The sequence below is a fragment of the Rutidosis leptorrhynchoides genome, chromosome 2 (assembly GCF_046630445.1).
Source record: "Rutidosis leptorrhynchoides isolate AG116_Rl617_1_P2 chromosome 2, CSIRO_AGI_Rlap_v1, whole genome shotgun sequence".
NCBI lineage: Eukaryota > Viridiplantae > Streptophyta > Magnoliopsida > Asterales > Asteraceae > Rutidosis > Rutidosis leptorrhynchoides.
Genome location: NC_092334.1, coordinates 488,172,827 through 488,244,915, shown reverse-complemented (window position 1 = coordinate 488,244,915; position 72,089 = coordinate 488,172,827). Strand labels below are relative to the sequence as shown.

General features: G+C 33.3%; 2 protein-coding genes across 2 annotated transcripts; both read right to left on the bottom strand.

Moving 5' to 3' along the window:
- Window positions 1-40,818: 40,818 nt before the first annotated feature.
- Window positions 40,819-51,487, bottom strand: LOC139892679 (probable CoA ligase CCL8). The gene is made up of 16 exons (XM_071875796.1): window positions 51,281-51,487; window positions 45,472-45,645; window positions 44,946-45,105; window positions 44,725-44,813; window positions 44,516-44,584; window positions 44,344-44,397; window positions 44,139-44,246; window positions 43,879-43,977; window positions 43,095-43,187; window positions 42,930-43,007; window positions 42,322-42,417; window positions 42,094-42,184; window positions 41,745-41,818; window positions 41,467-41,646; window positions 41,245-41,298; window positions 40,819-41,093 (listed from the first exon to the last, which is right to left on the bottom strand). Exons 1-16 carry the CDS (start codon window positions 51,428-51,430, stop codon window positions 41,040-41,042), a joined length of 1,623 nt encoding a protein of 540 aa, XP_071731897.1. The 5' UTR covers window positions 51,431-51,487; the 3' UTR covers window positions 40,819-41,039.
- A 3,783-nt stretch (window positions 51,488-55,270) lies between these two features.
- Window positions 55,271-57,024, bottom strand: LOC139892678 (cytochrome c-type biogenesis CcmH-like mitochondrial protein). The gene is made up of 4 exons (XM_071875794.1): window positions 56,901-57,024; window positions 56,426-56,604; window positions 55,713-55,844; window positions 55,271-55,598 (listed from the first exon to the last, which is right to left on the bottom strand). The coding sequence occupies exons 2-4, from the start codon at window positions 56,567-56,569 to the stop codon at window positions 55,386-55,388; spliced, it is 489 nt and encodes a 162-aa protein (XP_071731895.1). The 5' UTR covers window positions 56,570-56,604; window positions 56,901-57,024; the 3' UTR covers window positions 55,271-55,385.
- Window positions 57,025-72,089: the final 15,065 nt, after the last annotated feature.

The following is a 72,089-nucleotide window of genomic DNA, read 5'->3' as shown; positions in this document are numbered from 1 at the left end:
CGGAACTGGAAGAAGAATCGGAACCGGAAGAAGAATCGGAACCAGTGGGGGAAATAATAAAACGGTTAAGTAAAAGAAAATCCTCAACCAACCGACCAAGGTTAATTATGGTCAATGGTGTTTCCGCCAAGGAAGCAAAATATTGGGAGGATTACCAATTCTCCGATGAATCGGATTCCGACGAGAATTCCGATGATGTTATAGAAATTACCCCAACTGAATTTAAAAAGGCAAAAGAAAATAATAAGGGAAAGGGCATAAAAATAGAGAAATCTAATTCCAACCCCGATGAACTTTATATGTATCGTCAACCCCCGAAGTCCTTAAGTTGTAACAATGACCCGGGAACCTCTAAACCACCAGGTTTTTCTAAACCAATGTGGAAAATTACGGCTCGTATTAGGGGAACATCATATATCCCTAGAAACTTGGCAAAATGAACCAAAACCGAAGAAGAAGAAACAAGCGAGTCGGAATAAGATAGTTGTATTCGTGTGGTGTAATATATGTAATATAGTGTGCTTATGCTTTATGATATATGTAAAAATTGCTTGTATTAATAAGTATTTTTTTTTATGAATCTAACTCTTGTCTATTTTACAGTATAAAAACACAAAATGGATAGACAACCCAATATTTTAAGAGACCTACCCGGAGACATGATTAATGAAATCTTGTCTAGAGTCGGTCAGAATTCTTCGGCACAACTATTTAAGGCGAGATCAGTTTGTAAGACATTCGAAGAACGTTCCAAGAATGCTTTGGTTTATAAAAAGCTTTCGTTCGAAAGATGGGGGATATCACATTGGGAAATCCATAAGTTACGATGTGTTTACTTTGACGCATATATTGCGGGGAACCCAAATGCTATTTTACGCAATGGGTTAAGAAATTATTTTGACTCAATATATCCGAATATTGGACTTCGTGATTTAGAAAAAGCGGCTAACATGCAACATAAAGAAGCATGTTATGCTTACGGATTAGTAATGTTCGCTTCTCACCAAAGTGAGAACAAGAACATCGGGCTACAACTATTAAACAAAACGTTCCCACAAGTGACGGAGTCGGTAATTGGGGTAAGAAATGAGGTTTTTAGATTATTACGGGACTGTTGGACATTACGTAACCCTCGTCCCTTTGATGACGTTACAACACGCTGTCTTATCAACGGCCATAACGGTTATGTTGCACAAGACCAAGGATGGGAAGTAGTCCTAGTAAAACCAGAATGCATGACTTGTTTCTGGACGTATGAATTACGTGTCTTTATTGCCTTTGCTGAACGACTTGTGTACTAGCTAGAATTGTCTTCACAACTATCTTGTATCAAAGTTATTGTGTGCTATATTTCATGCTTTATGTAAAATAAGCGGTATTGTAAGTTTGTAAAATATTGTATAAAAGTTTGAACGCGAAATATTATTATAATCAGTTTTTCATATAGAATTGTAGTAGTTGAATTGTATATTAGCTACTAAGTATGAACTTAACGGGTAGGTACTACCCGAATTTAAACTTATAAAACGCTAATATGAAGAAAAAGCTTTTATAAATGAGTTCATATTATGCTACAAAATACTATTAACTACTCTTAATATTCTGTATGATTAACTTGTTCCATTTAACTATTTTGAAGGAAATGGCACCGACTACTCGACACACCGTGAATATGAATGAAGAGGAATTCCGTACTTTTCTAGCTTCAAACATAGCCGCAGTACAGGCTGCGCTACATACCAACAATAACCTTGGATCTAGCAGTACAGGAAATCGTGTAGGATGCACCTACAAAGAATTCACTGCCTGCAAACCTTTGGAATTTGATGGAACCGAAGGACCGATCGGATTGAAACGGTGGACCGAGAAGGTTGAATCGGTGTTTGCCATAAGTAAGTGTACTGAAGAGGACAAAGTGAAGTACGCTACGCATACCTTCACAGGTTCTGCGTTAACATGGTGGAATACCTATCTAGAGCAAGTGGGACAAGATGATGCGTACGCACTACCGTGGTCAGCATTCAAGCACTTGATGAACGAGAAGTACCGTCCCAGAACCGAGGTCAATAAGCTCAAGACAGAACTTAGAGGGTTACGAACCCAAGGATTTGATATTACCACGTACGAAAGACGATTCACAGAATTGTGCCTATTGTGTCCGGGAGCATTCGAAGATGAGGAAGAGAAGATCGACGCGTTTGTGAAAGGATTACCGGAAAGAATCCAAGAAGATATAAGTTCACACGAGCCCGCCTCCATACAACAGGCATGTAGAATGGCTCACAAACTAGTGAACCAGATTGAAGAAAGAATTAAAGAACAGACTGCTGAAGAGGCCAATGTGAAGCAAGTCAAAAGAAAGTGGGAGGAAAACGGTGATAAGAATCACCAATACAACAACAACAGCAATTACAACAATAATCGCAACAATTATCCCAACAATCGCAACATCAATCGCAACTACAACAAACGGCCCAACAACAACAACAACAACAACAACAACAGCAACTACAACAATCATCCCAACAACAATAATAACTGCAACAACAACAACAATCAGAAGCAGCTATGCCAAAGGTGTGAAAAGAATCACTCGGGGTTCTGCACCAAATTTTGCAACAAGTGTAAAAGAAATGGTCATAGCGCGGCGAAGTGTGAGGTCTACGGACCAGGGGTTAATAGAACGAAAGGAACAAATGGTGTCGGAACGAGTAATGGCGGAGCAAGTAGTGTCGGAGCAAGTTATGCCAATGTAGTTTGTTATAAATGTGGAAAACCAGGCCACATTATTAGAAATTGCCCGAACCAGGAGAACACGAATGGACAAGGCCGTGGAAGAGTTTTCAATATTAATGCGGTAGAGGCACAGGAAGACCCGGAGCTTGTTACGGGTACGTTTCTTATTGACAATAAATCTGCTTACGTTTTATTTGATTCGGGTACGGATAGAAGCTATATGAGTAGAGATTTTTGTGCTAAATTAAGTTGTCCATTGACGCCTTTGGATAGTAAATTTTTACTCGAATTAGCAAATGGTAAATTAATTTCAGCAGATAATATATGTCGGAATCGAGAAATTAAACTGGTTAGCGAAACATTTAAGATTGATTTGATACCAGTAGAGTTAGGGAGTTTTGATGTGATAATCGGTATGGACTGGTTGAAAGAAGTGAAAGCGGAGATCGTTTGTTACAAAAATGCAATTCGCATTATACGAGAAAAAGGAAAACCCTTAATGGTGTACGGAGAAAAGGGCAACACGAAGCTACATCTTATTAGTAATTTGAAGGCACAAAAACTAATAAGAAAAGGTTGCTATGCTGTTCTAGCACACGTCGAGAAAGTACAAACTGAAGAAAAGAGCATCAATGATGTTCCCATTGCAAAAGAATTTCCCGATGTATTTCCGAAAGAATTACCTGGATTACCCCCACATCGATCCGTTGAATTTCAAATAGATCTTGTACCAGGAGCTGCACCAATAGCTCGTGCTCCTTACAGACTCGCACCCAGCGAGATGAAAGAACTGCAAAGCCAATTACAAGAACTTTTAGAGCGTGGTTTCATTCGACCAAGCACATCACCGTGGGGAGCTCCTGTTTTGTTTGTCAAGAAGAAAGATGGTACATTCAGGTTGTGTATCGACTACCGAGAGTTGAACAAACTTACCATCAAGAACCGCTACCCACTACCGAGAATCGACGACTTATTTGATCAACTACAAGGCTCGTCTGTTTATTCAAAGATTGACTTACGTTCCGGGTATCATCAAATGCGGGTGAAAGAAGATGATATTCCAAAGACTGCTTTCAGAACACGTTACGGTCATTACGAGTTTATGGTCATGCCATTTGGTTTAACTAATGCACCAGCTGTGTTCATGGACCTTATGAACCGAGTGTGTGGACCATACCTTGACAAGTTTGTCATTGTTTTCATTGATGACATACTTATTTACTCAAAGAATGACCAAGAACACGGTGAACATTTGAGAAAGGTGTTAGAAGTATTGAGGAAGGAAGAATTGTACGCTAAGTTTTCAAAGTGTGCATTTTGGTTGGAAGAAGTTCAATTCCTCGGTTCCATAGTGAACAATGAAGGTATTAAGGTGGATCCGGCAAAGATAGAAACTGTTGAAAAGTGGGAAACCCTGAAAACTCCGAAACACATACGCCAGTTTTTAGGACTAGCTGGTTACTACAGAAGGTTCATCCAAGACTTTTCCAGAATAGCAAAACCCTTGACTGCATTAACGCATAAAGGGAAGAAATTTGAATGGAATGATGAACAAGAGAAAGCGTTTCAGTTATTGAAGAAAAAGCTAACTATGGCACCTATATTGTCATTGCCTGAAGGGAATGATGATTTTGTGATTTATTGTGACGCATCAAAGCAAGGTCTCGGTTGTGTATTAATGCAACGAACGAATGTGATTGCTTATGCGTCTAGACAATTGAAGATTCACGAACAAAATTATACGACGCATGATTTGGAATTAGGCGCGGTTGTTTTTGCATTAAAGACTTGGAGGCACTACCTATATGGGGTCAAAAGTATTATATATACCGACCACAAAAGTCTTCAACACATATTTAATCAGAAACAGCTGAATATGAGGCAGCGTAGGAGGATTGAATTATTGAATGATTACAACTTTGAGATTCGTTACCACCCGGGGAAGGCAAATGTGGTAGCCGATGCCTTGAGCAGGAAGGACAGAGAACCCATTCGAGTAAAATCTATGAATATAATGATTCATAATAACCTTACTACTCAAATAAAGGAGGCGCAACAAGGAGTTTTAAAAGAGGGAAATTTAAAGGATGAAATACCCAAAGGATCGGAGAAGCATCTTAATATTCGGGAAGACGGAACCCGGTATAGGGCTGAAAGGATTTGGGTACCAAAATTTGGAGATATGAGAGAAATGGTACTTAGAGAAGCTCATAAAACCAGATACTCAATACATCCTGGAACGGGGAAGATGTACAAGGATCTCAAGAAACATTTTTGGTGGCCGGGTATGAAAGCCGATGTTGCTAAATACGTAGGAGAATGTTTGACGTGTTCTAAGGTCAAAGCTGAGCATCAGAAACCATCAGGTCTACTTCAACAACCCGAAATCCCAGAATGGAAATGGGAAAACATTACCATGGATTTCATCACTAAATTGCCAAGGACTGCAAGTGGTTTTGATACTATTTGGGTAATAGTTGATCGTCTCAACAAATCAGCACACTTCCTGCCAATAAGAAAAGATGACAAGATGGAGAAGTTAGCACGACTGTATTTGAAGGAAGTCATCTCCAGACATGGAATACCAATCTCTATTATCTCTGATAGGGATGGCAGATTTATTTCAAGATTCTGGCAGACATTACAGCAAGCATTAGGAACTCGTCTAGACATGAGTACTGCCTATCATCCACAAACTGATGGGCAGAGCGAAAGGACGATACAAACGCTTGAAGACATGCTACGAGCATGTGTTATTGATTTCGGAAACAGTTGGGATCGACATCTACCGTTAGCAAAATTTTCCTACAACAACAGCTACCATTCAAGCATTGAGATGGCGCCGTTTGAAGCACTTTATGGTAGAAAGTGCAGGTCTCTGATTTGTTGGAGTGAAGTGGGGGATAGACAGATTACGGGTCCGGAGATTATACAAGAAACTACCGAGAAGATCATCCAAATTCAACAACGGTTGAAAACCGCCCAAAGTCGACAAAAGAGCTACGCTGACATTAAAAGAAAAGATATAGAATTTGAAATTGGAGAGATGGTCATGCTTAAAGTTGCACCTTGGAAAGGCGTTGTTCGATTTGGTAAACGAGGGAAATTAAATCCAAGGTATATTGGACCATTCAAGATTATTGATCGTGTCGGACCAGTAGCTTACCGACTTGAGTTACCTCAACAACTCGCGGCTATACATAACACTTTCCACGTCTCGAATTTAAAGAAATGTTTTGCTAAAGAAGATCTCACTATTCCGTTAGATGAAATCCAAATCAACGAAAAACTTCAATTCATCGAAGAACCCGTCGAAATAATGGATCGTGAGGTTAAAAGACTTAAGCAAAACAAGATACCAATTGTTAAGGTTCGATGGAATGCTCGTAGAGGACCCGAGTTCACCTGGGAGCGTGAAGATCAGATGAAGAAGAAATACCCGCATCTATTTCCAGAAGATTCGTCAACACCTTCAACAGCTTAAAATTTCGGGACGAAATTTATTTAACGGGTAGGTACTGTAGTGACCCGAACTTTTCCATGTTTATATATATTAATTGAGATTGATATTTACATGATTAAATGTTTCCAACATGTTAAGCAATCAAACTTGTTAAGACTTGATTAATTGAAATAGGTTTCATATAGACAATTGACCACCCAAGTTGACCGGTGATTCACGAACGTTAAAACTTGTAAAAACTATATGATGACATATATATGGATATATATATAGTTAATATGATACTATGATAAGTAAACATGTCATTAAGTATATTAACAATGAACTACATATGTAAAAACAAGACTACTAACTCAATGATTTTTAAACGAGACATATATGTAACGATTATCGTTGTAAAGACATTTAATGTATATATATCATATTAAGAGATATTCATACATGATAATATCATGATAATATAATAATTTAAAATCTCATTTGATATTATAAACATTGGGTTAACAACATTTAACAAGATCGTTAACCTAAAGGTTTCAAAACAACACTTACATGTAACGACTAACGATGACTTAACGACTCAGTTAAAATGTATATACATGTAGTGTTTTAATATGTATTTATACACTTTTGAAAGACTTCAATACACTTATCAAAATACTTCTACTTAACAAAAATGCTTACAATTACATCCTCGTTCAGTTTCATCAACAATTCTACTCGTATGCACCCGTATTCGTACTCGTACAATACACAGCTTTTAGATGTATGTACTATTGGTATATACACTCCAATGATCAGCTCTTAGCAGCCCATGTGAGTCACCTAACACATGTGGGAACCATCATTTGGCAACTAGCATGAAATATCTCATAAAATTACAAAAATATGAGTAATCATTCATGACTTATTTACATGAAAACAAAATTACATATCCTTTATATCTAATCCATACACCAACGACCAAAAACACCTACAAACACTTTCATTCTTCAATTTTCTTCATCTAATTGATCTCTCTCAAGTTCTATCTTCAAGTTCTAAGTGTTCTTCATATATTCTACAAGTTCTAGTTACATAAAATCAAGAATACTTTCAAGTTTGCTAGCTCACTTCCAATCTTGTAAGGTGATCATCCAACCTCAAGAAATCTTTGTTTCTTACAGTAGGTTATCATTCTAATACAAGGTAATAATCATATTCAAACTTTGGTTCAATTTCTATAACTATAACAATCTTATTTCAAGTGATGATCTTACTTGAACTTGTTTTCGTGTCATGATTCTGCTTCAAGAACTTCGAGCCATCCAAGGATCCGTTGAAGCTAGATCCATTTTTCACTTTTCCAGTAGGTTTATCCAAGGAACTTAAGGTAGTAATGATGTTCATAACATCATTCAATTCATACATATAAAGCTATCTTATTCGAAGGTTTAAACTTGTAATCACTAGAACATAGTTTAGTTAATTCTAAACTTGTTCGCAAACAAAAGTTAATCCTTCTAACTTGACTTTTAAAATCAACTAAACACATGTTCTATATCTATATGATATGCTAACTTAATGATTTAAAACCTGGAGACACGAAAAACACCGTAAAACCGGATTTACGCCGTCGTAGTAACACCGCGGGCTGTTTTGGGTTATGTCATAACCCGTCCTTAACCATAAGAACGCGTTAGATAACGTATGATTTCATTGCGAGGTATTGACCTCTATATGAGACATTTTTGAAAGAAAACTGCATATATTATACATTACAAACCATAACCATTATTTTTGTTACAAGCTTAAGACAATAAAAAGAAGATTAACGTTTAGCGATAATCTTCGACTTACAAACTTTACAAATGATGACAACAACACGGTTTCTAGCATATTTTACAATACAACATCTCGGATATGCAGTTTTATTTTTGACACAAACATGCGTACGCAAGATCCTGGTTAGATCCAACATGATGCAGCGGAAGCTTTAGAAATCACCTGAGAATAGACATGTTTTAAAAAGGTCAACATAAAGTTGGTGAGATATAGGTTTAGTGCCGGCAGCAATATATATATAGACCACAAGATTTCGTATATAAACAGTTTAATAAAAGTATTCTAAGTGGTTGAGCACTTGATATCCATACTTAACATTTTCACGTCGCATATTCCCTTTAATATGAAATCTTACTACACCGTACCAAGTGTAGTCACAAAACGAAGTACTGTGCAACCGTTGAATACTGGTCGTCCAGTCCGGTTGGGGTTGTCAGGCCCGATAGATCTATCAACAGGATTCGCGTTTACAATACCGCTGTAAATATTAGTTACCAAGCTACAGGGAAGTATGCCAGTGGTACAACTCAACGTAGAACATATTTTTCAGTTACTTGTGTCCATATCGTAAAACATAAAATACATGTATTCTCATCCCGAAATATTTAGAGTTTAAAAGTGGGACTATATACTCACTCTTGTCTTGATGATATAAATAATTTGACTCGGTCTTCCGGTTGATATCACGAACCTATCCATATATAATATATCAATATGTTTTCATTTTTAAACAAACGTTATAAATATATACTTGTTATACTTTTAATACTTTGAATAATTCCTTAGTCCGTAGTTAGCAGTCCGATGTTAGTAATTCAATTTTAATGGTTCATTTTTAGATGTTTAATATACCCGCAATGAAATAAATAAAACCCCCAACGAAATCAATAAAACCCCATCGTATATGTGTTGGTCGAGATTAATCTTGACCCATGGTACCGGTGTTGTCAAATGACGTGTTGCGTACATAAAGTACCGGTGTTGTCAAATGACGTGTTGCGTACAATCATGGGATCTTATGATTAATCTTCTCGTGTTGTTTACGGGTGATCCTGAACCATATAAAATTGAATTATAAGTACATATATATAAAATATCATGTTATCTTAGAAATATGTGATTTATATCATTTTTTTCCAATTGATCCCGTAGTTGAAATGATCTAGGATAACCAATTTTGTTTCGGTCATAGTTTCTTCGTTACAAATCCGTTTTCGTTGATTCAAATTGCCATCTTCTTGGATCGAGTTCTTCTTTAAGACTATGAACTGTAAATACCTTGGTTTGTATTCAAAATCATACGGCATAAGTGAAACATTAGTGAAACATATGAAGTTAAACATTTTTGTTACAACAAAATCATTTAATGACCATTTTTCTAAAAATACTTATACTTTGAAAAACCAAGTTTTACCTTGTTAAATTAGCATATACATAAGTTATATTACAGGTCTTGAAGTATTTTAAAAGTTAAGTTAGAAGGATCTATTTAGTTTGCAAACAAGTTTGAAAACATTCAAACTATGTTCTTGTTGTTAAACTTTTGTACCACAAAATAAGATAGCTATATATATATGAATCGAATAAGGTTATGAACATAGATTCTACCTCAAGTTCCTTGGATGAAGTTGCTGTAAGAGAGAAGTAAGAAGCTAGAATCACAAGGGTGATAGAAGTGGATGAAAGATTGGAAGTAAGTTGGTGTTCTTGGAGGGTTTTCTTGAAGTGTTTTTGTATGGTTTTCTTATGGTGTTTTAGTATGGTTTTTGAAGCTAGATCTTCTTGGAAACTTTGCTGAATTGATTAAGGGTTTTAAGGCTTCAAAGTATGTGTGTGTTTTGGCTAGAAAGTTGAAGTAAAATGAATGAAGATGATGATACATATAAAGGCCATAAAAACGTGGCCATGAGGAGACAAGACAAGGTTTTCTCTTGTATTTTTGTATAATAATTCATGCATGCATCCAAATTCCAATTACCTTGCTCTAAGGGCAGTAACAAGGGTGGGTTAGGTGGTGATTTGATGTGTATTTACTATTAGTAAATACGTATAGAAACTTGGTAAGATACGAGTACAAATACTCTAGGTATACGTATAGAAATTTTGTGAAAAATGGAATGAGGATTCAAATATAGCTATCTTTTGTGAATACACTTATATGATTTTATGTATTTAAGTTCTTAAAAGTGATTAAATACATTACTTATACGATATATGTATAAACATTATAAGTCTTAAGTATTTATGTCAAATAACGTTACGTATAGTTATCGTTTTGAAAACTTAAGTTAGTAGTTTCAAAATACACATATAACTTGTTGTTATTAATACAAAATGAGATATTAAAACATTTATTAATCATGTTAAATATGTATATATACATTTATATACACAAACGTATAATTATCATATATTGTATAGTTCGTGATATCATCGGTCAAACTAGACGGTCAAACGTTGTGTAAAACTCTTTTCGGAAATATAAGTCTCGACAATTTGGATTGCTTATCATGTTGGCAAGGTTTAATTTATGTAAATATTAATCTTATAAGTATAGTATGATCGAAAAAGTGCGGGTCGTTACATTACCTCCCCGTTAAATAAATTTCGTCCCGAAATTTTAAAATTGTACCTATTTTGCGTCATCGAGAAACAAGTGCGGATACTTTCGTTTCATCTGATCCTCGCGTTCCCAAGTAAACTCGGGACCTCTTCTAGCATTCCAACGAACCTTAACAATCGGTATATTACTCTGTTTGAGCTGTTTAACTTCACGGTCCATGATTTCGATTGGTTCTTCGACGAATTGTAGTTTCTCGTCGACATGAATTTCTTCAAGAGGAATGGTGAGGTCTTCCTTTGCAAGACACTTCTTAAGGTTTGAGACGTGAAAGGTATTATGTACTCCGGCGAGTTGTTACGGTAACTCGAGTCGATAAGCTACCGGTCCAATGCGTTCGATGATCTTGAACGGGCCTACGTACCTTGGGTTCAGTTTACCCCTTTTGCCGAAACGTATTACACCTTTCCAAGGTGACACCTTTAGCATAACCATGTCCCCGACCTGAAACTCTAATGGTTTCCTTCGAACATCGGCGTAGCTCTTTTGGCGACTACGGGCTGTTTTCAATCTCTCCTTGATTTGTACTATCTTCTCGGTCGTTTCATGTATGATCTCGGGACCAGTTAAATGTCGATCTCCTACTTCATTCCAACAGATAGGAGATCTACACTTTCTTCCGTACAATGCTTCGAATGGCGCAGCTCCAATGCTCGCATGATAACTATTATTATACGAGAATTCTGCTAACGGTAGATATTTATCCCATCCGTTTCCAAAATCGATCACACATGCCCTGAGCATGTCTTCGAGAGTCTGAATCGTTCTTTCACTCTGTCCATCGGTTTGTGGATGATATGCGGTACTCATATCCAACCGAGTTCCTAGTGCCTCCTGTAGTGATTGCCAAAATTTTGAAGTAAATCTACTATCACGATCGGATATAATGGAAATAGGTATTCCATGCCTTGAAACTATTTCCTTTATATATAATCGTAATAATTTCTCCATTCTATCTGTTTCCTTTATAGGCAAGAAATGTGCAGATTTGGTAAGACGATCAACAATTACCCAAATGGTGTCGTATCCCCAGGCAGTCTTTGGTAACTTCGTGATGAAATCCATGGTAATACCGTCCCATTTCCATTCTGGAATTTCTGGTTGTTGAAGTAACCCTGACGGCTTCTGGTGTTCTGCTTTGACTTTGGAACAAGTTAAACATTCCCCAACATATGTTGCAACGTCTGTCTTCAAATTAGGCCACCAATAATGCGTCTTAAGATCTTGGTACATCTTTCCAACTCCAGGATGTATCGAATATCTTGTCTTATGTGCCTCGTTCAATATCAACTTCCTTAATCCACCCAACTTCGGTACCCAAATACGATTTGCAAAATATCGAATTCCATCTTCCCGCATAACGAGTTGCTTCGCATACTTCTTCATTATTTCATTTCCTATATTTTCTTTAGTAAGTGCTTCTCGTTGAACTTCTTTGATTTGTGAGTTGAGATTCATGCGAATTTTTATGTTCATCGCTCGTACTCGAATTGGTTCTCGTTCCTTTCTGCTTAGTGCGTCAGCCACCACATTCGCTTTCCCGGGATGATAACGAATTTCACAATCATAGTCGTTTATTAACTCGACCCACCTACGTTGCCTCATGTTCAATTGTTTCTGATCAAAAATATGTTGAAGGCTTTTATGATCAGTAAACACAGTGAATTTAACCCCATACAAGTAGTGTCTCCACATCTTCAATGCAAACACGACTGCTCCCAATTCTAGATCATGCGTCGTATAATTCCGCTCGTGAATCTTCAATTGTCGGGATGCAAATGCAATTACTTTCTTTCGTTGCATAAGAACACAACCAAAACCTTGTCGCGAAGCGTCACAATATATTTCAAAATCATCGTTCCCTTCTGGTAACGATAAAATAGGCGCCGTAGTTAACTTCTTCTTCAGTATTTGAAATGCGTTCTCCTGCTCTGAGGTCCATTCATATTTCTTCCCTTTTTGCGTTAACGCTGTCAACGGTTTAGCTATTCGGGAAAAATCTTGAATAAACCTTCTATAATAACCGGCTAAACCCAAAAATTGGCGTATCTGTGTTGGTGTCTTAGGAGTCTCCCATTTTTCAATAGCTTCAGTTTTTGCTGGATCAACCTGAATTCCTTCGCTATTAACAACGTGACCAAGAAATTGCACTTCTTTCAACCAGAAAGCACACTTAGAAAATTTAGCATAAAGTTGTTCTTTTCTCAATAACTCCAGTATCAACCTTAAATGCTCTTCATGCTCTTGCTCACTCTTGGAATAGATAAGAATATCATCAATGAAAACGATAACAAACTTATCTAAATACGGACTACAAACTCGATTCATGAGGTCCATGAATACAGCTGGCGCATTCGTCAATCCAAACGGCATAACCAAAAATTCGTAATGACCATAACGTGTCCGAAAAGCAGTTTTCGGAATATCCTCTTCTTTGACGCGTAGTTGATGATAGCCCGATCTTAAGTCGATTTTCGAATAAACACATGATCCTTGCAATTGATCAAATAAGTCATCAATTCTCGGTAGTGGATACCGATTCTTGATAGTTAACTTATTTAATTCACGATAATCTATACACATTCGGAAAGATCCGTCTTTCTTCTTGACAAACAAAATTGGAGCTCCCCACGGTGATGTACTTGGTCGTATGAATCCACGGTCCAATAATTCTTTTAACTGACTTTGAAGTTCTTTTAATTCGGACGGTGCAAGTCTATATGGAGCACGAGCCACTGGTGCAGCTCCTGGTACTAAATCTATTTGAAATTCTACCGATCTAAATGGAGGTAATCCCGGCAATTCTTCCGGAAAAACTTCAGGAAAATCTCTTGCCACAGGCACGTCGTTGATGCACTTTTCTTTCTTTTCGACTTTATTAACATGTGCTAAAATAGCGTAACATCCCTTTTCTAAACACTTCTTGGCTTTCAAACAGCTAATGAGTTTTAGCTTTGAATTACCCTTCTCTCCATAAATCATCACCGGTATTTTATCCTTACCAGGAATACGAATTGCCTTCTTGGCACAAACAACTTCCGCTCCTATTTTGGACATCCAGTCCATGCCGACTATTACATCAAAACCTCCTAATTCTACGGGTATTAAGTCGATTTTAAACGTTTCTCCGGCTAGATTTATTTCACAATCACGACAAATTTTATCGGCTTTAATTAGCTTACCATTAGCTAACTCAATCAAGTACTTAGCATCTAGAGGTAATGATGAACAATTCAATTTAGTGTAAAAATTTATACACACGTAACTTCTATCGGCGCCAGTATCAAATAAAATAGATGCTGATAAGTTATTAATGGTAAACGTACCCGTAACAAGTTCCGGGTCTTCTCGTGCCTCTCTAGCATTAATAACAAACGCTCTTCCACGTGCAGGTCCGCCATTCTGATTCGGGCACTGGCTCTTATAATGACCTTGTTTTCCACACCCAAAACAAGTAATGTTAGCTAAAGCAGTTCTATTTGCGTTGGTGGCAGGAGTCTTGTTACCATTTGCATTTGTAACGAGAGCCTTACAATCTTCAGCAAGATGTCCCTGTCTATTGCATTTAGTGCACAACACACTACAGTAACCAAAATGATGTTTGTGACAACGGTTGCATAAAGGACTTTGTCCTTTGTAACCAAAGCCTGAACCGATACCCGCACCTTTCGTGGTTTCTTGTTTCTTATAAGGTTGTTGTTGGTTACCTCGATCATAACCTCCATTCCACTTTTTCTTGTTCCCCAATACCTTCACCTCAGTATTGAATGCTTTCTTGTCCAAAATGACCTGATCCATTAGCTCGTTTGCCATGGTTATAGCTTCATGAATTGTCTTAGGTTTCGATGCTGTAACGTTTGCCTTGACCTTTTTGGGCAAACCACCTTTGTACATTTCAATCTTCCGTGCTTCGGTTGGAACCAATTCAGGACATAGTAAAACCAATTCCATGAATCGCTGATTGTAGTTGGTGATTTCAGTACCAACCACCTTCAAACTTCGTAACTCATCTTCTAACTTAATAACCTCATTCCTTGGACAATACTCGGTGATTATCATTGTTTTGAATTCTTCCCATGGAGTATCATAAGCTACATCTCCTCCTACCGCCTTCACATAATTCTTCCACCATGTGAGTGCACTATCTTGTAAAGTGCACGATGCAAACTTGGTCATGTCTTTTTCATCACAACCACTGATTTTAAACACCGTCTCCATCTTTTCTATCCATCGGGTTAAACCGATCGGTCCTTCCGTTCCACTGAATGATGATGGCTTGCAAGCTTGAAACGTCTTGTAGGAGCATCCTACACGAGGATTTGGATTAACTGCAGCAGCTCTTGCAGCTTCGACCCATAACATTCTATCGTTCACTCGTTGATTGATGAGTTCCTCGAGTTCTTGTTCCGTCATTCGATTCAATCGCGCCATTTCCTAATGAAAAAAAATAATTATTCACATGGATTATTATAGATGTAGTGTGTATTTATAGTACATTATAGCTTGTTAATAATATGAACCAGGTATTATTATAAAAGCCTTTTCTTCTTATTAGCGTTTTATAATTATATCTTGGGTAGTACCTACCCGTTAATGTTCATACTTAATAGCTTAGTACAGAACCAATTACTACAATCTAAATAATACTTAACCATGGAAAATTATTGCATTTCATACTTCGCTATTTTACATATGCTTATCTTACATCAAACTTTAAGCAAACCACACTAATAATATTATACAAAACATTATTTGATTCCATGGTTTAATACGGCAGTGCATCGTTCGGTCTATTTTCTAGGGCGTTTAGTTCCAATGAATGGCCTAACGCTTATCCTAGCTGTCTGCCTACGTTTTGGCTGAGGAGCCGAAGAACTAGACGCCGGGTTAGCACTAATAGGAATAGCGGGAATAGGGGTGGTAGTGTTGAGTGGAATTGGTGCCACGTCATTCTCACTAAGTTCGGGATTTGAATTTTCTAATTCATTCGCTTTTCGTTTCCTTCCTTGATCGAATTTTTCTTTCGTAATTTCTAGTATTTCTTCCTCGGGTTCACTTTCTTCTTCGGGTTCACTTTCCTCTTCGGGTTCACTTTCCTCCTCGGGTTCACTTTCCGATATTTCAATAGTTGGTTCATCCGGAAATTGTGAGTCTTCCCCAAAAATACCACTTTCGTCATCGGATATGTTAATGACTGAAACACAATCTGAAGGTTCTGATTCGGAGTCGCTGAATGTGATAATAAGTTTCGAGCCCGACATCTATCACACAACAACTAACCCATTAGTACTTACATAATATTTACACATAAATTTTAACCAACAGTGATAAGCAATGGTTTTTTTTTTTAAAATCAGACCTGGTCAAAGTCCAGACTTTACTAATGTATCCTAACGACTTCTCGGTTAGACACACTAATGCAAACCTGGTTCGCTAAGACCAACGCTCTGATACCACATGTCATAACCCGTCCTTAACCATAAGAACGCGTTAGATAACGTATGATTTCATTGCGAGGTATTGACCTCTATATGAGACATTTTTGAAAGAAAACTGCATATATTATACATTACAAACCATAACCATTATTTTTGTTACAAGCTTAAGACAATAAAAAGAAGATTAACGTTTAGCGATAATCTTCGACTTACAAACTTTACAAATGATGACAACAACACGGTTTCTAGCATATTTTACAATACAACATCTCGGATATGCAGTTTTATTTTTGACACAAACATGCGTACGCAAGATCCTGGTTAGATCCAACATGATGCAGCGGAAGCTTTAGAAATCACCTGAGAATAGACATGTTTTAAAAAGGTCAACATAAAGTTGGTGAGATATAGGTTTAGTGCCGGCAGCAATATATATATAGACCACAAGATTTCGTATATAAACAGTTTAATAAAAGTATTCTAAGTGGTTGAGCACTTGATATCCATACTTAACATTTTCACGTCGCATATTCCCTTTAATATGAAATCTTACTACACCGTACCAAGTGTAGTCACAAAACGAAGTACTGTGCAACCGTTGAATACTGGTCGTCCAGTCCGGTTGGGGTTGTCAGGCCCGATAGATCTATCAACAGGATTCGCGTTTACAATACCGCTGTAAATATTAGTTACCAAGCTACAGGGAAGTATGCCAGTGGTACAACTCAACGTAGAACATATTTTTCAGTTACTTGTGTCCATATCGTAAAACATAAAATACATGTATTCTCATCCCGAAATATTTAGAGTTTAAAAGTGGGACTATATACTCACTCTTGTCTTGATGATATAAATAATTTGACTCGGTCTTCCGGTTGATATCACGAACCTATCCATATATAATATATCAATATGTTTTCATTTTTAAACAAACGTTATAAATATATACTTGTTATACTTTTAATACTTTGAATAATTCCTTAGTCCGTAGTTAGCAGTCCGATGTTAGTAATTCAATTTTAATGGTTCATTTTTAGATGTTTAATATACCCGCAATGAAATAAATAAAACCCCCAACGAAATCAATAAAACCCCATCGTATATGTGTTGGTCGAGATTAATCTTGACCCATGGTACCGGTGTTGTCAAATGACGTGTTGCGTACATAAAGTACCGGTGTTGTCAAATGACGTGTTGCGTACAATCATGGGATCTTATGATTAATCTTCTCGTGTTGTTTACGGGTGATCCTGAACCATATAAAATTGAATTATAAGTACATATATATAAAATATCATGTTATCTTAGAAATATGTGATTTATATCATTTTTTTCCAATTGATCCCGTAGTTGAAATGATCTAGGATAACCAATTTTGTTTCGGTCATAGTTTCTTCGTTACAAATCCGTTTTCGTTGATTCAAATTGCCATCTTCTTGGATCGAGTTCTTCTTTAAGACTATGAACTGTAAATACCTTGGTTTGTATTCAAAATCATACGGCATAAGTGAAACATTAGTGAAACATATGAAGTTAAACATTTTTGTTACAACAAAATCATTTAATGACCATTTTTCTAAAAATACTTATACTTTGAAAAACCAAGTTTTACCTTGTTAAATTAGCATATACATAAGTTATATTACAGGTCTTGAAGTATTTTAAAAGTTAAGTTAGAAGGATCTATTTAGTTTGCAAACAAGTTTGAAAACATTCAAACTATGTTCTTGTTGTTAAACTTTTGTACCACAAAATAAGATAGCTATATATATATGAATCGAATAAGGTTATGAACATAGATTCTACCTCAAGTTCCTTGGATGAAGTTGCTGTAAGAGAGAAGTAAGAAGCTAGAATCACAAGGGTGATAGAAGTGGATGAAAGATTGGAAGTAAGTTGGTGTTCTTGGAGGGTTTTCTTGAAGTGTTTTTGTATGGTTTTCTTATGGTGTTTTAGTATGGTTTTTGAAGCTAGATCTTCTTGGAAACTTTGCTGAATTGATTAAGGGTTTTAAGGCTTCAAAGTATGTGTGTGTTTTGGCTAGAAAGTTGAAGTAAAATGAATGAAGATGATGATACATATAAAGGCCATAAAAACGTGGCCATGAGGAGACAAGACAAGGTTTTCTCTTGTATTTTTGTATAATAATTCATGCATGCATCCAAATTCCAATTACCTTGCTCTAAGGGCAGTAACAAGGGTGGGTTAGGTGGTGATTTGATGTGTATTTACTATTAGTAAATACGTATAGAAACTTGGTAAGATACGAGTACAAATACTCTAGGTATACGTATAGAAATTTTGTGAAAAATGGAATGAGGATTCAAATATAGCTATCTTTTGTGAATACACTTATATGATTTTATGTATTTAAGTTCTTAAAAGTGATTAAATACATTACTTATACGATATATGTATAAACATTATAAGTCTTAAGTATTTATGTCAAATAACGTTACGTATAGTTATCGTTTTGAAAACTTAAGTTAGTAGTTTCAAAATACACATATAACTTGTTGTTATTAATACAAAATGAGATATTAAAACATTTATTAATCATGTTAAATATGTATATATACATTTATATACACAAACGTATAATTATCATATATTGTATAGTTCGTGATATCATCGGTCAAACTAGACGGTCAAACGTTGTGTAAAACTCTTTTCGGAAATATAAGTCTCGACAATTTGGATTGCTTATCATGTTGGCAAGGTTTAATTTATGTAAATATTAATCTTATAAGTATAGTATGATCGAAAAAGTGCGGGTCGTTACAGGTTAGTTAATTAAAAACTATGATAAACTTTGATTTAAAAGTTGTTATTCTGAGAAAATGATTTTTATTATGAACATGAAACTATATCCAAAAATTATGGTTAAACTCAAAGTGGAAGTATGTTTTCTAAAATGGTCATCTAGACGTCGTTCTTTCGACTGAAATGACTACCTTTACAAAAACGACTTGTAACTTATTTTTCCGACTATAAACCTATACTTTTTCTGTTTAGATTCATAAAATAGAGTTCGATATGAAACCATAGCAATTTTATTCACTCAAAACGGATTTAAAATGAAGAAGTTATGGGTAAAACAAGATTGGATAATTTTTCTCATTTTAGCTACGTGAAAATTTGTAACAAATCTATTCCAACTATAACTTAATCAACTTGTATTGTATATTATGTAATCTTGAGATACCATAGACACGTATACAATGTTTCGACCTATCATGTCGACACATCTATATATATTTCGGAACAACCATAGACACTCTATATGTGAATGTTGGAGTTAGCTATACAGGGTTGAGGTTGATTCCAAAATATATATAGTTTGAGTTGTGATCAATACTGAGATACGTATACACTGGGTCGTGGATTGATTCAAGATAATATTTATCGATTTATTTCTGTACATCTAACTGTGGACAACTAGTTGTAGGGTACTAACGAGGACAGCTGACTTAATAAACTTAAAACATCAAAATATATTAAAAGTGTTGTAAATATATTTTGAACATACTTTGATATATATGTATATATTGTCATAGGTTCGTGAATCAACCAGTGGCCAAGTTTTACTTCCCGACGAAGTAAAAATCTGTGAAAGTGAGTTATAGTCCCACTTTTAAAATCTAATATTTTTGGGATGAGAATACATGCAGGTTTTATAAATGATTTACAAAATAGACACAAGTACGTGAAACTACATTCTATGGTTGAATTATCGAAATCGAATATGCCCCTTTTTATTAAGTCTGGTAATCTATGAATTAGGGAACAGACACCCTAATTGACGCGAATCCTAAAGATAGATCTATTGGGCCTAACAAACCCCATCCAAAGTACCGGATGCTTTAGTACTTCGAAATTTATATCATATCCGAAGGGTGTCCCGGAATGATGGGGATATTCTTATATATGCATCTTGTTAATGTCGGTTACCAGGTGTTCACCATATGAATGATTTTTATCTCTATGTAGGGGATGTGTATTGAAATATGAAATCTTGTGGTCTATTATTATGATTTGATATATATAGGTTAAACCTATAACTCACCAACATTTTTGTTGACGTTTTAAGCATGTTTATTCTCAGGTGATTATTAAGAGCTTCCGCTGTCGCATACTTAAATAAGGACGAGATTTGGAGTCCATGCTTGTATGATATTGTGTAAAAACTGCATTCAAGAAACTTATTTTGTTGTAACATATTTGTATTGTAAACCATTATGTAATAGTCGTGTGTAAACAGGATATTTTAGATTATCATTATTTGATAATCTACGTAAAGCTTTTTAAACCTTTATTGATGAAATAAAGGTTATGGTTTGTTTTAAAATGAATGCAGTCTTTGAAAACCGTCTCATATAGAGGTTAAAACCTCGCAACGAAATCAATTAATATGGAACGTTTTTAATCAATAAGAACGGGTCCTTTCAGTTGGTATCAGAGCGGTGGTCTTAGCGAACCAGGTCTGCATTAATGTGTCTAACAGATAAGTCGATAGGATGCATTAGTGAGTCTGGACTTCGACCGTGTCTGCATGTCAAAAGTTTTGCTTATCATTTTGTGTCAAAAATTAACTACTTATCATCCTCAGGAAATTACCTGCTTATCATTTTTAGTCTAAGACACGTCTTGCTGCATTGATTGCATGAATAGTGTATAGACAAAAATTTATATCTTAGCATATCTGCTAAATCATATCTTATCGTATCTATAACTGTAAACTTTGCCTGATATATCCCGCAAATTCCTCCGTAATCTACGAAATCTTTTGATCTATATATATATATATATATATTCTATGTAATTAGAATACCATCCGTTAACCAAAATCATTTCATATCGAAGAAAAAAAATCCTTTATCCAATCGTACGAAATGGAATTCATCATCAGTTCAAGTCACTCAGATTCCGAAATGGAATCTCATTCAAGCTCCGAAAGCAGTGTGACCGGAATAGATCAACCAATCAGTCATCACCTATTCTGGATGAATTGGGGATGGGTTCCTAGCCTCCTCAATCATTGGAGACAAGAAGAAGGTGATCCCTTCCATCCACCACATTGCCCTCTTGACGAAGAACCTGAAGCACTTACCGGCGAACCTGTCCGAAACACCATTTTCTCGCTCATTTCCAGAGTATCTCGTCACGATTATATTACATCAAATTTTAGATTTTATTTATCCGCTCGTCCGAACCGACAATCACCCCGGTGTAATAGAAGAAGTCAACGAGCTTCGCGCTCAGGTAGTGGCTTTGGAGAATATGGTGCAGAGATTACAAACACCAGCAGCAGCATCAGCAGCATAACCAGTACCACCATCATCAACGCCAACAGTAACATTACCACCTCCAACCACAACTGCGTCGTAAACCTCAACTTCACAATCTGTCCCACGAGCATCAACGTCATACGCACCATAGATACCAAGGAGTACCAACAACAATAACTGACGAAGTATTAATTCATAACTTCATTGGAGAAATATTCCGCGGCGATTATGTAATCTCTAAAGTCTTAGAGATTATCTAATCTTGCCCTAACCATAAATCAGTTAAGCGAACCAAAATGATAGAAGGAAGAGTAGAAACCCTGACAAAAATGGTGTGTGATTAACAAGCTAAACTTGCTTTACCAACAGCATCAACAGTACCGTCAGCGTTACCAGCATCGTCAGTACAGTCAACATCCGAATCAACAACACCGATATCATCACAAACTCCGTCAGTTCAAGAATCACTGTGGACATCATTACGAATCAATAACGTGTATATTGTATCAACGAGTTATAAAGAATTAACTCATTCCCTCTGAAGAAATTATATGTATATTATATATATATATTTTTTGAAATAAATCTTTCCGTGCTAAGCTATTGTGTGTGAATCTTAACTACTCGGTTAATTCATATTAAAAATATGCAATAATGTACGTCCTTCGGCCGCAACTTAACCAGTGTTAACTACAATCTCTGTCGCAATTCAACAAATTCCAATTCATAATAAATCAAGTATATATTTGATTTTACACTTTCATCATCGATGTACCCGAAACTTTTCAGATAACATCATTCGTACTTTGCGAAATTCACAAGAATTCCACGAACCGAACATCATACATCAAAAAATAACGAAGTATTGATTCATAATTTCAATGTCATTAAAGAAATACTGCGTAAAAGTTATGTACTTTTTAAAGCCTTTGGGGATTATTCAATTCTAGTTTCAACCGTAAATCAAATGAGTTTAATTTAACATTAACTCATTAAATCTATGTTACATCTGAAGAAAATATACATATATATATTTTCATAAAGACTGTAATAAAATTCTTTTGTACAAAATATTAATTGCGAAATTTTTTTTTAACGGGTAGGTAATACCCGAGAGATATATAAATTCACAATTAATATGTTACATTCTTCGAATCTGATTCAGCAAATCATCCATTATACTCCCTACTTTCACAACAATATACATTCTTTTATAGAAATCAAAACAACCATACTCATTTAAAATTTAATTACATATTCTGATTTTGAAATCTCAAAATTTAACTTGAGATATGACTAAAATCATCACTCTTAGATCCTTACATCTTTCACAAGCTATATTTTGACTTCAAAACTGTGTTAGAACATCAAATGTATGTTAACGATTACAATCTGTGTTCAAACCCTTCGAAAATTTCTGAAGACACTTCGAATGATGAGCAATCGAGATGATGATCCAACCACATGTTACCCACAGTTATGTACCCGAAAAACTCTTGAAACTAAAGTAAAAGTTTAAACAACGTATCCGCGTCAGATTCTTTGGTATTTATTAGCAAAAATAACTTTGCGACTCCTATTCAAAGTAGCCAGTTTTGTCACAGCTCCAGCAAGTCAACTTCAAATTTTCAGTCAGACTAACCTTATTATAACCTTGAGATATACACCTTCGTTACCAGGGAACCTTTTACATTCCACCACATTATTAGCAGATGTACCAACAACTTCATTACCCTTTAACTTTAGCCTCTCCAAAAAGTCATTATAATTATTCATTGAAACCCCATCATTTACTCATTCGCATCTTGTAATGAGAATTGCCATACGAATAATTGGGAATTAGCAATCAGTATTTTAAAATCTCGCAGCATGTCTACGCCAACAGTTATATGTGTATATATAACGTCTATCTTCTGGACTTAATTTGAATGTGAAGTTTCTGAAAAACACTCTGAACTACGAATTGGTTCTCCGAAAATGGAAAAAAAAAATGTTGATGAAGCAGCAAAAACTATAAACGACTTTAAACGGTAAAAGCTGGATGATAACGATGAAGTGTGCTGGCAAAGTGCAGAAAAAGAGAAGTTTTGGAATTGAAAAACGGATTGAGCAAAGTAGGAAGGAGGCTGTGGACAAATTACAAAGACTGAACCTGACTTCAAAGGATCCAAATGATTCAGTACCTGCTGAAGTCATTAACGAATACCTTTCTCCTGACTCTAAACCCCTGCGGACAATATTCTTCATCATCCTCTGATATTAGAAATTCTAAAATATCATCATATCTTTCATTATAAATATCCTTCATATTTCTGAAGATATTTTCTTAATTTTTCTTATTTGAAATCATTTACCTCTTCGCGCTATCTGTATTACAGCATAAAAGAAACTATTTTAGTTTCTAAATTCTGAAACATTCAAGTTTAAAATAGGAATATTTTGAAGTAGTGTTGGGAACTGAAGCATGAATTAGTATAATATAATGACACTTGATCAATGTGATTATATTACAGTAAGTCATGTTGAGTTTCTAAATGGAACGTGATGATTCACAGATCATAACATCATCATGTGCCATGTTATACGACTCTTGTATTCTATTTAACCTCTAAAATATCAAGAAAATATTTCTTGATGATTCGGCCTTTTCCAAGGTATTCTAGTAATTTGACAAGTCAAGATCGTGCCATCACAATTTCCTTCCTAGAACATTAACAATGTTCATTCCGAAATTCATATCTGTGAATTCTGGACCATTACAAGCGGTGCTTAATCGCAAGAAGAAGAAACGAAAGGACAAAACTCCGAAATAGAAATTGGGGTATAAATTGCAGCAAATAAAAGAGAGCATTAACTGTGAATGATAATGATTATAGAAGACAGAAGCAGATACTTTGAAATATAAGGGAACATATAAATCCCAACGACAAACCAGAAATTATAAACCATATATATCGATGCATATAGCAATATAAAGACACGGGAGAACTAGAAACACTATAAACCCAAGAGTATAGTAGAAGTAAATAGATTCTTCCGGCGGTAGATGAAAAAGAAGAATGACCGATATGAAAGTTAGAAGTATATCGAGAATCATAACTGGATGGAGCATATTGATGAATACTTTAAAATATGAGTTGAGGGGGAAAGAATAGAAGGTGATGAAACATGACTAGGAACTTAGAAATCAACAGATTTAACTCACACAATGGCGGAATAAGTGAATCAAACCCTCTAGTGAATAGGTTAAGTTTTTTTTGATTAATTTAGTCAAACCACAACTAAATCAAGTGTGATTAGATCAACACCTAGAGCTATTATTCACCACCTGGGTGATTTGGACTGAGAGAGAATCGGAGGAGCTCACTAGATCTGAGTGTGTGTAACAAATGAGAGGCTTAACCTAAAATGAAGAACATAAGACTTTATATACCCCTGTTGTTGACTCACCTATACGATTCATTCATCACACGTACGAGTTGGCTTCATCAGTCGTACGGGTGATCACTCACTCGTGTCTTCTCATTTAGGTTGTAATTGTGACTTAGCTCAGCATCAACCGTGCGTATGAGCCTGTCAGCTGTACTAGTGAGGCTTCACTTGTACGTCTGACTAAGTCTAACATAGTTAAACATCTAAATCTCGTTCCTGCAGTTCCTGTAACCACATACAAACACGGATAGGATAATAACGATCAATCATGGTGGCCTGTAAACTGTTGTACCTGCAATGGACGCAGGTAGATGTCTAGGAACTTGCATAAAATGCATCAACAGAAGGTGTGAGTTGTAAGGAAACGAAGGAGGTGAATTTATAAGAAAATCTCCTACAGAACAATTAAAATGGACGATCGCATTTAAAGCGGATCCTAATTCCCTTGATTACTGGAGAGTCAAATCTTATTAAGAAGATTTTCTTCAAATCCCTTGAAATCTGGGAATCAATCATATCTACGTCAAATGATAAGATGAATCTACACTTACTCATTTCACTCTTCTATGTTAGCTTCATTCGTACTCTTCATATAAATGGATTGTTTATCCAAATTATTCGCTGATGATAAAACTCTAATTTTCAGCCCGTATGCATCATGAAAACATACTTATTATCATTCACGACCTTTCCACTCAAATTTCGGGACGAAATTTCTTTAACGGGTAGGTACTGTGACAACCCGGAAATTTCCAACTAAATTTAAACTTTAATCTTTATATGTTTCCGACACGATAAGCAATATTTGTTAAGTTAAATTGCAAGAATTTTAAACTATGTTCATACATTCATTCAACCTCGACCATGTTCCAACGATTCACGAACCATTAAACGAATATGATTATATATGTATATGTGTATATATATTATAACTTGAAACGTAAACAAAATATTAGATTAAATACTTTATATGATTGTATCTGTTTCAAAATATTTATCAATGGAATTAGAAGATAAGATCAAATGATTGAATTATCAGATATATTGAATTATGATTACAAGTCTCTGTTGAAAGGCCCACGTTGATTTAAGAAATCTTTCCATTTTAACAATATTCGGAAAATGGTAAAGTGATTTATAAATAAGAACAAATTGTCAATCATTGAGAACTAGACAAAGGATAGTGGAAGATTGAATCTCATAAAGACTCGATTGATCTATTTAGTTTCAAACGTACAAAAACGTTTTCAGTTTAAAAAGAACTTTATTATTAAAACGTATATAACTTTTATAAATATCTAGAACCACTTTTGACAACTCATTACTTAACTAGTATGATAAAGATAACGATATTTATATTTTATTTTATTAAATATATATAACGATTTAAATTAATATTATATATATTTATACGCGTATTATATGTACATAGTTTTATACTTTTACTATACTTAAACTTTACCTTTACTTTATTTTTACTTTACTTTAACTTTAATAATTCACTTTAATAATTCATACTTTAATAATTCACTTTAATAATTCATACTTTAATAATTCACTTTAATAATTCATACTTTAATAATTCACTTTAATAATTCATACTTTAATAATTCACTTTAATAATTCATACTTTAATAATTCACTTTAATAATTCACTTTAATAATTCAAAAATCTATTATAAATAGAATTCAATAGGTTTCATTATTTCATAGAAACTTGAAAATATTTTTCTCTAAACTCTCTCAATCGATTTACATATATATATTTACTCCGTATTATTTCAAGATATTATTAGTATACATAAAATATTACGACGGAGTGCTGTCCGAGTGATTTCGAAATTGTTTTTTCGAGTAGGATAGGATTAAGGAAATTATGGGTTATAGCTATGGAGGTGATTGAGTATGGTTCATGGGTATGCTCGTGAGGTCAATATAGTGTTTCTCATTTCCGTTGCGTCTACGTACCTTTCCTGCAATATTGAATCTCAATATTGATACGTGAGTACTCATAATTTAACTTTTACATACTAATAGTGTATCCCTGACTAGTGCTCGAGTATTTAGGATTATGCATGCTTGTACTTTTGATATTGCCCTTAGACAGGTTAGGTTGAATATTGAATTAGTTACACTTGCGGTTGAGATAAGGTATAAGATATGCATGTCCTTGGAAAGCTAGCGAAAAATTAAGGACTTTTCCTTTAGATATCGAATGGTTTCGATGAACGGATTAGAAGTTATAATCAATTGAATTTTCTATATTTTTATTAAAAATGATTATTATTATCGTCGTTTTTATCGTCGTTCTAGTTTTATCTTATTATTATCATTATTATTATCTTTATCAATAAAAGAGATTTATCATTAAAAATTGTTATTTTTTTTATTATTACTATCGTTATTATCGTTAAAGTTATAATTAGTATTATTATTATTATTATCCAATTATTATTATTATTATTATTATTATTATTATTATTATTATTATTATCATTATTAATATATATATCATTATTTAAAAATGGATATTGTCATTGTTATTATTATTATTACTATATTATCATTAAGATAATTATTAGTATTATCGTTAAAAATGTTATAGTAACTATCATTATTAATATTAGTGTAATTAAAACAAATATTTGTAACACCTAATTATTTTGATTACTATTATTATCATTATTATGAACACGATATAAAAGACGATTAAAAGCTATTAAACGAAACGATTAGGAAATAATGAGTAAGAGTATCATGATGAAATTAAAATATTACAAGATATTGATTTAGATAAAATTATCGTTCTTATTATTTTTATCATTACTATTATTATTAAAAATATCGTTAGTATTAAAACTATCATTTTAACAAAAATTATCATTTTAATAGAAATGTCATTGTTACTATAAAATATCATCATTATTATTATTTTAAATAGAATTATTATTTTAAAGATAATATTAAAAATTATCGTAAATATTAAAGTTATCATAATTAGAATTATCGTTTTATCATAATGTTATCTTAGTAATTATAAATATTGATATTTTTATAATAATAATTATTATTACAAAATAATACAACTTTTACTTACTATCATTATAGATATTATTTTATCAAATAAATATGTGATACAAACATATTTTACTACGTGTAATAACTTACTTTAATAATACCTATCATATTATCTTTATGATATTAAATGAACCCTATAAATTTTATTACTTAATATATATAAAAGTATATTATATTATATAAATTTAATATAAAATTTTATTTATTAATAAATAAATTATATTATTTACTCTAATAAATCTTTTAAAAATATTTAAAAATATAAAACGACGATATTTAAACTATATATTAATCATGTATAGATTTTTGGAAATTATTTTGAGTCAAATTTACTTTTGTTGACTTTTGCATATTAGTCTCGAGCATTAGGATTGTGGTACACTATGACTTGGCCTAATTTGTTAGACAAATATTGACCAACACATAATTATATATAATTAATTTAGGTTCGTGAATCCAAGGCCAACCTTGCACTTGTTCAATGACGTTATATGTATTTTTACTACGAAATACAGTATGGTGAGTTTCATTTGCCTTTTTACCCTTTATATTTTTGGGCTGAGAATACATGCGCAACTTTTATAAATGTTTTACGAAATAGACACAAGTACGTGAAACTACATTCTATGGTTGAATTATCGAAATCGAATATGCCCCTTTTTATTAAGTCTGGTAATCTAAGAATTAGGGAACAGACACCCTAATTGACGCGAATCCTAAAGATAGATCTATTGGGCCTAACAAACCCCATCCAAAGTACCGGATGCTTTAGTACTTCAAAATTTATATCATGTCCGAAGGAGGATCCCGGAATGATAGGGGATATTCTTATATGTATCTAGTTAATGTCGGTTACCAGGTGTTCACCATATGAATGATTATTTTTGTCTCTATGCATGGGACGTATATTTATGAGAACTGGAAATGAAATTCTTGTGGTCTATTAAAATGATGGAAATAAATGATTATGATAAACTAATGAACTCACCAACCTTTTGGTTGACACTTTAAAGCATGTTTATTCTCAGGTGTTAAAGAAATCTTCCGCTGTGCATTTGCTCATTTTAAAGATATTACTTGTATATCTTTAAAATGAGCAAATGCACAGCGGAAGATTTCTTTAACACCTGAGAATAAACATGCTTTAAAGTGTCAACCAAAAGGTTGGTGAGTTCATTAGTTTATCATAATCATTTATTTCCATCATTTTAATAGACCACAAGAATTTCATTTCCAGTTCTCATAAATATACGTCCCATGCATAGAGACAAAAATAATCATTCATATGGTGAACACCTGGTAACCGACATTAACTAGATACATATAAGAATATCCCCATCATTCCGGGATCCTCCTTCGGACATGATATAAATTTCGAAGTACTAAAGCATCCGGTACTTTGGATGGGGTTTGTTAGGCCCAATAGATCTATCTTTAGGATTCGCGTCAATTAGGGTGTCTGTTCCCTAATTCTTAGATTACCAGACTTAATAAAAAGGGGCATATTCGATTTCGATAATTCAACCATAGAATGTAGTTTCACGTACTTGTGTCTATTTTGTAAATCATTTATAAAAATTGCGCATGTATTCTCAGCCCAAAAATATAAAGGGTAAAAAGGCAAATGAAACTCACCATACTGTATTTCGTAGTAAAAATACATATAACGTCATTGAACAAGTGCAAGGTTGGCCTCGGATTCACGAACCTAAATTAATTATATATATTTATGTGTTGGTCAATATTTGTCTAACAAATTAGGTCAAGTCATAGTGTACCACAATCCTAATGCTCGAGACTAATATGCAAAAGTCAACAAAAGTAAATTTGTCTCAAAATAATTTCCAAAAATCTATACATGATTAATATATAGTTTAAATATCGTCGTTTTATATTTTTAAATATTTTTAAAAAATTTATTAGAGTAAATAATATAATTTATTTATTAATAAATAAAATTTTATATTAAATTTATATAATAATATATACTTTTATATATATTAAGTAATAAAATTTATAGGGTTCATTTAATATCATAAAGATAATATGATAGATATTATTAAAGTAAGTTATTACACGTAGTAAAATATGTTTGTATCACATATTTATTTGATAAAATAATATCTATAATGATAGTAAGTAAAAGTTGTATTATTTTGTAATAATAATTCTTATTATAAAAATATCAATATTTATAATTACTAAGATGACATTATGATAAAACGATAATTCTAATTATGATAACTTTAATATTTACGATAATTTTTAATATTATCTTTAAAAATAATAATTCTATTTAAAATAATAACAATAATGATATTTTATAGTAACAATGATATTTCTATTAAAATGATAATTTTTGTTAAAATGATAGTTTTAATACTAACGATACTTTTAATAATAATAGTAATGATAAAAAATAATAAGAACGATAATTTTATCTAAATCAATATCTTATAATATTTTAATTTCATCATGATACTCTTACTCATTTATTCCTAATCGTTTCGTTTAATAGTTTTTAATCGTCTTTTATATCGTGTTCATAATAATGATAATAATAGTAATCAAAATAATTAGGTGTTACAAATATTTGTTTTAATTACACTAATATTAATAATGATAGTTACTATAACATTACTAACGATAATACTAATAATTATCCTAATGATAATATAGTAATAATAATAATAACAATAACAATAACCATTTTTAAATAATGATATATATATTAATAATGATAATAATAATAATAATAATACTAATAATAATAATAATAATAATTGGATAATAATAATAATACTAATTATAACTTTAACGATAATAACGATAGTAATAAATAAAAAAAAATAATAATTTAATGATAAATCCCTTTTATTGATAAAGATAATAATAATGATAATAATAAGATAAAACTAGAACGACGATAAAAATGACGATAATAATAATCATTTTTAATAAAAATATCGAAAATTCAATTGATTATAACTTCTAATCCGTTCATCGAAACCATTCGATATCTAAAGGAAAAGTTCTTAATTTTTCGCTAGCTTTCCAAGGACATGCATATCTTATACCTTATCTCTACCGCAAGTGTAACTAATTCAAGATTCAACCTAACCTGTCTAAGGGCAATATCAAAAGTACAAGCATGCATAATCCTAAATACTCGAGCACTAGTCAGGGATACACTATTAGTATGTAAAAGTTAAATTATGAGTACTCACGTATCAATATTGAGATTCAATATTGCAGGAAAGGTACGTAGACGCAACGGAAATGATAAACACTATATTGACCTCACGAGCATACCCATGAACCATACCCATCACCTTCATAGCCATAACCCATGTTTTCCTTAGCTCTATCCAGCTCGAAAAATCCATTTTGAAATAATACGCTCATGACCTCGTCGTAGTATTTTATGTATACTAATAATATCTTGAAATAATACTGAGTAAATATATATATATATATATGTAAGTCGATTGAGAGAGTTTAGAGAAATATATTTCAAGTTTCTATGAAATAATGAAACCTATTGAATTCTATTTATAATAGATTTTTGAATTATTAAAGTGAATTATTAAAGTATGAATTATTAAAGTGAATTATTAAAGTATGAATTATTAAAGTGAATTATTAAAGGATGAATTATTAAAGTATGAATTATTAAAGTGAATTATTAAAGTATGAATTATTAAAGTAAATTATTAAAGTTAAAGTAAAGTAAAAGTAAAGTAAAGGTAAAGTTAAAGTATAGTAAAAGTATAAAACTATGTACGTATAATACGCGTATAAATATATATAAAATTAATTTAAATCATTATTTATATTTAATAAAATAAAATATAAATATCGTTATCTTTATCATACTGGTTAAGTAATGAGTTGTCAAAAGTGGTTCTAGATATTTATAAAAGTTATATACGTTTTAATAATAAAGTTCTTTTTAAACTAAAAATGTTTTTGTACGTTTGAAAATAAATCAAATAAATATGATAATTTTGTTTTCCAAAACTAAATATATTTAAGAATCATTTTGTTAAAAGGTTAAAATAATGGAAATCGTTATATCATAAAACGTTTTAGAAAAGTAGAATCATATATATTCATAATAGGTTTCAAGTTTTTAAATTACGGTCTGTTGGTGAAGCATGGGATAAAGTCCAAAGGTTAAATAAACGTATGAAAAATGTCGAGTTACTTAACTTGTCGATATCCAACATCTAAGTTATTTACACTCCACGTTCTTACTTATAAATCACTTTACCATTTTCCGAATGTTGTCAAAAAGAATAGATTTCTTAAATCACAGTGGACCTCATAACATAGACCCGTAATCATATCACAATGTATCTGATAAATCAATCATTTGATATTATCTTCTAATTCCATCGATAAACATATTGAAACAAATACGTTCGTGTAAAGTAATATACATTTAATACTTTATTAATATTCTCAAGTTATAATATATATATATACATATATATACATATCTATTTATATATAACGGTTCATGAATCGTCGGAATTTGGTCGAGGTTATAATGAATGTATGAACACAGTTTAAAATTCTTGAGATTTAACTTAACAAACTTTGCTTATCGTGTCGGAACAATATATACATATATATTAAAGTATGTTCAAAATATATTTACAACACTTTTAATATATTTTGATGTTTTAAGTTTATTAAGTCAGCTGTCCTCGTTAGTAACCTATAACTAGTTGTCCACAGTTAGATGTACAGAAATAAATCGATAAATATTATCTTGAATCAATCCACGACCCAGTGTATACGTATCTCAGTATTGATCACAACTCAAACTATATATATTTTGGAATCAACCTCAACCCTGTATAGCTAACTCCAACATTCACATATAGAGTGTCTATGGTTGTTCCGAAATATATATAGATGTGTCGACATGATAGGTCGAAACATTGTATACGTGTCTATGGTATCTCAAGATTACATAATATACAATACAAGTTGATTAAGTTATGGTTGGAATAGATTTGTTACCAATTTTCACGTAGCTAAAATGAGAAAAATTATCCAATCTTGTTTTACCCATAACTTCTTCATTTTAAATCCGTTTTGAGTGAATCAAATTGCTATGGTTTCATATTGAACTCTATTTTATGAATCTAAACAGAAAAAGTATAGGTTTATAGTCGGAAAAATAAGTTACAAGTCGTTTTTGTAAAGGTAGTCATTTCAGTCGAAAGAACGACGTCTAGATGACCATTTTAGAAAACATACTTCCACTTTGAGTTTAACCATAATTTTTGGATATAGTTTCATGTTCATAATAAAAATCATTTTCTCAGAATAACAACTTTTAAATCAAAGTTTATCATAGTTTTTAATTAACTAACCCAAAACAGCCCGCGGTGTTACTACGACGGCGTAAATCCGGTTTTACGGTGTTTTTCGTGTTTCCAGGTTTTAAATCATTAAGTTAGCATATCATATAGATATAGAACATGTGTTTAGTTGATTTTAAAAGTCAAGTTAGAAGGATTAACTTTTGTTTGCGAACAAGTTTAGAATTAACTAAACTATGTTCTAGTGATTACAAGTTTAAACCTTTGAATAAGATAGCTTTATATGTATGAATCGAATGATGTTATGAACATCATTACTACCTTAATTTCCTTGGATAAACCTATTGGAAAAGAGAAAAATGGATCTAGCTTCAATGGATCCTTGGATGGCTCGAAGTTCTTGAAGCAGAATCATGACACGAAAACAAGTTCAAGTAAGATCATCACATAAATATATATAATTAATTTAGGTTCGTGAATCCGAGGCCAACCTTGCACTTGTTCAATGACGTTATATGTATTTTTACTACGAAATACAGTATGGTGAGTTTCATTTGTCTTTTTACCCTTTATATTTTTGGGACTGAGAATACATGCGCTTTTATAAATGTTTGACGAAATAGACACAAGTAATTGAAACTACATTCTATGGTTGAATTATCGAAATCGAATATGCCCCTTTTTATTAAAGTCTGGTAATCTAAGAATTAGGGAACAGACACCCTAATTGAAGCGAATCCTAAAGATAGATCTATTGGGCCTAACAAACCCCATCCAAAGTACCGGATGCTTTAGTACTTCGAAATTTATATCATTTTCGAAGGAGGATCCCGGAATGATAGGGGATATTCTTATATGTATCTAGTTAATGTCGGTTACCAGGTGTTCACCATATGAATGATTATTTTTGGTCCCATTGCGATGATCGACTCCAAATAATATCTTTAATATGAGTTAATGCACAGCGGAATACATAATTCGTACCTGAGAATAACATGCTTTAAAATGTCAACATAAAGTTGGTGAGATATATAGGTTTGATGCTAGCAGCGTTATAACTATGGACCACAAGATTTCATATGTAAACATTTTTAATAAAAATATTCTAAGTGGTTGAGCACTTGGTAACCATACTTAACATTTAATCACGTCGCATATTCCCTTTATTATGAAATCTTACTACACCGTACCAAGTGTAATCATGAAACGAAGTACTGTGCAACCGTTGAATACTGGTCGTCCAGTCCGGTTGGGGTTGTCAGGCCCGATAGATCTATCAACAGGATTCGCGTTTACAATACCGCTGTAAATATTAGTTACCAAGCTACAGGGAAGTATGCCAGTGGTACAACTCAACGTAGAATATATTTTCAGTTATTTGTGTCCATAACGTAAATCATTTATAAAAACAGCGCATGTATTCTCAGCCCAAAAATATTTAGAGTTTAAAAGGGACTATATACTCACCTAATGTATTTTGTAGTAAAAATACATATAACATCATTGAACAAGTGTAGGGTTGGCCTCGGATTCACGAACCTATATCAGTAATATATATTAAAATATATAACCACATAATTCTATTTATTAATTATGTGCTATTTATTTAAGTATTTTAATTATATAATAATCATACTCAATTCTATTATATCATCAATTATGTGTTACATATATGTATTTTGTAAAATAATTAATATTTATACAAACAGTTTTATTAACATATGTATTCAAGTAGTTAGAAAAAAAAAAAAAAAAAAAAAAAAAAATCAATAATTTGTTATAGATAATATTTATAATTAATGTCATTATTTTCATTCTATTATATTATGTATCAAATATATATTTTTATGTATCTAATATTTATTTGATAAAATAATGTTAATAATAATAATAATAACGAGTAGTAAGTAAACTACCTCAAAGGAGTAGCCCTTAAAAATATGCCCAAGTCCGGGTATGAACCCGCAACGTCCTGCTAATCCAATATTATCCTTAACCATTCCTCTGACCTCGCTTTTGCTGATGTATTTTGTATCCGTATTTTATTTAACCCGTTTTCTATTTCCTTCTTCTTCTTTTTCATAACTCAAACCAAATCATCTAAGTTTTCCATTATCATTAATATCTTTATCAACCCTAATCATCCTAATCTAATCACCATTGTAACTATCATAAACCCGTACCATTTATGCATCATGATATTACTTATCATTAGTTCGAACCCTCATCTTTATCATCATTCAAACATAACATTATGTACATAAAATCATAATTATTATCATCCTAAAATTATAACATCCATCATGATTTCCGAATCAATAATCCTCATCGTTAACGTCATCAACCTACACTTCATCACTAATTCATATCCTAATCATCTCTCTTCCTAATTATTAACATTGGGTGCGTGATAAGGTTGGACCCAACAAGTAAATAAATAACGGACCCCATGAACCAAGTAAACAATCCAAATGTTTAAGCCTAGTACACCGAATATCTATGTTTCTGTATCAATCACTTGTATAGCTCACTACCATATATGTCTCCATCAGCTCATCAATTTGTGGTAAAAAAAAAAACGTCATTTAGATTTATGGCCCAAGATAATTCCACCTAGTCCCCATTGATTTAAAATAATAAGAACTTAAGGCCCACGGCCTGGTTTCATTGGAATACAACTAGCGAGATTTCCATAGATACTTATCATAATCATCATTATGATTCATTACAAACTTTATTAAAGTATTACCTTAAACGTCATGCTGGTGGAACATACGAATTATTTCATTACTTGTAGTAAACTATCATTCTTATTCTTATAATCGTTAAAAAAAATTCGGTAACCATATTTCTAAAATAATACTCCATAACATCAACTTTAAATTAAGTGGGTGAGGAGTTGTCGGCTAATCAAGGGAAAGAACAACCCATTATTGTCATAACATTCACACTCTCCACCTTGTTCAATATAAAAGTCGCCCATAATCCTTCCAGTACGTCCCCGTCATTTTCTTTTGGTTTGAAATGAAATACATATTCTGCAGCAGTGGTTTTTCGATCAAGATAGGTGTAAGATGTTCAAAGGATGGTTTAAACAAACGTGGAACTGCAGTAGTTTGGTGATATAAGTTGGTGGTGGTGTTTGGTAATGACAGGTTCGAGTACAATAACGAGGATAACAGTATAATTAAAGTGGTTTTGGTGATTGTGTGTGGGTGTTTTTTCTTGAGTCGTAGCAAGGAGCAGTGTGTGTATTCATAGATGGTTGTCGAGTGGGTGCAACAAAACAGAAAGTCTTTGGTTTTGCAGGTAGTTGATGGGTCGGAGGTGGTGAAGGAATCAAATAACAGTTACGGTAGGAACAGCGGATGTGGTTTTGAGAGATGATAGGAGAGAGAGAAGAGAGAGATGAAATGGCGAGTTGGATGTGGTGGTGATCGCTGGTTAGCCAGTTGAGGACGGTGAAGGGTGATGGTGGTTACTTCGGTCTGTTCGAAGCAGTAGAATGGACACGAGCATGGCAGCTTGTTGGGTCTTTTGATTATAAGTATAGAAAACACCATAGTAGCAACAAGAACACGTAGGTGGTTTATGATGGTTGTTTATGGCGACGGAGGCTGTGGTGTTCGGCTAGTAATAGCCGATGGTGATGGTGTTGTTAATCACAAAATAGAAAATAGTCTAGATAGATGGTTTCGGTGGTGATTCAACGGTGGTGGTAACGGGTGGTGAAGGTGGAGGATGGTGGTTGAGGGAACAAGATGAAAAGGATGGTGTTTGTGGTTCTCGGTCAATAGCACAAATCAAGAGAAGATAGTTTTGTTTCTCTCAATTTATGTTTTGTTTTATGAATTGTAGTCCTAAATTGAATAAATTAATGGTGATACTTATACCTAATCGAGTTTGTTGGGTTGTGATTATTTGAATATGATGGGTACCAATTTAGTAGACAAGAATCTTCAATCACGGATTTAAAGTTGGGAGTGATGTATAACCAATTTGTTGGATTCGTTATTTCAACCTAAAAAAAAAATCCTAGATGGTGATGTTAAACAGATATTGTTATATGTATGTATATCACCTAACTAATAAATATATTAATAAAAATAATACAATTAATAATAATACCCATAGTTATAATTAATAATTAAATATTACAATATATATATACAAGAAATAATAGTTTTTTTTTATTACAACGTATTTTATGATACACATTTATTTATAACAATAAATGTATATAATAGTTTATTAATGTTCATGCTATTGTATATAATATACATATATATTTATATACACATATTTATATATCCACATATTTACAAGAAATGGTTCGTGAATCATCGGGCTTGGTCAAAAGGGTAACTAATCATCCAGATATAGATTTCAAACTTTCTAGACTCAACATTAGGGTTTTTGCTTATCGTGTCGGAAACATATAGAGATTAGGGTTTAAATTTGGTCGGAAATTTCCGGGTCGTTACAGTACCCACCCGTTAAAGAAATTTCGTCCCCGAAATTTGATAAAGGTTGTCATAAATAACAATAAGAATGTTTTCATGACGAATATGAGGTAATAATAGAGTTTTATCATTATTGGAAGTTATGGATAAAACGATTCGATCATGTGAAGCGCACGAGTGAAGCTATCACAAAAGAATGAAATAAATAAATATGATATCGTTTTAACTGATGACGTGGTTATGATTGATTTTCGGAATTCACGAGATTTAAAGAAAATCTTTCGTAATAAGATTTGGTTCTTCGGCGATTTAGGAAACAGGATCTCCTTTGATTTAATGCGGCAAATCTGTTGTGATTTCTTTGTCGGATATTTCACTTATAAAAACTACCCCCTTCGTTTTCCTTCTTCCCGTCCTTGAGTCAAGCGAGCAATGGTCCGAAATTTGTAGGTATGAGATTTGGAATGAACATAGCTAATGCTCTAAGATAGAAAGGGTATTGGTACGATTTTGATTTGTTAATTTACCAGAATACCCTGGAAAAATAGAACTATCAAGACGATATGTTCCTAATACGTTTGGGAATTGGATAGAATGTAAGAGCCGTGTAACATGGCACATGATGACGGTACTGTGAATCATCTTGCTTCATTAGAAACTTAACATGATTTACTGTAATATAATGAAGTTGATCAAGTTTCATTATATTATAATAATTCATGCATCAGTTCCCAACACTGCTTCAGAACATTCCTATTTTAAACCTGAAGGTTTCAAAATTTAGAAATTAACACAGTTTCTTTTATGTTGTAACGCAGATTTTGCAGAGAGATGAATGTTCTCAAATAAGAATAGTTGTGTGAATATTTCGAGAAATATGGAGAATACTCATAACGGAGGATATGAAGATATCTTATAATATTTACGATAAGATGATGATGATGAATATCATCTAGAAAGATTTAGAATAAGGAGTAGGGTTCTTACTAACGGTTTAGAATAATCATGGTATTAAAGACAATATTGCTATGGAGGAAACAAATTGGAATGTGGAGTCCCAGAAAAATCGAAATCAGAATGTTTTAAGGAAAAGAGATAAAGGGAAGGGCATTGATGGTGAAGGTAATAATAAGACATATTCCAAAGATAGAATTGAAACAAACAATCCTTTTTATGTATTAGTAGATGATGAGGGTAATGGTGATTGATGTTAAGTTTGTTAATACTGCTCCGAAATCAGGGTATTCTACATCTCGTTAGTCTCTTACTTTATATCTAGTATAGGTCCTCGAGTTTCGCTCAAATTAGTGTTACTCATGTTGTAATCCTCGTTGTATCATTTCCTTATCAATAAAATTATCTTGCTTTTCAAAAAAAAAAAAAAAAAAAAACATATGGGGTTACTAAGTACAAATTTTATTAGAAAAATATAAAGAATACAAAAACTCTTGCATTTAAAAAAAATAATGTGAATAATATTAAATAAAAAATACACGAATATTTGTATTCTTATACGTTTTCTCATAAAATTTCTCGGCATATATGATATACATGAAATAACATACGAATTTAAATGATATACTAAATCTACTAAATCGACTTCAAATATGGATGATTTATAAAAATTATTACATATGGGTTACCTTCAAATGTTCTATCCCAATCCCAATGAAAATTATTGAAAACCCATATAAGATCATGTGTCGTGTGACGTGATCAATCATGTTAATTCTTAAGTTTTTCATATATATTCCTTGGTGAAAAACAACTTAAAGTATCATTTATCGTGATTTACCATAAATAGTCATGGTGTCATAGACACCACCTCACCATGAGTTCGTCATGACTTAATTTACCGTGTAAAGATAGTGGGTTCGTATGCTTTTAATTGTTTATACCTTAATGTTGTAGTGCTTATAATTTATTTATTTTTATGATGGATAGTATTTAGTTATAGGTTGTTTATATTATTTTGGTGATGATGTAATGCTCATGTGACAGTTAAAACATAAAATTTTAGTAATGATAATTAGTGTTCTTATATACTACTACGCATTTGGGGGATTGGATATTTTTGTTGTAATTATTCATACATGATAATGGCTTTTTGCCTTTTTTTTTTAGTGAGCTCATTTTTTTTACATGAAAGAAAGTGAAAATATTACAACGTTAATGATTATAAGCAATAAAGTAGAAAAAAGAAGCAAAAGTGAGAAAAATACCATAATTAACTATATTTCTTTTATGAGCAACGAAGGATGAATTATTTTTTGCATATTGATCACCCAAAGGCAGCATAAGATACGAACTCCATATAAGGGACTTGAAGGCTTGAAGTAGGAGGATCTAAAAACAACCAAACCAAACCAAAAAAAAAAAATGGGAGCAAACTATTTTTATCGAATTTGCACGGGTTATTATGGGAACTGATCAAGTTCGGGAGTTGATATTTCCAAAATTAATTTTGATAGATCCAACTCAAATTGGTGTAATGTTCCCAAAATACCCTCATATAAATATTAGCATTAAAATTGTCTAAACTATCATTTAAGGGTATACTTGTACAATCATGTGGATCTATCAAAAATTGATTTGGAAATTCTCGTGATTTGTTACATTTGACTCAATAATCGTGTTTTATCTCAAGGTTGACCCAAATTGCCACTAATAATATAAGGGAACAAACACTAATTTCTCTTTTTTCTACGAGACATTATAATTATAACAATCAATATGTAAATGTAAATTATAATTATATTGAACATTTTCAACGTTATTGTAAACAACATAATAAAGAGAAATGATCAAAGTATTTAACCACTCAATCTTTACAATAGCAACGTGCAAGTGATTAATGTAGTAGTCATACTAGTTACATACCTTTAAATCTTTAATACCAATTTAAGTTCCCAAACACAAATAAATATCAAAAATATCCTCCTAAAACTAAATTATGATAGTAAGTTACAGCAAATACGAAGGAAAAAAAAATGACCGGTGAATAATGGCAACACAATTACAACAAACATAAAAAAGTTGAAAAAATTACGAGAAAAATCCTTGTAATTTGCATCATGTTATTAAGGTTGTACTCACAGATACTCCCACTAAACAACATACATAGGATGAACTGGATTCCCTTGGGCCAAATTTCAACATTATAAATTATTTTTATTTTTCTTAATTTCTTAATAAGATATTAATAATAGACCCTAACAGGATACATCTATTTCACCTCTTGCAACAATCTCAACACATTGAAATTCAACATTAGATGATACTAATAAGGATGAAAACACATTTTGCTACACACACATAATCTACTAACATCATTATGTTGCATCTTCACACTATGACTGAACTAAATCATTGCCTCTTCAGCAGCCAACTTCATCTTCAACTCCTTTTTGTTCACCTAAATTTACAAAACAATATGATTCATTATGTGCCCGGTATACATGAAATCAGATATATAATAGTTATACATGATTAGGTGATATAAATTATGTTCACTTTCCAAGAATACATTCATGTTTTCCACAAATGTATATCGCGCAGTATTTTACCTTTCCCATTGCATTACGAGGCAGCGAGTCCCATAAGAATAGTCGGGTTGGTAGCTGTATACATAACACAAGCACATTAGTTTCTAGACGCTTAAAAAATAATTTACTAAAAAGTGGCACAAAAGTGTTTCTGGGTCAACTCAACCCGGGGTATTTCAACATTACCCATTTGACCTGTTACCCTGGTCGGCCCATATTGCCACCTCTAGAGATTAGTATTACCTTGTATGGTGCGAGTTTCTGTTTAGCCCATGAGGAGAGTTCATCCAGTGTTATAGCAGGCTTCAAATCTTTTTCGCGAACCTTTTTTATCTCCATATCGGGCACAATTATTGCCGTCACTGCTTCTCCGTAAGTTTTATCTGGTAGCCCTAATACACAACATTCTGATATGGCTGGATGCTGTATAATTAATCACCGAATGTATCGAATTATGTCATTTGATCACTAGCTGATAAACATGTCGGTAAAAAAATGAAGAAAAAAAAAATGAAACTTACTTCCAAAAGAATCGCCTCGATTTCTAACGCTGATAACTTGTATCCACCCACCTTCATTATATCAGCATTAGTACCTGATTGAAAAAATGTGGACCCCAGTCCCCACGTCAGCAAAATACACCAGTTACATGTTGAAGAAGTCATTGGATACATGCAAAAAAAAGTTGGAAGTTTGATACATACAATAATAAGTTTTTAAGTTGGATATATAGAATAGAATTTTGGGTAAGTTTCATACATCTGCAAACACTTAATCCTATTTATAATGAGGAGAACAATAAAGATTATATGTACATGCTGAGAAAAAGAAAAAGCAAAATATGAAAGAAGAACGGTAGATGAATCTTACGTCCCAATATAACATAATATCCATCTTCATCCACTTTAACAGCATCACCGGTTTTAAAAAAGCCACCCTCAATAAATGACTCCTTGGTTACCTAAACATTTTGAATCATTTACTATAAGACCACAAAATATGTGACATAATATCGTTACTAAATAACATAGCTTTATTTACAGTTACCTACTATTTCATATAGCTAAATGGTAAGCAACAAGAGATATAAAAGTGTACCTCAGGACGTTTCCAGTATTCTTTAAACAATGAAGGGCTTTTGATACAAAGCTCACCAACCCCCTCGTTACCATCATCGTCCGCAAGAATCTTTACCTATCGCCAATGACAAAAGATAGTCAAATTCATTGACATTCGTTATGTGAGCAACAAAGGACTGGGTCCCGCCTTCTATTATTATAATCTCACATAAACTCAAAATACATAGAATCCCATCTTCTCTTTTGACAAATCTAACATCTAACATAAGGTTCTGTAATAATGAAGCTGAACATACAAGTAGGCGGTAAACGAACCAAACGATGCTGAACGAATGTTGCAGAACTCGGAATTACTTGGCGAGTACTCGGTCAAAAATCGGGATTACTCGGAAAATCGTTCATAATCGGTCAAAAATTGGTCAAAATCGGTCAGAGTCAAACTTGGTCAACATCCGAGTACTCCCTAAAAAGTCCCAACCAAGTACTCTCCGAGTATCGATTATTGCAACCTTGCTTAAAAGGTTTATTTTCAACATAAATCTGTGTTGCACAAGTATGTATGCTTACAAATGTTGAAGAGCCCCTACTACTTTTAAATTTGTGTTAAGATTGAATATGTTTGCTAACCTGCACGCCTGGAAAGGGCTTTCCTACAGTACCTCCTTTTCGCATTCCTTTTAACGGATTCGAAATTGCCATGACAAACTAACAGAACAACGAATCGAAATCATTAGCGAAATGAATCTAATTTACAGATAGAAAGAATTATGAAGTGACTTAAAAAAAAGATACTTCTGTCATTCCATATCTTTCCAATAGTCGATGTCCTGTAATGGCCTCCCACTGTTGCATTACTGGCAGGGGTAGAGCTGAGGACCCACACATCTGGAGGCACAAAAAACTAAGGCATTTACTTCTTCTTTATATTGTTATATAAAACGTTATTATATGTTCATTTATTTATTTGTTTATTGTCGGGGGGCTTCAATCTTTTTTATGGTCAAAAACAGAAAAATGTAGTCACAGAACTGCATAAAATAGCATTTTTTGAGTCGGGATGCTTTAACATGGGGAGGTGATCCTCGCACACCACTTTTTGATCTATGTACATCTAATTACCTATTATACCCTTAATTATACTTTATACTTAGAATAATAATATAAGTTCAATTCTCTAGATTAATTTAGGGGTATAACTGTAAGTTTATGAAATAAAAGTGTACATGGATCAAAAAATGGTGTGTGAGTATCACCTCCCTTTAACATGTGAAAATAACCCCTTTTTAGCGGTTAAAGAAACTTGTATAAATCTTCCTCTGTATATTTTCCTTTAACTAAGTTCAATTCTCTAGATTAATTTAGGGGTATAACTGTAAGTTTATGAAATAAAAGTGTACATGGATCAAAAAATGGTGTGTGAGTATCACCTCCCTTTAACATGTGAAAATAACCCCTTTTTAGCGGTTAAAGAAACTTGTATAAATCTTCCTCTGTATATTTTCCTTTAACTAGTAATCTAATACCATAAGTAGCATATGTTTGCAGAAGAAGTATAATCACAAAATTAGTGGATCACCATTAGACGCAATTGGCTTCCAGCTGCAGCGGAAGTTGCTTGTAAGTCTGGATCCATAGCCTCATAGCCTTGGATCAGCCTCGTATACATGGTTGGAACCTAAATATAAGGAGGATAAATTTCAAATATTATTTTTTTATGTATATACTCTGCAAGCCTTAAATATGGTATGTGCAACATAGGTGACAAACACCAAAAGGGAAAATATATTAAAAATATGTTTGATAGTATTATAAATATGTTTGAAAGAAATGGCATACCCCTGTAAATACAGTTATTGCATCATCAAGCTTTGTTCCATCTTCCGGATACGACTCACGCCATCTTTGCCAGATACCCCTCACACTAAACTTTGGCATAAATTCGACCTTCAACAAGATACGTATTAGAAATTTATAACCGTTACTGCTATATGGCGTTCTAGAACTTGACATAACTGCCCTTAATATGAATTTAATCACTTACCATGGAACCAGCATAAAGAGGAGCAAACAATGCATTAAAGAGCCCATGAACATGTATGGATGAAGTTAAGAATGAACAAGATAATGAACGAAAATAAATAATCATGGAATATAAAATAGATAATAAGTAAAACACCATGAACAGATAGTTTAATGTTTAGTTCATGGATATGGTGTAATGGCAGGCAATGCAGAAAACGGTCACTTGGTGTGTACTCCCAAGCTGTTGATAATGTTTTCACCTGAAATCAAGCAGAAAGACAACAGTTAAAATGTAAAAGACCTCGCATGTTTTTTTTTTTCTTTCAAAATTGTAATAGGCAGGTTCTTTTTGTTTATTTATTGAGTATTTCTTTAAAAGATAGATTACACATGAAATTACCTGTGCTAAAATGCTACTATGAGTATGAACAACTCCTTTCGGTTTACCAGTTGTACCGCTAGTATATAAAATCAATGCGGGGTCATCATCTACATGAAATAACATATTTGATAGAATGCATTAGTACCGTTCATATGAAAACATCATTTACAGGAATTCAATAATAAACTGAATATTATGCAATTATATATCTGATAGAAAGGATATATATAAATATATACCTTTTACTTTGATTGAGAACTGAATTTCTTTCAAATTTAAACCATCAGTGACATCACTACTAGGAACATCAGGTATTAGAGAAAATTGAGCTTCAGTTTTATCTGCAATTTTTTGCATAACCTCACTGTGATCCTCAGTGCTTAGAATCATTGATACATCCTACAAACATGATATTAGTTAAGCACTGAATGAGTTAAGTTTCAATAAATGTATCAACTTTTACTCAAAAGTCAATTGTATGTATTAATCTTTTGAAGTTTCAATCGTATGTACATTATCTCCTCTAACGTGTGATGTGACAACTCAAAAGGCTGCCGCGTTGGCAAAAAAAATTAAAAGGTTACCTGATGATGAAGTCACAAGACATAAATACAAATAGCAATAATTGAAAGTTCGATACATATTAGAAAGTTTATAACTTGGATACATGTGAATTCTATATAAACTTTGAAGCATTTTCAGATACTTAACCACAAAAAATCTTCAAAAAATAATAAAAATAAAATGAAGGAATTTAAATCATACCGAGTCAGTCATAACATGTAAGAGTTCAGCTTCAGGGTAGCTAAGTGCAAGTGGTACTGCAACACCACCACTCAACCATACTCCCAGTACTCCGGCTACAAACTCCGCACAAGGTTTAGCCACAATACCAATTCTAGCACCATTTAGACTTTTCGACTCCACGGTCACATCAACCTGTAAAATGATAACAATATACTATTCAAGTGTTGGGTTTTGTTATTGGGTTTCCAAATATGAGTAAGTATTAACAAGCCCAAGCCCAACAAAATTAGGCCCATTGCTTGGTTGACTTGGTCAAGCATAGGAGGGCATCTTAAAACATCAAGTTGCAGCTGTTTTTCATTATCAAGAGTGAAGAGAGTTCAAGAAAAAGAGAGAAAAAATCCCAATTTCCGTCACTTCTTACAGCAGTCCAGAAAACCTTCGATCCCCGGAGATCCGACCGTTGAATCTTCTTCATTTTTGGGCTGTGTCTTCCTGACATCAGTGCCAAGGTTTTCAACCGTTGAATTCGTCTAAAAAGGCCTGTAGGTCGAGTTATTGCTGCTGGAGCAGAGAGCAGTTTTTGGGTGATTTATTCCTCTTTTGTCTTTATTTATTTCATATACTTGTTGATTGTTCTTGTTCAAGAGTATGATGATGTTGTATACCTCTAGTTGATCTAGAGAAGGATTATTGTATTGCTCTCCTTGTTGATGATAGTGGAATTTAAGTGGCTTACGAGTCCCGTGGTTTTTACTCTCGATTTTGAGGGGTTTTCCACGTAAAAAGTCTCGCGTGTATTGTGTGTGCTTGATTATTCGTTATTAGTTGATTTGCTACTGATTTGGGGACTGATTTGGGTTGGTTTTGATATAGCTTGTTTGTTAGTTTCCTCACGGGTTCATACGGGTCGGGAAATGCTTGTCAAACGGGTTTGTTTCCGCTTTGTAGATTGCCCGTTGTGACCATTTTCCCATCAAATTGGTATCAAGAGCTAGGTTATTTGATTTGACTTGTGTGAAAGATGGAAGCTAATACAAGTAAAATGATTAGTTTAAATGGTTCAAATTATCATGTTTGGAAAGGTAAAATGGAGGATCTTCTTTATGTGAAAGATTATTATTTGCCTGTTTTTACTGAGGATAAACCTGAGGAAAAATCTGATGCTCAATGGAAAATTTTGCATAGACAAGTATGTGGGTATATTCGGCAGTGGGTTGATGATAATGTTGTGAATCATATTACTGGGGAGACTGATGCTAAAGCCTTATGAAAAAAGCTTGAGCAGTTATATGAACGAAAGACTGGGAATAACAAGTTGTTCTTAATTAAGCAGATGATGGCTTTGAAGTATCATGATGGGACTCCTATTACAGATCACCTAAATGCATATCAGGGTATTATAAATCAGCTTGCAGGTATGGGTATCAAGTTTGAGGATGAGATTCAGGGTCTCTGGTTACTTGGTACATTACCGGACTCTTGGGAGACTTTTAGGACATCTTTGTCCAACTCTGCACCGAATGGTACTATCACCATGGAATTGGCTAAGGGTAGTATTTTGAATGAAGAGATGAGAAGAAAGTCACAAGGTTCCTCTTCACAGTCAGATATCTTGGTCACAGAAACGCGGGGGAGAAGTCATAGCAGAGGTCAGGGTAAAAGAGGCAATCATCGTAGCAGCTCACGCAAAGGCAAATTTGCTAACGTTGAGTGTTATAATTGTCATGAAAAGGGGCACACAAAGTGGTATTGTCCAAAGTTGAAGAATGAGAAGAAAAAGGCATATGACAAGAATAAACAAAAGAAAAGTGATGGTGGTGATGATGATAAGGTTGAAGTTAACGCTATCACAGATGAGTTCTTTGTTTGTATTGATTATGATATGATCAATCTTACTCATGATGACACGAGTTGGATTGTTGATAGTGGTGCTACATGTCATGTTGCAATTTGTAGAGATCACTTCTCATCTTACACTCCAGGTGACTATGGTTTTGCTAGGATGGGTAATGCCGGGTTATCAAAGATCGTTGGTATTGGAGATGTTTGTTTGAAATTTGACACGGGAATGGTTTTAGTTTTGCATAATGTAAAACATGTTCCGGATATGAGACTTAATGTTATTTCAACAGGCATTCTTGATGATGATGGTTATTATAACGGTTTTGGTAATGGTATTTGGAAACTAACTCTTGGTTCTATGATAGTGGGAAGAGGCAAGAAAGACTCAAGATTATACATCACGCGTCCGAAGATCATCCAGAACATTGTTAACGCAGTGGACAATGTTGATTCTACTGAGTTGTGGCATAAAAGACTTGGCCACATGAGTGAAAAGGGGATGTCTATCTTGTTCAAGAAGAATGTGTTGTCGGGTGTTAGTGGTATTGATTTGAGTAAGTGTTCTCACTGTTTGGCAGGGAAACAGACCAGAGTTGCGTTTAAGAGTCATTCTCCTTTTCGAATGGAGAACATACTTGATCTAGTTCATTCGGATGTTTGTGGGCCTATGAAGACTAGGACACTTGGTGGATGTTCCTACTTTGTTACATTCATCGATGATCATTCCAGGAAGGTGTGGGTTTATACCTTAAAGTCAAAGGATCAAGTATTTGAAAAGTTTAAGGAATTTCATACACTAGTTGAAAGGCAAACGGGGAAGAAACTCAAGTGTATTCGGACTGATAATGGCGGTGAATACATTGGCAGATTTGATGCTTATTGTAAGGAGAATGGTATTAGGCATCAAAAGACTCCACCAAAGACACCTCAGTTGAATGGCTTAGCAGAGAGGATGAACAGAACTTTGGTTGAGAGAGTTAGATGTTTGCTTTCACATGCAGGGTTGTCCGATTCCTTTTGGGGTGAGGCTTTAAATACGGCAGTTCATATTATTAATCTAACCCCTTGTGTTCCTTTGCGTTTTGATGTTCCTAACAGGGTTTGGAGCGGCAAAGATGTTTCTTACCGTCATTTACGAGTTTTTGGATGTAAAGCTTTTGTTCATGTTCCCAAAGATGAGAGGTCAAAGCTTGATATGAAGACTAAGCCATGTGTATTCCTCGGCTATGGTGAAGATGATTTTGGGTACAGGTTATACGATCCAGTTCAGAAGAAACTTGTACGAAGCCGAGATGTTGTTTTTACAGAAGATCGGATGTTAAAAGATGTTGAGAAGACAGATTCAGCTCCTCAAACTAGTGCTGATCTTGTTGATTTGGATCCAGTTACTCCACAACATGTTGGAGATGATGTTCATAATGATGAACATGGTACTGATGATGATTATGCTCCGGAGCAGGTAGAGATTCCAGTACCAGATGTGCCCCCATTTGTCCCACTTAGGCGGTCTACTCAAGACCGTCATCCTTCTGTTAGATATTCTGCTGATGAGTATGTATTAGTTACTGATGGGGGAGAGCCAGAATGTTATTCAGAAGCAATGAAAGATGCGCATAAGAAAGAGTGGGGTGAAGCTATGCAAGATGAGATGAATTCTTTGCATGAGAACAATACTTATGAGCTGGTGAAGTTACCTAAAGGCAAGAGAGCTTTGAGAAACAAATGGGTATTCAAAGTGAAGACAGATGAGCTTACTTTACAACCAAGGTACAAAGCTAGGTTAGTCGTTAAAGGATTCAGCCAGAAAAGGGGTATTGATTTTGATGAGATTTTCTCACCGGTTGTGAAGATGGGATCTATTCGAGTGGTTCTTGGGTTAGCTGCTAGTCTTGATCTTGAGGTTGAACAGATGGATGTCAAGACTGCTTTTCTTCACGGTGATTTGGATAAGGAAATCTACATGATGCAACCTGAAGGTTTTCAGGTTAAGGGTAAAGAAAATTATGTTTGTAGACTTCAGAAAAGTTTATATGGGTTGAAGCAAGCACCGAGACAGTGGTATAAGAAGTTTGAGTCGGTTATAGGAAAGCAAGGCTACCGAAAGACAACTTCAGATCATTGTGTTTTCTTTCAGAGGTTTGGTGATGATGATTTCATCATATTGTTGTTATACGTTGATGATATGTTAATTGTTGGTAAAAATATTAAAAGAATTGCGCAGTTGAAGCGAGAATTGAGTAAGTCTTTTGCTATGAAAGACTTGGGGCCAGCAAAACAGATTCTTGGCATTCGGATTTCTAGAGATAGAGGTGCTAAGACGTTACATATATCACAAGAGCAATACATTGAAAAGGTGCTAAGTAGATTCAACATGAAGAATGCTAAAGTGGTTAGTTCCCCTCTTACAAACAACTTTAAGCTAACAGAAAGAGATTGTCCTACTTCAAAGGAGGATGTTGAGGAGATGGATATAGTTCCATATGCGTCAGCAGTTGGTAGCTTGATGTATGCTATGGTGTGTACTAGGCCAGATATAGCTCATGCGGTAAGTGTTGTTAGTCGGTTTATGTCAAATCCGGGTAAGAAGCATTGGGAAGCGGTTAAATGGATTATGAGATACTTACGAGGTACTTCAAAGTTAGGTATCACATTCGGAAATGGAGAGCTGGTGCTTGTTGGTTATACAGACTCAGATATGGCAGGAAACAAAGATAACATGAAATCCACTTCTGGATATTTGATGACTTTCGCAGGGGGAGCAGTTTCATGGCAATCAAGGTTACAAAAGTGTGTTGCATTGTCTACAACCGAGGCTGAGTATATGGCAGCAACAGAAGCGTGCAAAGAACTATTGTGGATGAAAAGGTTTCTACAAGACCTTGGGTTTAAGCAATCACGATATGTGGTTCTTTGTGATAATGAGAGTGCGATTCATTTGGCTAGAAATTCTATGTATCATAAGCGGACAAAACATATAGATGTGCGGTATCATTGGATTAGAGAACGTCTTGAAGATGGTTCGTTTGAACTTGATAAAGTTCACACCAATGATAATGGTTCCGACATGTTCACAAAGGCTTTAGCAAGTGAGAAGCTCAAGGTATGTTGCTCGATCGCCGGGATGGCGATTCCTTCCTCATAATTGGAAAGGGGGAGATTTGTTGGGTTTTGTTATTGGGTTTCCAAATATGAGTAAGTATTAACAAGCCCAAGCCCAACAAAATTAGGCCCATTGCTTGGTTGACTTGGTCAAGCATAGGAGGGCATCTTAAAACATCAAGTTGCAGCTGTTTTTCATTATCAAGAGTGAAGAGAGTTCAAGAAAAAGAGAGAAAAAATCCCAATTTCCGTCACTTCTTACAGCAGTCCAGAAAACCTTCGATCCCCGGAGATCCGACCGTTGAATCTTCTTCATTTTTGGGCTGTGTCTTCCTGACATCAGTGCCAAGGTTTTCAATCGTTGAATTCGTCTAAAAAGGCCTGTAGGTCGAGTTATTGCTGCTGGAGCAGAGAGCAGTTTTTGGGTGATTTATTCCTCTTTTGTCTTTATTTATTTCATATACTTGTTGATTGTTCTTGTTCAAGAGTATGATGATGTTGTATACCTCTAGTTGATCTAGAGAAGGATTATTGTATTGCTCTCCTTGTTGATGATAGTGGAATTTAAGTGGCTTACGAGTCCCGTGGTTTTTACTCTCGATTTTGAGGGGTTTTCCACGTAAAAAGTCTCGCGTGTATTGTGTGTGCTTGATTATTCGTTATTAGTTGATTTGCTACTGATTTGGGGACTGATTTGGGTTGGTTTTGATATAGCTTGTTTGTTAGTTTCCTCACGGGTTCATACGGGTCGGGAAATGCTTGTCAAACGGGTTTGTTTCCGCTTTGTAGATTGCCCGTTGTGACCATTTTCCCATCATCAAGTACCACAAATTTTTTTACATAACTGACGATCTATCTATCTACTGCATCATTTGAAACTCACTATTTTTTGGTCATGACCGGATAACAGGAGAGATATACTCCTAGCAGAAGAAACTAAATGATTGTAGCCGTAGCGTTTATCATCTGCTTTGATAGCAATATTTCTGTCAGATGCAGACCCATGACTTGCAATCGCTTTGACAACCTCCATGAATGTTCCACTACTTGAAGCTGTGAGATTACACCAACTTTAAAAAGAAAAGAAAAAGTTTAAAAATGTACCTCATATGTATCTCTATTCCATAGTATTGCTGTTACCAAATTACTTTATATACTACTAGTATTTAGTTTAGTTTTGTGAGGGCTAATCATTTGAATATAAAAAGCTCTGTTAAACATATAAACAAGCAGATCATAAAAGATTAGCCACATAAACACATACCAATCAGTCATCAAGAACGAAAGAAATACTTGAAATCATAAAATTGTCATTCAGGCATTTTAACAAACACCTGGTGTGCAATTACACATGTATACAATGAACAACATTTCCCATCACCAAACCCTATGATTTTAACAGTTTATACTTGCAATAACCAATGGATCATCAAAAGAAGAAGAAAAAAATGATCTTTAACGAAAAATTAATCAAGAAAATTAAAAAAAATTACCAGAAAATTGACGAGATTGAGGAAAGAAGCAACAAGAAGAAGTAAATAGGGAAGGATAGTGATGGGTGAGCAAGTAGTTGAATAACAATAACGCTGTATTCTTATTGGTATTGTAGTTATTTTTATACTGATGGTGATGATGAAATATGGTACTAATAAATGTAAAGCTTCTGTTCATCGCTATTGAGCGGTGAATGAATGAATGGTGGTGATTATATATGTGTGAGAATTATTGATGATCCAGGTGGCAAAGAAAGTCAAATTATGGAAATTAATCAATGAAAAGATTGCATTTGTATTTGAACTATGAAACAAGACGAAAGATGTTTTTATACGTTTTCCTCAAAGAAAGATGACAAATTTAGAGATATAATTGGTGATATTTTGCCTTTTATGAACGCAGGTCTATGATTATGGGTTTTTCTAGATGATCATAAAGACTAAACAGAGGGGATTTGTTTGTTGCTTGTTTTTTTTAAACTAAAAAACGAAAACTCATATAAATAATGAAGATGTTTTCCAAAAAAAAAAAAAAAATAACGTCTTTAACCAAAAGTTCAAGAATGAAACCATTTGTTGCTTGTTTGATGTTTTTGATTTGGTTATTAAGTAGTTTGTGTTTTGTTTGTTGAGCTTACTCTTTACACAGTTGTTTATTTGTAAATTGTAATGCCCGATTTTCTTCTCAACTTGTTTGTTTGTCCTAATTATTACTGTATTATCTAATTGATAAAAATGGTGAATAGTAACTAGAGACATTTTCGTCATTTCATTTTTTTTTAATTCTATTTAAATTTCACTACACCACCCTCACACTTTTTTCAAATATTCAAATCGACCCTCCAAATAGGGGTTAAAGTATCAAATAATCATTTTCATAAAAAAATCTTAAATAAACTCCTCCCAAATATCCAACGGGTCATATATTCTCGCTCGCAACGAGTTAAATTTTTCCGACACCATCGTTAAACTCTAAATAATTTTAGAAACACAATGTCACTAACTATACGCAAAACGGACGCTTTTTAAAAAAACGCTAAATACTTGGGGTACTTTTCATACACGTTGATTTTGCGTTAAATTTTTAAAAGTCGATAATTACATAGCTAAACGCGGAGATGGACATATATTGTTAATTTAAAATAACATTTAAATCTTTCACGGGTTATACCTTTTAGTTCGAATCGAGTTGCGCTTCAACGACATCATTCTTTAGCCACGAAATAATTTTACAAACTAAACGCAATAAAATACATTGAAAACCGAACTCCCGGCGCGAAGCGAGGGTTCAACAACTAGTTTTGTACTATTTGTTTGGTTTTTTCATTTTTTATAATAGTTTTTTATGATTTATGATAGTTTTTCGCTCTTTTAAGTTATCTTTTTTTTACAAAATATAAAATAATGACTAAAGACACACATAAAAAAGTTAATTCATTTTAATTTTTATATGTCAACTGAAATTGAATGAATTATTTATTTAATTCACATATATTTGCCAAATATTAGGTACACAAAAACTCTTACTATAAAATACGTCATGCGTCTTCGTGGTTTGTTGAAAGTTGATAACTCGGTTCAAAAGTTTATTTCTTTTTTTGAAGAGTCCTTGTAATTTATTAAAGTTGTGTGGTGATGATAAATCACTAAGTGTACGATGAGGATACAAAGCTCCCTCTTCTGATTTAAAAAAAAAAAAATAGATAAATAAATAAATAAATAAATAATAATAATAATAATAATAATAATAATAATAATAATAATAATAATAATAATAATAATAATAATAATAATAATAATAATAATAAAAAATTCACTAACTGTTACTGAGTATTAATTTATTCAGTTAAATTCGCGTTTTGCCTATAATCTATTTTCGTACCACCACCGGTTTATACAATGCTGACGTAGCTGTGACATAGGATGTAACCTGTTGACCTCTTTATACAATTTTCTATCATGTCACAATACCTCTAGATGTGCTATTTTTTAACACTTTATGGTCACTCGAACTAGAGATCAGGTGAAGCTGTGTTCAAATGCAATTAATTATGAAATATATGCCCCATGAAATAGATATAAATGTCCAAATGTTAAGCAATTATAATAAATTATATTATATTATATTTATATTATCTTGAATTTAATAAGTTAAATCATAGATTACCTACGTATATAATGCATGCTTTCATCTAGTTTTGTCACTATATAATATACTTTAGAATTTTGGAAGTAAACATCAAACATATTTTTAATGGAAGGTGATACTCACAACAAAATTGATTTATACACACTTTTTAGCACAAAATTTACGTTTATATCCCTCGCACAACAAAATTGATTCATACACATTTTTTAACACATAATTTACATTTATATCCCTAAGTTTATGGAGTTGAACCTCCATAATTATAAATGAAGGGTATAATGGTAAGTTTGTATATATGGATCAATTATTGGTGTGTGAGTATCATCTCCCATTTTTAATATATATTCTTTTAATATACATAGTAAAAAATTAAATTGATACTAAAAGATATGATGCAAGTTAGGTAAATGAGTGGATGATACTAAGATCATCTCACATCAAACCCCCTTTTGCTCTGGTTGAATGCATTCATCCTGAAACTAAATTATTGTAAGATAAAATTAAAATTAATGATGATTTGAGAACTGTTATTCAAAGTCTAAACTTTCACAATTACCCTTATGCATATGCATATGTATATACTCACTTATAGCCATACTGATCAAACATAAAACAGTCGGGTCTTAGTTTGAGTGCTAATTTGGGGAAAATATGATTGATCCATTGTTTAATCTCCAATAATTGTGCAAACCCGATTGAAATCTGGATTTCAATGGCGTTAAACAATGAATGACTAATCTACTCAATTAGATTGAGTAATTAGTATGTAGAAATGTAGTGAGAGAAAGTAGATCTCTTCTTTGATGAAGATGATGATGAAGAGAGAGAAAGTAGATCTCCTCATGCTTCATGTAAAGTGTGTGTGTGAGTGAAAGGATTGGGAACCCTCTAATGGATAGTGGATGACCTTTATTTATAGGTCAATGTGGTAGTACAAAGTGTAGTACACATGTAGCCTTGTTTGCATGATCCTTGACGATTCCAGCCTACTCATTTCGTGCCTGCTCGTTTCATGTCGGATCACTTCGCATCGGCACGACTTATTTCGTGTCGGATCACTTCGTCTCGGCCGGATTTGGTCCCAGTCGGATTTGTCCTGGTCGGATTTTAGTCCTGGCCGGATTTGCTCAAGTCTTGTTTAAGACATATAATTCTTATGAGTATTTGGGTTATTTGATACGGATCCAATATGCGTATCACATACTTACACAATCAATGGTGTTTATAACTAAGTTTAAGTCCATACGTAAGCAAGTTACATAAACAGAAGTCCGAACAAACATTATACCCAAACCACGAAGATCGTCACAGAATGGTTTAAAAATTGCTCATATGTGCAATGATTCTTATTCTCTTTGAAACCACCGTCTCCACCATGGAGATGAAGAAGGAAGAATTCCTTGAGACGGTGGAGGTGTAAGGATCTCGATCATGGTTTCCTTTTCTTTACGAGTTAATGGGACACCTCGAGTAAGGTTCAACGCCAGTAAATGGACATTCGTCCTTTGCCTGTGTCTGCCATACGCCCATATTCCTCCAGCACTCGCAGCAATCAGAAACTGTTCAAAAAATCCACAAATAATAATAATAAATAATAAATAATAATCAGTACAATATAATCCTTAATAATCAGAATTAATGGAATGTAATATTGAGTGAGCTATAAAACTGACTGGTGACAGCCACAAGCCTGCAGTCTGCCAATCGAACTTTGGAGCGTAAAGTATTGTCTCCCCGTATTCTTCTCCAAGCTTCTTATAGATATCATTGTCACTTTTCCCGGATCGTATTTCATCACGAATGAGCTACAACAGAAAGTAAGAAAGCTAACCATGTAAGTAGGCTATTTTAGATCAACATAGCAGCATTACAAACATATTATGATATCCACTTTCTTCTGTGTGATTTTTTACTAGTTACTCATCTTAATACTAAGAAAGAGTCAAATTAGACAAATTTTGAGCACAATTTAAGGTAGAATGATTGTGTTCAAATAAATCAAGAAATAAGAGGGATACCCTTCCAAACTCGAAGGGGTAGCCGCATGTGGTCAAGGCAGTCGAGGGATAGAGCCAATGTGTATATAGTGCAGTCACTTGAAGTCTTGAACCCACTGAACCAAATTTTTTTTTTTTTTTTTCTGATTTAGTGTAAAATTACTGTAAAAGTATCGTATCGTTAGTTATTATCCTGCTAATTTAATACGCAAACATAACTAGATTTTACTATGTACCCATTTGATACTTTTTCTGGCGTCGTCCCTTAAGTATGATCCGGAAGCTAGTTCAACTTTTGCCACCCAAATAAGCAATGCAATTATGTGTCACAGTTCATGAATCACAAAGCAAGTAAATTTTGAATAACCAATATACAAAAAAGGGTCCACCTTTCTAAGGAGAACGGCAATATCAGCTTGAGATTCTTCAATTGACTGACTACCACATTCTAAACAACGAACGTTGTGACTAATGTTTCTTGCTCGAGCGTCCACAATCTGTTGCTTCTTCACCGGATCCTCTTCGTTTTCCATTCTTTATAACTTTTTTCTTCAGTCAACTCCCAACACTACAAAATGCATCATAATTTGATAATGTTAGCAGAATTTTGATTTGGGCATTTTGTCGAGCAGGTGTCGTGCAATGTGTTTCCTTTTTCAAATACTACAGATTTTAAAATCCAATAAAGGATACCGGCTATGCACACCGCCTATAACCGAAATCTTTATGTGGGTTTGCAACAAATTCGCTTTCAATATAGGTAGTTGATCACAGTGCGATACAGTAAAGTGAAATATTCATTGAAATCATTATACGAACTGAAGAAATAACGAGAGTGGGATCATAGAGAAAGAAAGAAGTTACCTTTATGTTCTAAATAAAAGTATTGTTAGCAATTTGCGATTGCTCTAAACCAGAATAAATGGACCCCAATTCAACGGTTATTTGAGGTAACGATGTTCAAATAGCGATTTCGTTCATCTTCAAAGTTTATGATTTAGTTTATGATTTGTTGATTGATAAATAAATAAATAAATTGGTAAATATCTATATTTGGTCCTTGACTTTTTAAACTTTTCATTTTAAACTTTGTTTATTTGTTTTTAATTATATTATATTATATTATATATATCCTAAAGTAGGTGGGGTTTGTGGTCGTTTTGGCCACCCCACCTTATCAAAGGACACCCAACCAAACCCAACTCCAAAAAACGCTAAACACCCCCCTCAACTATAACCTACTTACAAAAACTCCACCAAACTCAGGGGGTAAAATATAAATTCTCTTACTTAAGATAAAAACTCCACCCAAATGCTTCGACTGCCCGTATCTTCATGCTCTACGCGAGTTAAATTCCACCAACTACACCGTTAAACTTGAAATTTTTTTATGAACAAAGCGAAACTAACTACGTTCGAAACAGACACTTTTAAAAAAATGCTAAACACAACAACAGCCCGTATCTTCCTGCTCGCCGCGAGTTAAATTTTTTCGACAGCACCGTCAGATTTGAAATAATTTTATGAACAAAACGAAACTAACTACTTTCGAAACGGATACTTTTTAAAAAACGCTAAACACAACGACAGCCCGTATCTTCCTGCTCGCCGCGAGTTAAATTTTTTCGACAACACCGTCAGACTAGAAATAATTTTATGAACGAAACGAAACTAACTACCTTCGAAACGGACACTTTTTAAAAAAAAAGCTAAAGACAACGACATCTATAACGACGTTTAACACATGAGTCGTTTTCTCTTCTATAACTAGAGAAAGCTACGTTAAATATGAATACGCAGGCCGAAAGCCCTGCCGCATCTTTTAGGGCCGGATCCGGACTAGTTTAATACAAATGATAACTCTTTCCAAGACAATTTGTAGTGGTAGATGTCATGAATTGGTGGTGTACGTTGCTTTTTGTTATGATGTGTGAGTTTTTAGGCCACATACAATGGTTCAAGGAACACACATTTTACCCGTCACATTAGAACAAACACTTTAACATTTCTTTCACATTTCTTTCACTAAACCCTCACTATCATACACTCTATTTCAAACTTTAACCAATTTAAAATTATTAAATAAATACAAAAAACATTTTATTAAATAAAATAAAAACATTAATTATTAATATGAATTATGAATTATTAATTATTAATTATTATTATTAATATTTTATTTATTTATTTATTTATACATCCACCAATCCACTGCCCTAAATTTCATCATCTTTCCCAAATACTTTAGCAACCGGTTTCATTCCATCTTCATTATGCAACCATAAACATTCTGTAACGACCCGACTTTTTCGACTTTTAATTATATACATTACTTTCACGAAACTGCGTATTTGTGCGTACTAATTTAGATTTTATTCTGGGATCATTAATTATGTTAATTACTTTCGTTAATGCCTTACAACGTGTTTTTAAGTACTTAGTTGCTTAACATGATCCTTGAATGCATTTACGACCGTTAGTGTCACTTATTGTTTAAAGCGAGCTACGTACTTGGTACACGTTAAACTTTTGTCATAATTGAAATATTATGACTACGTAAACATAATTGTTATTTATTCACGACCATTACTTGGATTTATGGTTCCTTAATTATGCTTAGTATTTACTAATGCTTACTAGTTACCTTAATGGACTTAACACTTTAATGGACTTCCATGGCCCAACCTACTCAACTTAGTGGACTACTTAATGGATTAATTAGCCCATGTAATCATAATTAGCCCATGTAAATAATGAGACAATTAATTTGCATGCTTATGTACCAAGGCTTGCATTATGTCTCAAACCACCCAACATGTCAACATCTTCATGTACCACCACCATGGACCACACCATGCCACACCACATGAGACCAAAATGGTCCCCCCTTGCTCCCAAACCGTCGGCCACCACCCTACCCTTACCATCATTTAATTTTTTTTTCTTTTCTTTCTTTGTTAAATACCACACTTCATTCATTTGCTCAAACACACACTTATCACTACTTTCTCACTCTAAAGTTTTCTCTCTAAATTACTTTAAGAACTTGTAAGTTCTTGATTTCTTTTTCTTTCTTTTCTTACTTTAATTCATGAATCATCATTATCATGAACAAAGATTCAAGTTTTGTAACTTGAATCTTCATTACTCTTGTAAGATTCAACTTTGTTTTGAAGAATCTTCAAGAACATGAAGGATTCAAGTTTTTTAGCTTTGAATCTTCATAATCTTATTAGATCTAAGTTACTAACTTAAGATCTCTTTAATTGTGTCAAAAGATCAAAACTCATGTTTATGATCTTCATGTAACTTGTAGATCCAACACTTTACTTTATGGATCTTCAAGAAAGTTTGAAATACAAGCTTACTAGCTTGATGTTTCTACAAAAAGTTAGTTAAAGATTCAAGTTTACTAACTTATGATCTTCTTTAATTTGTTGTACTTTAGTTTTGTGACTTGTGTTTTCTTGAAACAAAAGATACAAGCTTACTAGCTTGAGATCTCATAAGTGTTGTTAGGAATCCAAGCTCTCTAGCTTAAGGTTTCATTTTTGTATTTGATTTAAGTTGTGTAACTTATGATATTATACCTTGTTTAAACAAAAGTTCATTAGCTTGTGTTCATATTACTTTACAAGATCTAAGTTTCATAACTTATGGTTGTGTAAAAGTTGAAAGTCTAAGTGTTATGACTTGGGGTTTCACCTGTAGTCTAAGGTCTTTAATATTTAGATAAGATCTAAGTTCTATAGCTTAAGGTCTTGCTTATTTAGTTTGATTCAAAGTTTATAGCTTAATAGAAATTGTACTTGTGTTAAAACTAAGAAATTGATGTAACTTTAGTTCATCACCTTGCTCAAACTCTCGCATGAGTTGTGTTTTATTTCTTAGTCTTAACTTTGTGTGTTGATGGTTAAACCTTGGTTAAAGTGATGCTAAAACATCAAGAGTTGTTCACTTGAAGCTTACACGCATCAAGGATGAGAACCGTGATGAGCATCAAACACCAAGAATCCCACCAGAGCACTTGTTTTCTGTTTTTCAAGGTCTGATCAGGCCCCTAAGCTTCTGGAAAAGTTTATTTACAGATAGTTCGGTTCGATTAGATGACTTTTTGTTTAAGACTCTTCTTAATCCGATATACGGTTTAGGATTTATAGCCTTCCGAAAGTCACTACGCCCTTGTAACGACGTGCTGAAAATTCTGACCTACTCGCACTTGGACCGTCACCACGGCCAAACGACATCGAGTTCGGATATGAAAATCGGACATCGGTAAAATAACTCACATACGGAGCCTTGGCCACTGACCGCACGTCATTTCAGTTTATATATAGGTTGTAGCAGCTGAACGAAGTCATCCCTTGTTTCGATCTCTATTCTTGATTGAAAACATACTTTACTTTTTACGTACGATGATGATGATGATGATACTTAAGACTTAATTTATTTATTTATAAACCTTTTGGGACAATTTACTGACTTAGTAACCTTTGACTTAGGTTGACGACCTTTCGGACCGACTTACTCTCTTACTTATTCGTACCGATTTTACTGCACTATCACTGTGAGTTATAGCTCCCTTTTTACTTCAACTATTTTTGGGACTGAGAATACATGCGCTTTTTAGGTTTTACTTACTAGGCACGAGTACTTAAACTATATATATGTGTGGGTTATATAACGGCATAAACTTTCCCCTTAGCTCGGTAACGTTTAGTCATTGGTTTTTGAACCAGTGAACGCGAATCTTAGATATGGATCCATAGGGTTTGACATCCCCACTAGGGCTAGTCGCGCTAGCATTTAGCGGGTGTTTAATACTTTGTAAACTTACGCACTCGCCAAGTGTACTTTTAGGGGGTGATATTTACGTTAAGTTAATTACCAAGTGCCCACGGTTAAGTATATACTTTTCATACAGTTTTGAATACGAAATCTAGTGGCCTACATTTCATTATTGTTACAATCAAACTATAGCTCACCAACATTCGTGTTGACTTTTAAGCATGTTATTTCTCAGGTGCTTAGACGTATGTTGCTTCCGCTGTACTACACTCTCGGTGTTAGATTTCCGCTGCTTATTTAGAGATGTCTCAAACATGGAACTTTTTACTTTCCATTCAAAACTTATGTTACATTTGAACAATGGCTTTGTAATGACCTTCGTGTCACGTACTTGCGTTCCTATTCATAGAAGCATGCTATATTTTGTAAAACGCTATCTTTTATGAATGCAAACTTATTTTAAAACAGCATATAGTGTTGTAACCTTGTGATGGACCCGTTGTTGATGATCCGTACACATTAATTTTGTACGGGGCATCACATTTGGTATCAGAGCATTGGTTGTAGGGAACTAGGTTGCATTAGTGAGTCTTGACCGAGCCAAGTAGGATTCGCTAATAGGACTAATCTACAACTTGCTTGTTTACTAGTTACTGCAGAACTTGCTGCATGCTACTACTTACTTTTACTGCTATGTGAACTTACTGTATGCTACTGTTTATTCTCACTACTGCATGCTACTATCTGCCTTTGATTGCATGTTACTTTTGTTTAATACTGTTAATATTGCCATGCTATGTACTGCTAGGATGTTGTAGTGCCTAATTACGTGATTGCTATATGTCTTACTGACATGGAAAAAGTTATTTTTCCTTGTTCAGATGTCGGACATACAACCTATTATCGTTGATTTGGAGAGTGACTCAGATTCATCTGCTGCTTCGTGATAGTGCTCCAAATGAACATATATTTAGGCACAATATCCTTCCAATATGTAAAGCTTTTAGTTACTATTGTTCTATTTTTATGTAATATTCGTTTAAATAAATAAGTGTGAAAACAAAAGAAGAAAACGACGATTTGAAGACGCAAATGGCTAAAAAGCTCAAATATACAAGGTACAATCCAAGTGGTTCGAAATATTGATGAGAAACGTCTCAAAATTACAAAAGTACAAGTCGCGAAACGCAAAGTACAAGATATCTCCGCGTACGAAAGGACGTTTGAAAATCCGGAACCGGGACCAGAGTCAACTCTCAACGCGCGACGCAACGGAGCTAAAATTACAAGTCAACTATGCACAAGAATATAATATAATATTTAAATAATTATATAAATTATTTATATATTATATATTATATTAAATAACGTCGACAAACTAGCAAAAAAAAATATGTGAGCTGGATCTGACGGCCATGCGATCGCATGAGAAATAGGCATAAAACTCATGCGAGTGCATGAGCCCATGCGAGTGCATGAGATTTGAACTAAAATCTCATGCGATCGCATGAGTTACTGTAGCAGGACACATTCTATAAATTCAGCATTTTTCGAACAAGTTTAGAGGATATCGTTTTCTTTTCCTTCTCTGTAATAATATATATATATATATATATATATATATATATATATATATATATATATATATATATATATATATATATATATATATATATATATATATATATATATATATATATATAATTTAAAGTTTAATTTAAGTTTAATAATAATTGGATTATTGTAAGAAATGTTTTAAGGTTTTATAAGACGGAACTCTGTCCGTTTAACGCTACGCGATTAATCACCACTGTAAGCTATGTTCTTCCTTTTTAAATTAATTTCTCATAACTAAGTTATTATTATGCTTATTTGAGCCGAAGTAATCATGATGTTAGACTAAAAATTAAGATTGGGTTATTAGATTTTGTACCATAATTAAGGTTTGGACAAAAGACCGACACTTGTGGACATTAGACTATTGACTATTAATAGGTAGGGGGTATTGTCTAATTGAACGACAACTCATTAGAACCTGTAGAACCAATCTTCAAATTAGTTAAACTAATAATTATTAAATTGATTACGAATGTCCTATTTAGTGACGATTATACGACATCGTTTACGATCATTTAATTAATTATTCGGGTTGGGTAATTGATTATTCATTCTGATCAAGTGGGTAAATTAATATTCATATCTCATTAAAACAGGGGTGGATTACATACAAGGATAATTGATGTAATTGTTAACAAAGTAATAAAACCTTGGATTACACGCAGTCGATAACCTGGTGTAATCATTAATAAAAGTATTAAAGCCTTGTTACAGTTTGAATCCCTAATTAGTTGGAATATTTGACTTCGGAAATAAGGTTAATTTGACGAGCATTTTATAATTATGACCGATGGACTATTATGGACAAAAACCAAATAGGTATCAAATAAACCAGGACAAAGGACAATTAACCCGGATAACAATTAATTAAAATTAAAACGTCGAACATCATGATTACGGAAGTTTAAATAAGTATAATACTTTTATTTCATATTTCATCGTACCTTTATTTACTGTTATTTTAATTACTGCAATTTACTTTATCGCAATTTAAATTCTGTCATTTATATTATCGTCATTTATCTTTACGCTTAAAATATAAAATCGATAAACCGGTCTTTAAACGGTAAAAACCCCCTTTTATAATAATATTACTATATATAATTATACAAATATAGTTGTTAAAAATATAGTACGTATCACTAGCTCCCTGTGGAACGAACCGGACTTACTAAAAACTACACTACTCTACGATTAGGTACACTGCCTATAAGTGTTGTAGCAAGGTTTAGGTATATACTATTCAATAAATAAATAAATAACTTGTATAAAATTGTATCATATTTAATAGTATTTCGCAATAAAAATATAACTATTTCGTATACACCTCGCATAACATCAAGTTTTTGGCACCGCTGCCGGGGACCCGGCGAAACGCTATATTTTTAATCTATATTTGTAAAAATATTATTATATATAAGTTTGAAAAAAATATTAAAAAAATAGATTTTTAAGATTTTGTTTATTAAATTAAAAAGTGTTTTTATTTTTATTTTAGTTTGTAAAATATAAGTTTATTTTTATTTTATATCTATTATTTTGTAAAAAAAAAACAAAAAAAAATTCAAATAAATAAAATATTAGAAATTGGGGTTTAATTATTTAACTTATTAATTTAGTTTTAATATATAATTTGTATTTAGTTTAAGTATTATTATTAATTATATAGTTTAATACTTTTATAAAATAATAATATAAAAATAATATTTTTATAAAAATATGTAATTTTATTATTTTTTTATATCTTTTTATAAATTGAATATTTTAATCGTTTATTTCGTAATTTGTATATTTATCGTTCGTAACTAGTTTTAAACTTTGTATTTTGCCGTAGTTAATTTTTATTTCTAAATTTTAAGACTTTGCAGTAAAATTCCTTAAGTGCTTTTTCTTTAGACTAAGATTTAGGTGCTTTAGAATTTTACGACGCATTTTCAAGATTTTAGTACCTTTTTAAGTTATTACCGTTTTGGATATAGAATTCCTTTTAAGCTTTAATACTTTTAGACGTAACTTTTAGACTTAAGTTTTTAGAATTCTAAGTTTCGACGCTTTATTTTCTTATTTTTATTTTTCGACTGTTTATTTTTCGACGTTTTTCGACGCGCTCTTTTTCTTTCTTATTTCTCGACGCTCTAGTTTTTAGGACATAGAATTTTCTTTATCTTCTTTAAATTTCGACGAAAAATTATTTTAAGCGGTTAAATTGATAGACATCCAAAATTTTCTGATTCGTAGTAATAGTTGGATTTGTTAGTGGCGAGTTGTGGGCTTCTGATTTAAAGGGTCCTGGCTACCTGCTGCATCTATTGGCTATTCGAAACGTGGGCAAAATCAGAAAAGTCTATTAATTTGATAACTTATATAATTTTTTTATTTTTATAACTAATATGATATTCAGTGAATGCACCGAGCAAAACGTTCACCACCTTTCATACGTTCACCAGCTGTAACTCGATCAAGACATCTAGCCAATATTGTCGCCGTTGATTTTTCTTTAGAATCGTCATCTAGTCGACCAAGTACTCCAATTCAAATTTCCGATAATCCATTTTTTGAACCCAACCTCACAATTGAGAATCCGGAGGATATTCAGGGACAATTCAGAGATCCTGAACCACTAATTATTCCTCCTGAACCACAAATTACTCATCCAGAGATTGTCGAGGAAGAAACCATTAAATCAGAATCCTCTAGTGATTCGTATTCAACAAATTCAATTATGGAAGTAACGGAGCCTCTAAGTATGGAAGACCGAATGAGAGCCACACGCACGGGCCAAGGTCACGCCATTATTAAACCAGACATTAATGCACCAGATTATGAAATCAAAGGACAAATCCTACACATGGTAACTGATATCGGCTAAAAAGTCACGTTTTCACCCCGGTATTAAGGCCCAAAAACAAGAAAGATTCGAACTTTATCGGCAAAATACCCACTTCGTCAGTTAGAATTGAAGAACAAGTAATTACGAAGACGGTGCAAAAAGAATCAAGAGAATTGGAGCTAAAACGAAGATTCTAGAGCGAAAACGGTGAAAGACAAGAAATCAAGTTACGATCCAGGGAATTCAGGCTGACTAGCAAGCCATACGGCCTGCCAGTATGGAAACGGCCTGCCAGAAACGTGCCACCACACGAGCCACCAAACGGCCTGCCTTGCATACGGCCTGCCAAATACAGCCTGCCAAACGGCCTGCCAGGCGTATTTGGCAATTTTCAAGTCTATTTAAAGGGTCTTTGTCATTCATTCCAACACACACTTCAATTTACTTCTTTCTCTCTCTTGTACAATATTAGTCATACTTTCAAGGCCTTCTCACCTCCGAGCGGGAAATTAAGTACCCGGAGGCGAACGCTGAAGATTGTATTAGGAGCGGTCTGGAGTCTTGAAGTTGTCACTTTTGTATTCGGAACTCGTTTAATCTACTGGTACTTCTATCCTTTATCTTATATAATGTTTTATGATATTATTGCCATGATTAGCGAGTAGTTATCTTTAGTGTATGCTATGATGTAAGCAGTTATAATGCCGAAATAATATTATGGTCTATGTCTGCTGTTGAAATGCTTTCCGATTATGATTTAAACTCAATCGCTTTTCCAACTAATAGAACGTAGTTATAGGCTCTGTTATTAGGAAGTCGCAAACCCCGATTCAGAGTACACTATCTGTGTCACCCCTTGGTAAGAGAAGTCTATCGGATACAACGTAAGATCGACCGAGGCACACCGGTTGTAGTAAGTCTATCGAGCTTTGGATTTCGACTGAGGACTCTTTCGTAGTGAAACATCTGACTAGACCCTTAGTACATTGTCGGTCCCAGACCATGCTAGTGTAGTCACCAAGCATATAAGCTTTGTACGTGCACGCTGAAGCACATCGGTTGTTGTAAGCTGTACCTCTGCTAAGTAAGGCCATGGAACACGGTTAGTGTTGACCAGTACACTGCACCATAACGCGGTCTCAAGCATTGCACCCCGCTTGAGGGATTCTTAGTTAATTAAGGAACTGTTTGTTTAGACACATAAAGGATTAGACCGTTAGGATAACCGAACGTGTTCATGGAAGTCAGACTTGACTTGGCCATGGTGTTCTTTATGGTTGAACTCTTTTTAAGGGCCTAACTATCTCTTACCAATCATTAACAAAAGCATTGAAGCACATCACGTCTCTCGGATATGGTACACCATGTATTCTATTATGCTTAAGAAAGTTTAGACCATTTTGGAATGTTAATATGTCACCCAACCGAGTCGCTCAATTGTATGAGCCATCTGAACGTGTATGCCTGTAGTCAGACTGCACGGGCGTCGGGGGTAAGGGACGTTGCTGTCTATTCAGAATCTTCAAGCCTAACGCAGTACCCAGTGACATGTCTTATGACATGGGCGTTTAGGACTAGTGTAATGAATGCAAGGCTTCTGCCTATTCATGAGCCAGCATTCCATAATCTCGGCAGAATAACTGATGAAGTCATAGTATGCACTTACTTTAACCTTATCTGAATTACAAATTTTATCGCATTTACTTTATCTATCTTATAAACTAGAAAATCCCAAAATAAATATTCACTACTCCCTAACTATCTTAGGCTAAAATATAGGTTCGATTTTACTGATATCTCAAAAATACGACTCTAGGTCATACTTCCCTTACTTATAAGGAGTAGTAAGATTTAGGCCCCGCTAAATATAAATTTAAAACAGTACCCTCTCCCACGAGTGGCTGATCCTGGCGAGCCGCGGCCTAACGACACCGCGTAAATAAAAACAGTCCGTTTCAGCCATATCAGTAACTAATCAATGCTAATATAGTGGTACGCCAAAAGAAGATCCAAACGAACATCTTCGAACATTTAATAGGATCTGTACTCTATTTAAAATCCGAGAAGTGGAGGATGAATAAATCTATCTCATGTTATTTCCCTGGACTTTAAAGGGAGAAGCCAAAGATTGGTTAGAATCGTTACCTGAAGGGGCGATTGATACATGAGACGTTTTAGTTGAAAAATTTCTTAAACAATTCTTTCCAGCATCTAAAGCCGTGAGACTTCAAGGAGAAATTGTTACGTTCACGCAAAAGCCAAATGAAACATTATATGAGGCGTGGACAAGATTTGGAAAGTTGTTGAGAGGATGTCCTCAACACAGTTTAGATACTTATCAAATAGTACAAATATTCTACCAAGGTGTCGACGTTGCTACACGAAAAGACATCGACATAACAGCTGGTGGTTCCATTATGAAGAAAACCGCAACTGAAGCTTACAAAATCATTGATAACACAGCCTCCCACTCGCATGAGTGGCACCAGGAAAAAGATATCTTTCGTTCATCTAAAGCGGCTAGAGCCGATTCTAGCCATGACTTTGATTCCGTTTCCGCAAAAATAGATGCTTTCGAGTGACGAATGGAAAAGATGAATAAAGATATTCACGCAATACGAATTAGTTGTGAGCAATACGGTGGACCACACTTAACGAAAGATTGTCACATTGAGCAAACGATGAAACAACGTGAGAATGTTTCCTATATGAACCAAAGGCTGGGAAATAATTATCAAAATAATTATCAACCTCCAAGGCCAAACTTCAATCGAAATCAAAATATTCTTTACAATCCAAATGGACCTAACAATAACTCGTACAACCAACAAGGTCCGAATAACCAACCAACTCAAAACAACACTTTCAATCAACAAAAACCCAGCTTGTATAAACCACCACAACAAACCGAAGAGAAAAATCCAAATCTGGAAGAAATGATGGCGAGGCTAATGGAATCTCAAACACAATTTATTACATCTCAAACCCAAATAAATGAGAGGTTTGATCAGTCATTAAGAACTCAACAAGCTTCCATTTTAAATCTAGAAAAATATGTAGGTACTCTTGCTAGCATAATGAGTGAGAGGGAACAAGGAAAGCTACCGAGTAATACTGAAGTAAATTCTCGGAATGAGAATGTTAATATGGTGTCAACAAATTCGGAAAAACCAGCATCAGAAGATGGGAAAGTTTTAGATGTGAGTAACAATGAAGAAGTTACAACACCACCACCACCCGAGTATGTAAAGCCAGTGGTGGCACTATACAGACCACCCATCCCATTTCCAAGAAAAGGAGTTGAGTATGAGCAAGTAATAGGTAATAAAGTTTGTGATACCTCTGGAAAGAAGAAGAAGAATAAGAAGATACAAGAAACAAAAACCGTAAAAATAAACCCGGTGAAGACAGTTCCACCAAAACTTCCACCCAGGTTGGGTGATCCAGGTAAATTTATTATTCCGTGTCTACTTAGTGATTATGTCATGTATGATGCACTAGCAGATTTAGGTGCGAGTGTGAGTGTTATCCCTCTTTCATTATATAAGAGATTAGGAGTAGGTGAGTTAAGTCCAACGGAAATGAATGTTCGACTCTTTGATCAAACCATTAGGCACCCAGTTGGAATTGCTGACAACCTACCCGTTCAAGTGGGTAATTTAACCTTTTTAGTCGAATTTATTGTCATTGACATAGAAGAGGACTCAAATGTTCCTCTAATTTTAGGACGACCATTCTTAGCGTCCACCGAGGTGTTCATTAATGTAAGAGAGGGTAGAATGACACTTAGTAATGGTAAAAAATCGATCACCTTTGTGAGTCGAAAGTCTAAATCTCCACCAACCAAAACCGTTGAACCAAAAATGATTGGTAAGAACCATATTGTTTTACCAACTCCAACGGTAGTGCTTAACAATAATAAAACGCCTAAGTGTGGGGAAGATGAAGTAACACCTAATGATGACTTGATAACAAAGAACCCCGTTGTTGATACGAAATTAAATGACTCCGTTATTAACAGTTCAATGAAGAAACTCATTAAACGGATTCGCGATGCTAGAACCAAGGGGAACTTTAAGTTATGTAACCGGTTAGTATCCAATCTATCGCCTAAAGAAAAGATGAAACTAGTTGAATTTGTGGATGTTACACAGGAATCAGACCAATGGCTTAAAGCAAAAGTCACAGATATGCAAGTTGATTATGGTCCAAAAGAAATTGACGATGAAGTTAATCATAATTTCGACACAACAGCTACCTAAGTGTGGGGAGATTCAAATGTTCTAAAAAGAAAACGCAGTCAAGAGTTAGTTGTTCTGTTCTCGTGTAGTTCCGAGAATGGAATCCGATTGGTCTTTTCCACTAGCAGACACTAAATAACTAGTTTTCTCCCCCCATTCTGAATTTTTATTTTGTAGGTTTTATATGAAATTAATATGCTTTTTAAATTTAAGTTTTGTGTGAATTTAAAAAAAATTATTTTATTTCATTAAGTTTAAAAAATGATTTCTAAAATTCATCGTAAGTTGAAGACTAGGTCATGGAACCGAAATTGCTTTACCCGAGGGCGGGGCGAAAAATTTTGTTATCATTATTTTTAATTTTATTGATCTAAAGTATACTAAAAAAATTAAAAAAAACCCAAAAAATCTTTGCTTTTAAAACAATCGCTTTAAAAACGACAAATTTTAAATTTTGTCGAGGGACGGACTAGGTAAACATACCGAAACTAACTAAAGTAAAAGGAAACAAAATTTTAAAAAAAAATTATCCATTTAAATTGTTTTAATAAATAAATGTTTTATAAAAAATATATATATATATATATATATATATATATATATATATATATATATATATATATATATATATATATATATATATATATATATATGTTTGTAGTTTATCTTATGTACAAAACAGGGTAAAACAGTGCACTTTCAAAGACTGGCATTAAGTTCAGCAAAAGCTACTAATTTTGACGACAAGACGCAAAATATCAAATGTGATATAAAATAATATGTTTGCAAACTCTGTATTTTTAATCACTTTTCTACACTAATCACCCTCATTAATTTATAATTATAGTCTGATTTCATGCAAATGAGGGCATTGCATGATCTCAAGTGTGGGGAAGGGTTATAAATTGTGACAATCCGGAAATTTCCAACGAAATTTAAACTTTAATCTTTATTTGTTTCTGACACGATAAGCAATATTTGTTAAGTTAAATTTCAAGAATTTTAAACTATGTTCACACATTCATTCAACCTCGACCAAGTTCCAACGATTCACGAACCATTAAATGAATATGATTATATATGTATATGTGTATATATATATTATAACTTGAAACGTAAACAAAATATTAGATTAAATACTTTATGTGATTGTATCTGTTTCAAAATGTTTATCAATAGAATTAGAAGATAAGATCAAATGATTAAATTATCAGATATATTGAATTATGATTACAAGTCTCTGATGAAAGGCCACGTTGATTTGAGAAATCTTTCCAATTTAACAATACTCGGAAAATGGTAAAGTGATTTATAAATAAGAACAAATTGTCAATCATTGAGAACTAGACAAAGGATAGTTGAAGATTGAATCTCATAAAGACTCGATTGATCTATTTAGTTTCAAACGTACAAAAACGTTTTCAGTTTAAAAAGAACTTTATTATTAAAATGTATATAACTTTTATAAATATCTAGAACCACTTTTGACAACTCATTACTTAACTAGTATGATAAAGATAACGATATTTATATTTTATTTTATTAAATATATATAACAATTTAAATTAATATTATATATATTTATACGCGTATTATACGTACATAGTTTTATACTTTTACTATACTTAAACTTTACCTTTACTTTATTTTTACTTTACTTTAAATTTAATAATTCACTTTAATAATTCACACTTTAATAATTCACTTTAATAATTCATACTTTAATAATTCACTTTAATAATTCATACTTTAATAATTCACTTTAATAATTCATACTTTAATAATTCACTTTAATAATTCAAAAATCTATTATAAATAGAATTCAATAGGTTTCATTATTTCATAGAAACTTGAAAATATTTTTCTCTAAACTCTCTCAATCGATTTACATATATATATTTACTCCGTATTATTTCAAGATATTATTAGTATACATAAAATATTACGACGGAGTGCTGTCCGAGTGATTTTGAAATTGTTTTTCGAGTAGGATAGGATTAAGGAAATTATGGGTTATAGCTATGGAGGTGATTGAGTATGGTTCATGGGTATGCTCGTGAGGTCAATATAGTGTTTATCATTTCCGTTGGGTCTACGTACCTTTCCTGCAATATTGAATCTCAATATTGATACGTGAGTACTCATAATTTAACTTTTACATATTAATAGTGTATCCCTGACTAGTGCTCGAGTATTTAGGATTATGCATGCTTGTACTTTTGATATTGCCCTTAGACAGGTTAGGTTGAATCTTGAATTAGTTACACTTGTGGTTGAGATAAGGTATAAGATATGCATGTCCTTGGAAAGCTAGCAAAAAATTAAGAACTTTTCCTTTAGATATCGAATGGTTTCGATGAACGGATTAGAAGTTATAATCAATTGAATTTTTGATATTTTTATTAAAAATGATTATTATTATCGTCGTTTTTATCGTCGTTCTAAGTTTTATATTATTATTATCATTATTATTATCTTTATCAATAAAAGGGATTTATCATTAAAAATTGTTATTTTTTTTTTATTATTACTATCGTTATTATCGTTAAAGTTATAATTAGTATTATTATTATTATC

What these genes read in the sequence shown, in the direction of transcription:
- LOC139892679 (XM_071875796.1), bottom strand. Translation starts at nt 51,430, where the DNA reads ATGGAGGTTGTCAAAGCGATTGCAAGTCATGGGTCTGCATCTGACAGA. An exon ending in TACATGTTATGACTGACTCG is followed by an intron (nt 45,106 to 45,471) that starts GTATGATTTAAA and finishes TCATGTTTGTAG; the next exon opens with GATGTATCAATGATTCTAAG. An exon ending in CTCTTTATGCTGGTTCCATG is followed by an intron (nt 44,247 to 44,343) that starts GTAAGTGATTAA and finishes ATCTTGTTGAAG; the next exon opens with GTCGAATTTATGCCAAAGTT.
- LOC139892678 (XM_071875794.1), bottom strand. Translation starts at nt 56,569, where the DNA reads ATGGAAAACGAAGAGGATCCGGTGAAGAAGCAACAGATTGTGGACGCT. An exon ending in TTGCCGTTCTCCTTAGAAAG is followed by an intron (nt 55,845 to 56,425) that starts GTGGACCCTTTT and finishes TTTCTGTTGTAG; the next exon opens with CTCATTCGTGATGAAATACG. An exon ending in CAGGCTTGTGGCTGTCACCA is followed by an intron (nt 55,599 to 55,712) that starts GTCAGTTTTATA and finishes TTTTTTGAACAG; the next exon opens with TTTCTGATTGCTGCGAGTGC.